Consider the following 72,089-nt stretch of genomic DNA (forward strand, 5'->3'; position numbering starts at 1 on the left):
CCGCCCGCGCTTGCATTCCAAGAGGTTTGCATGCCCCCAGGTATAAGTTGAATTTCAAGGTTACCCCTCAATTTGCAGGTAAAACATTCGTTTTACCGGGAGAGGCCTACCTCTTTCTGGTTACCCAAAGAATGGTTTTATTTGCAGCCGCAAATGAAACTCTTTCTTCGGCGATGTCTATCATTAGGGTACACAAAGATGGTTACAATCTGTGGCAACAACAGCGTCTCTATCTTTGGGGGCTGCCCCTACTTATCCTTTAAAACATTTGTTTTAATGGGTGAGGCTGGCCTTTTACCCAAAGCCGGTACCTACTTGCTGCCACAAACGGATCCCCTTCTTTGGTAGAGCCTACCTATTTAGACAAAGGTGAATGACCTTTGTCAAACAAGTAACCTTGACAGAAGAATCCTTTTCCAGAACAACCCCATCCCTAACAGCCCCTTCTGAGAGTCCAACTCTCTCTTTGTCTTCTTGTCCTTCTTCTCCACGAAGATAGCTCAGAGGAAGATTCTCAAAGATGAAGGAGGGGGACGGGGTACGGACTAGTCATATTCTTCCGCGGAAATTCTACTTTACACCTAAGGTTTTTTCTGCCTCCAGAGCAGACCAGGATGCATGCCCCCTGGGCTCCTGCGTTCCTTTCCCGAATCACTCGCATTCATCAGGAAGAAGAACCGGGGGAAGAGACCTTTCTTGATCGAAAAGACCATTGAGGATAGGTATGTGACTACTTCCGATGTGTGATCCCGGAAGTGAAAGTTGGTCTACGAGCTTGACCATTCTTCCTTCGTATGGAAAACACATTATTCGAAAGAGTGAGGAGACTATTGCTTCCATGCAATATATGTAGTCTCGTCCAAGGAGTAGGTTATAATCCAAGGGTCCTTGGACGACCATCAAATTCATCTTGACAGCCTTCCCTTTCAGTGTGATAGGCACATTAGGTAGAAAACCTATTGGTCGACTGGTTCCTCTGTCAAAACCCGAGAGATTTCTTGTCTCAGGCAAAAGCGCCGGGCAACCCAGGGCTTTCCAAGCAATAGAGGACAGAATACTCACAGATGCCCCTTCGTCAATGATAGTTCCAGCCATCACCATTTTGTATATTTGGACTATAATTCTAAATGGTATACTGGCTGGTAACCGGGGTCTGCCTAGTTGGTTCCAATCAAAGGACACAACTAGGTTGCTTGGTGGTGGGACCGAATATACGGCCGGATATGATCCTGACGATGCTCCTTCCTGCGATAAAGGAGTGGGCGCTTTGCCAAGATGCTCATCAGAATCGGAGTTGACGAAAAGAATATGGACGGTGTCATCCTTATTCTCTTCGGCGGGGGTGTCAACTGAAGATGAATCCTCAGTGACTGTGGTGTTTGAAGATGAAACTTCTGAAGGGAGAACCGCGTCAACTACCGTTTCGACCTTTGGACTTTCGTCCGGTCCGGATTCAGTAGGTTCACTTTCAGCGACTGACACTTCAGCTGGCCCTCTAAGCAAGACAGCTGTATTTTCGACCAACGAAGGACCTGGCGCGAGTTTTTGATATCCAGGAGGAAGTAGCAACGGTGCGACCGGTTGATCTTCCAAAACTCTCTTGGCTTCGTCTAAAAAGGGACAACGACGGAGGGTGTGATTGCCTTCACACAATTCGCAGGAGGATGTCCATCCTCTTCGTCGTCTAATACCTTCACGTTCGTTGGTCGACGGTAAGCATTCAACCTGACTGTCAGAGGTTGACGCTTCCGAACTGTGCAAGCGAGGGGACCAGTCCCTTAGTATCCGGGGAATACTGGGACAATCACTGTGGAAGTGGTTCCCTCTACATATGACACATGGCGACTTGGGCCCGGTCCGTGCTGTGTGTGGGTTTTCGTTAGATACCTTCTGCTTGCCCCCAGGCGCCTTTGGCTCCTTCTGCTTCTTTTCTTTCTTCTTCTTTTCCTTCTTCTTTTCTATGGGAGCCGCGCTTTCGACGGCTTGACCTTTCAAAGAAGAAGGATCGGAGGAAGGCTCATAAGAAGTGGAAGGCTGGAGGGTAGTTCTAGACTGGTCTAACTGTTGACTCGACTGTTCAGGAACCGTGGTGGTCTGAACTACAGCGGTTGAGAATAGCCAAACTGGCAGGCCAATTGTCAGTCCTGGAAGCGACAATGTGGCCATGTGGGGCGCACCAACTTCTCCCCAAGAGGAGAAAGGGCTAGGGGTCCCCCCCTGTGGGATCCCTTGGTTGGTGTGTTCCATGTTCTCAACTTTAAAGATCAACGTAGGAATCAAGGGTAATTATGTTCCGTTTAAGATGAATTTTATATGACGACGCTTTAGACACAACTTGCTTTTTCACTTTTTAAGAGTCGAGAAAAAGCTAAAGATGACTCTAGTCTCCTTCGATGTATTAACGAGCCCGAAGTGACAAATGCTCGGATGGACTTTTTCAGTTATAGAGTTTGAAAAAGGCCAAAAGAAACTACTCTGGAGTTCTAGGCAAGGGTGTGCCAAACCTTTCGCGAAACCACAGAATACGTTTTACGGTACGAGTGGTCGATCTTCGTGAATGCTGTGTTCACTGCATCGCGATCAGTAGGGCGGCCGACACGGCTTCCTATGGATAAAGGCTTTGTTCCTATAGGGGTCCCCCAATATACACGACGGTACGCGGGGGCACAAGTCCGTATTAGTGCTATCGTCCCTCAGGAGGAATCACCCACCTTCGTAGAGATCGACAGTCACTATGTTTAACGACGCTGGTTCACGTCTCTACCTAGACCTCTACTGTGTTTCGTTATGTTTCAAAGCGTTGTTAGATAAATTCAGTTCTTTTTAGGTTGATCTTGCTTAGCAGTTTGCCTTTATGGATCACCACGTGATGTATGAGACAACTCCTAAATGCAGTCTAAGAATGATAAGCAAGATTTTTCAATTCTTTCAACTTATGAAAACCTTAACTACTGAACGAAAAGAAAGACATCATCTTTTCAAACAGATCATAGAGCACACACTGATGCACTTTTCCTAAATCGACATGCAAACTGTCAAAATGCACATGCACAATGCAAGTATTTCTTTTCTTCTTTCTTAATGTTTGGTGTATGACAAAAAGAAAGCTGTTGTACGATTTCGAATTCAATTTCAAGCGAAAAAAAACAAGTATTGTCCAATAATCAAAAGAACACCTTAAGATTTACTCGTTTCAATCACAAGAAATACTGAGATTTGAACCATATAACGAAAGCAAATGCTCAAGCAGCTATGAACAGCAATAAACTAACTCTTAGAATCACAACGACACTTTCTCACAGGTCTAGATTCAAGAGGTCATAGCAAGACTAGTTCACTTTCGCTATGGGAAACTGTGAATGATAGCAAGAAATACAATAAGAACAATCACGGTTTCTTCACACAACTGAGGCGGAATGAAGGCAAAGAGAAGTGGTTTCAGCTGGGTATACAGGTTGACAACAGGCTGCAAAAACAGTACTGAAAACTGGGCAACAGACAGTGGAGAATCCCAGCTGCACAAGGCAAGACTGGATCAGCGCAGGTGCTGCACTGTCAATCTGAGATGCAGCGCAGGTAGCCCCTTCGGGACCTGTGTTGCAGTGCAGGTAGCCTTTGTTGCAGCTGCACTGAACGAGACAACTCTTGTCTTTCTCAGATTCCGGCTCACAGTTTGCTAAAAAATGAGCGGTTTTTGGCCAAATCAGTTGCTATCAGTCAAGTATACTCTAGAGGATGATTAAAGGAAGATGAACACTATCACAAAGAGCTAAAAAGAGTCCTTGTGGATCAGCTCTTCAAATCATAAACTTGCCCAGCACTGGGCTAGAGTAGTTGCCCTCTACTTTGCATTCGAAGGACTCGAATGCAGTTCGATTCGGTACTCCTTTTGTTTAAGAAATGAATAGCAAGAAACACAAGCTACCAACAAGACACGATCCCCAGCGGAGTCGCCAGTCTGTTGTGGGGGAAAGTATCCAACTCGGAATGACCCTAACCCACTCTAAGGGTGACAGTTCCTTAGCAACAGCTGAAAGCAAAACTATCTAAAGTTTCTTCTTTATGACATGCAAGAGATAAAAGGAAGAGATCCACTTACCAATGTCTTGCGCAAATGGTCGATCCAATCTCCTTTGATTGCCGCTTGCTCCCAGCTCCAAGTCTTTTCACGGGCCCAGCTACACGAGATCCTGCAAATAAGACAAGAAAAGGAAACTACAAGAAGCATGCATGCATAACTGATTCAAGGATTAGCATAAATCAAATACGCAAGTAAGACAATACATCATTGAAACACATGCGAATAGAAGAACCTCAAAAGCTTTATTAATATATGGAAGTAAGGTTCAGGCGGTGATACAACCATGAGAGGTCCAATCCAGCATCACCTTCCCGACGGAGAGAAATCTCTTCTTCACCTCCCTCAAGCAATCACCCAATACTCTCAACTGCAAACCAACAGCAATTATTTGCACTAAATTCCGGCCTCCCAGATCCCATGGGATGAGATCCTTATATAGAGTTTTGGAGTGAAGATAAGTCAGCTTGATGTGTGACTTGTTGTCCTCTTCAACTCCAGTTGTTCTTCAGTTCTTCACTCGGAGTTTCTGTCTTCCACTTGGAGTTTTAGAAGCTCTTAACTCATCATTAGGCGAATCTTATCATCAAGTGTCTTTTTAGAAGCTTCCTGGGCACTGGCACTTTGAGAAAAATATTCCTCCACATGTCCAAGTACGCCCAACGCAGGTAGCCTTTGTTCTACTTGCTATGCAACGCAGGTAGCCTTTGTTGTACCTGCTATGCAGCGCAAATGCCTAGTGGAGCAGCTGCAATGATCCAAAACTGACCTGTTTTTTAGTGTTTTTCAGTGGAGAACTGTTTTGCAGTGCTGTGGTTTGCTGACCTTGTTCCTCTAAGGGTAAGAACAACTTGTTTAGGGACTTTGGATCCCTCAGATTATTGACATTTCATGCTCTATGCTGTAAGGCACAAAAATGTCTATAACAGTTTTCCAAACATGTGCTATTGATATATGCCTGTATCAGTTATTTTCAGTGGTGTCCCTGCTCATTATTAACCTTAGCCTCACGCTCTTTCTTTGCCATTACATCACTGCTGTCATTGTTATGGCCATTGTCATTTTCACATTGTTTATCATTCATGTTATGACATAGTCCCATTTTCACTTGTCCACATCCTCCATTGACATTTGTCAAACACTGCCAGGGCTATTGTCACTTTTGTTCCTAATAGTTATTTCCCCCGCATTACTCTCTTTTCTACTCACTTGTCAAATCCCCTCATAATCAAAGCAGTGATTGTTTTTTCATGGAGAGTTGGCCCGGAAAAGACATGGCGATTTGACACCTTTTGAGCGGCAATTTTGGCTTAAGAAAGTCAATTGACATCTGGAGGAGTTGTTGGCGAAGGCCAATAGAGACAAAGACATGCTTCGTCATATGAAACATCACTATTGGGCTCACATGCACGTCGGTAAAGCAAAAATAAATATTTTGAAGAGTAGGTTGAGCAGAGCATTAAAACAGCGAAAGAGGCCTAATCCACTTCGGATTTTGGCTAAGGCTTCGGTGGCTGGGCATGATACATGATGGAGGGTCTTCGCTCCGAATTTGAGCAAATTCGGAGAAATTTTTGTCATTTTGGAAATTATTGGCTTGCAAAACAAATTTTTCAGCCCAACGCGTAGCACGTCGACGCGCGCGCTTATGATTGGGACACTTGCTGGAGGAAAACTTTATATTTTTGGATTTGTCATGGTAAGTTATGCATGCTCTAGTATGGCCAAGTCATTTCATCAAGTTCTGGATGATCAAAAGGGCCAAAAACACCATGAAAATCACCTTTCTGCCACCTTTTGCATCAATAGGAAGTACTTGTGGGAGAATGAAATTTTGAAGGGGCAAATGAGCTCCAAATTGGGAAATTCCACTTGGGCTGGATAACAGACATCCAGGGCTTTCCAAAAAGCTAACATGAGCTTGATTTTGATGTCGGGAAGTGCCCCAAAAGTAGGCTGAAAGGCGCATAATGCATAGAGCTTAGGCGCGCGGTGCATATAGATTTTTGGTCAAATTTTCATCTTCCAGCTCAGAAATTCGGCCAGTTTTCACTAGTTTCACCTTCTGATGTAATATTTGACTTATCTTGATGTAGTTTGATGTATATGATGTAACTTTGGCACTTATTTACCTATTCTAGATGATTCATTCACAAAATAGCAAAAATTTAATGAAATGAATTAGTTTCCTACCTTATAGAGGCAAGTTGCTTTGACTGCCTAGATTGTAGTGCTTTGTTTAGAATTGGTTGAAACAGCTCCTAGAATGATGAGCTCGACCCCTAGAGGCAAGGGAAGAGGTTGGCTTGCCTATATTATATAATTTCTAAGTCATTTTCATGGTTGGACTCTTGGGAAAAGCTTGACACTCTATTGTACATTCACTTCTGCATTTTTGGCAAAGGAAAGACCAGGGTTTTGCGCACTGTTTGGGATCCATGTGGTTTTATGTGTTGATATTGTGCTTCTTTCAGTAATTGTAAGTTGTTATGTGTATCATTTCCCTTCTCTCATCTTCTGCAATTGAACAAATTAAGTGTTAAGGTAGAATCCATAGATTGTTATGCTCTGCCTTTGAATTTGTTTGATTTTCCATGTTTTCATCTATTTAAGGAGAACCCTTGGAAGATTCTTGCTCTCCTTAGCTTCTCACCAGTCAGGTCTAGCCATTCATTCTCTTTAAAAGCATCAAGACGATCGCATACCTTGCCCCAAGTAGACCTCTGTAAAAACCGTGTCTCATCCCCGCACCCAAAATTGCCTTTCCCTTTGATTCAACAAAAACCTCAAAAATCAACCTCAAACTCCTTGTACTTCATATCTAGCCTAAGATCAATTGCCAATTTAGTCATCTCGAGCCTCATCGATTACCTTTTGTCGAGATTGACCTGGAGAGAGCCCTCTCCTGTCCTCGTAGGGCTAGCTACGAGGCTGAGCGTGGTTTGATATGGACCTAGAACCTTGTCTTTTCAGCCTGAGACAAATCTAGGCGCTAACATAGTGGCGACCATACTGGGGAAGAAAATGGTTTTTTTGTTAATTTCATTTGTTTTATAAGCTACAGATGGAGCCTAAAGTTATGCCAGGTAGCCTTCGAAATGCTTTTGCTTTGCATTAGCGGAAGTAGATAAACGCTGCTTCAGTCAACCTCTGGTCTAGCTTGTAAACGTGACATCTAACTGGTTAATTGCCCCAGTACATGTATCAAGTTCAGATCTGATTGTTGATGGTGGACAACGATCAGACACTGGCAAGGCTGAAATCATTCACCTGGTGACTCTAAATCATTTTCGAGATCAGATCCAAAGACTCCATTGGAGAATGATCCTGACCAGCAGAAACATGAAAGGACAATATGGACAGATCAGGTATTCAAGTTGGAATTTCATCCAAGACATTTTGTTCTTTGTTATAAATTATTTCTTCTCTTTTCCAGAGAACATTAACAAGGCTTTGCAAAATATACTATGCTTGAGAAAAGATCCCAGGCCTGCATTTGATCCCTTCCCTTTGAAGATGGTAAATACCAAAGATTTGCATACCTTTGAGCTTGATCAAGACCTTTCTTCTAAATCTTGTGATGACCGTCTTAAAACTGATGAACCTCAAGAGACCAAGACTGATTCTATACCTGCTGTACATACCCCTACACCTTGTAAAATTCCAGATCGGTATAAACCTCTTGTTTTACCTTCTTTTCTTCATGCTTTCCCCAAAAACTATGATCTATACTTGCCGAGGTTTGACGGTGAATGTAAGAATGTCAACGCTGAGCAACATGTGCAGAATTTTGAGTCCTTTCTTGACCTTTTTGAAGTTGATGAAGAGGATGTTAGTATAAGGATTTTTGCTCTTTCTTTGCAAGGAAAAGTCAAGAGTTGGTTCAAAACCCTGCTTGATGTGAGCATCTCAGATTTCCGGCAGTTCGTCAAAGTTTTTCTCGACAGGTGGATGATCGGACAGAACCTTTTCTTGATTATAGAAGAGTATAACCAGCTGAAAAGATTGCCAGGGGAGATAGTACAACAGTTTTCGGCCAGATTTAATCAAGTTTATTATTCAATGCTAGTTGAGATAAGGCCTACTCCTAGATCTGCTCTCTTGCACTATCCGGGTGCCTTTGATCCGGAGATGGAGTTTCAGTTGAGAGAAAGGAATATTGCAACACTTCACGAGATGCAAAATAGTGCAGTAAATGTAGAGGCGCATCTGCTGATTCGATGGGCAAGGTTGAAAGAAGAAGAGATGAAAAACATAGATCTGATAGAATCAACATCTCTAGAGGTAAAGCTTGACGTTTTGGTAAGTGTAGTAGAAGAGATGATGCAAAGGATCACCACAAGGAATGTTTATGATTTTCAAGCTCACGGCTCGCTGATTGAAGAAGAACAAGCTGCTGATCCAAAACATCTTATTTCTTATCCCAATTGTTATAGATTTGATAATGATTGTCTTATTAATCATCTTGGAGAAGAGAGATCTGTTGATATGACATGTATGCTTGATGATGTCTTTTATACTGATGATTTGCCTCAGTTTGATCAGTATGATGATGATTATGTTCTCCAAACACAAGCTAATCTTGCAGACAAATCAGCAGCTAGTTTGTGGGAGGAGGAAGTTCACTTACAACAGCTCGAATAGAATGTTCAGCCATCGCATATCAGTTATGACAATGACGAGGAAAGTGCCGCAAATTTTGAAGTAAGCGAAGGATCTTTGCCTTTTTGTTTTGATTCATGTCAGTTCATCAGAGACAACTTCCATGCAATCAGAAATTAGCTGTCAACAAGTCTTGATTTGGACCATCTTGAAAGCACTAAAAACCTTGTTCAAGACTTCTCATATTCAGCTTTTCAGCCCCCAAATGCCATTGATTGTCAAGTTGCACATGAAGACATGGAAGCTGGCACATATGATCAAATGATACAAGAAGGTTCCCTACCTTTCTGTTTTGAATCATTTCAGTTTGTGAAGGGTAATTTGCATAGTACATCTTCAGTGAAGAATGAGCAGCATGTAGGCAATCATGTAATCACATTGGAACCAATAGAAAATGGTTTGCAGCAGTCTTTTCAATTTTTTCATGATCCAATAGCTGATGTTTTGGATGAGGTTTGCAGTCAAAGTCCTTCTCTATTGACTACATGTGAGCCTGAAACGTGTACTGATATAAACTTGATCCAGCAGCCGGTTTCTTTGTCATTTTCAGCAGAGGCCTCGTCGCAAGGCTCAGATCAAAGTTTGCATTCATGGTATGAGGAAAAGAGAAGTAATCCATTCGATGAGATAAGTTCCAGTGTGCTTGAATTTCAAGATCCTTATGCAGTGTTTTTGGAGGCGGATAGAGAATTCATATCATTCAACGGAACTGTTTCCAAGTTGTCATGAGAGTTGCCTTTCAGTAGTTCTCTCTTTTTGTTCATAAGCGAGCACTTGCGGAGCATTCAAACAACAGATGGGATACTTACTTGGTTGCATTGGTTGTTTCATTTCACTTGATCAGGTGATGAATGAAACTGTTAGAGTAGGTTTTGATGAATAAGCTCCACTTTGAGCATCATTTCCAGTTTGTCGGTTGTGTTTAAGTATTGAGTCAGTTTTTAGTTGAGTGAGAGTCAATTTTTGTCGTCGAGTCATCGGTTTTCAGTCATGCATTTTAGCTTGAGTTTTTGACTCCATTGCCCAATGGACGAAGGCACTGTCTGCTCTCCCAAAGATCCGTCATTCTTGGCACCTCCGAGGAGCTACCATCCCCATTGGAGCCAATGTTAGTGTCAGTCTTTCTAGCCTTCCTCCAGTGATCAAATATGCTCTTACAGAGTGGTCTCAGAGTGTCAAGGTCAAATTTTGTCATTTCAGTGAGTCTTCAAGTAAAATTTGGTCACTAGGCATTAGGTCTAGGGTTTGATTGCACTCCTTTCAAAGTTGCCCAAATATCAGTCTATGTCACTATTCAGCTGAGTCTATCATCATTCAGAGGGTTGTTATCATCATGTCAGGTTCCATTGGGTCATTTTACACCTTGTTCATGCTTAAGTTGCGCCTAAGCAAGGTTCATTTCCCTCTCCTAGGGTTTTGAAGCTAATTTCTCTTGAATGGTCAAATCATTAGCAAAACTTGTATATAGATGTTCATACACCTTCCCCTATCCTTAAAGTACCTTATCAAGCACTTCCCATCACTGAGATCCCCCAAATTCCTCATTTTCGCACAAACCCTAGTTTCTTGCTACAACTTGGCAATTTTCTAGGTTAGGCCTGTGTTTCGCCCTTTTTCACCCCTTCCCCTCACTCAATTTCTGATATTCCACTTTCCCCTACTTCCTAACATCCCTCCCTTCTTCCCAAAATTTCCTCAAGAATTTAGAAGCTCCCTATCCCCTTCATTTCGCTTCATTTCGACAAATCTCTTGTTCCACACATCGGGGTAGGTTTTACTCAAATGATGTTTCTGAGCAATCAAAGATGAATTTTGGAAAAATGAGAGAGGTTTTTGTCCAAATAATTCAAAGGCATAAAAACCTCCTTCAATTTTTACACAGGTGTCATGGTTTTAGAGAAATGTCAAAAATACAATCGCCTCGGGAGAATTGATGCACCTTTGAAGTGACCTTGGGAAAATCAAGTTTTCTCCTAGCTTTGTTGGCCAAATAACTTTATTGATGCATCAAAGGATAACTAGACAAACATATCTTTCCAATTAGCTATCATGAGCTCAATTTGGAGTTGAGGAAGGCATTCAAAAGTTTACTGCAACAGCACTCTGCCTTGAGGCAGCCTCATTTGGCACATTTTGACCAGTATTGGGAGATTTGCTTTTTTTACAAGGAAAATCAACTCCAAATTGAAAAATTCCAATTTTTTTGGAAAGTATACTCAAATACCTTTCCAACGAGCTATCCTGCACCCAATTTCAACACCGGGAAGTCTTCCAAATGTCTCCTACAAAAAGGTGCTACACACAAAGCAGGCGCGCTACGCACAGAGCAGGCGCGCTACGCACAAGAAGCGCGCTACGCACTGGGCTTCACCGGCCTGTGAAAAATTGCATGCGTGCTACGCACATACTGCACGCTATGCATTGGGTAAGCGCGCGACGCATACAAACTCAGAACCAAAATTTTTTTCTCCTTCGTCCAGATTCATGCCAAATTGCCTCCAACTGCTTGCAAGTAGATTCTTTATGTGAATTTTAGACACGATTATGGGTTTTGAATGTGGAGAAACAAGTGTTTAAGGTAAAGAAATGTAAACCCTATGTTTATTGCCAAATTCACTTCTTAGCGTTTGAAACAAATATTAGGGACTATGTGGGGCTTTTCCAAACTTGTGCTATTGATATATGCCTGTGTCAGTTATTTTCAATGGTGTCCCTGCTCATTATTAACCTTAGCCTCACGCTCTTTCTTTGCCATTACATCACTGCTGTCATTGTTATGGCCATTTTCATTTTCACACTGTTTATCATTCATGTTATGACATAGTCCCATTTTCACTTGTCCACATTCTCCATTGACATTTGTCAAACACTGCCAGGGCTATTGTCACTTTTGTTCCTAATAGTTATTTCCCCCGCATTACTCTCTTTTCTACTCACTTGTCAAATCCCCTCATAATCAAAGTAGTGACTGTTTTTTCATGGAGAGTTGGCCCGGAAAAGACATGGCGATTTGACACCTTTTGAGCGGCAATTTTGGCTTGAGAAAGTCAATCGACATCTGGAGGAGTTGTTAGCAAAGGCCAATAGAGACAAAGACATGCTCCGTCATATGAAACATCACTATTGGGCTCGCATGCACATCGATAAAGCAAAAATAAAAATTTTGAAGAGGAGGTTGAGCAGAGCATTAAAATGGCGAAAGAGGCCTAATCCACTTCAGATTTTGGCTGAGGCTTTGGTGGCTAGGCATGATACATGATGGAGGGTCTTCGCTCCGAATTTGAGCAAATTCGGAGAAATTTTTGTCATTTTGGAAATTATTGGCTTGCAAAACAGATTTTTCAGCCCAACACGTAGCGGGTCGACGCGCGCGCTTATGATTGGGACACTTGCTGGAGGAAAACTTTATATTTTTGGATTTGTCATGGTAAGTTATGCATGCTCTAGTATGGCCAAGGCATTTCATCAAGTTCTAGATGATCAAAAGGGCCAAAAACACCATGAAAATCACCTTTCTGCCACCTTTTGCATCAACAGGAAGTACTTGTGGGAGAATGAAATTTTGAAGGGGCAAATGAGCTCCAAATTGGGAAATGCCACTTGGGCTGGATAGCAAACATCCAGGGCTTTCCAACAAGCTAACATGAGCTTGATTTTGATGTCGGGAAGTGCCCCAAAAGTAGGCTGAAAGGCACGCGACACATAGAGCTCAGGCGCGCAGCACATAGAGATTTTTGGTCAAATTTTCATCTTCCAGCTCAGAAACTCGGCCAGTTTTCACTAGTTTCACCTTCTGATGTAATATTTGACTTATCTTGATGTAGTTTGATGTATATGATGTAACTTTGGCACTTATTTGCCTATTCTAGATGATTCATTCACAAAATAGCAAAAATTTAATGAAATGAATCAGTTTCCTAACTTATAGAGGCAAGTTGTTTTGATTGCCTAGATTGTAGTGCTTTGTTTAGAATTGGTTGAAACAGCTCCTAGAATGATGAGCTTGACCCCTAGAGGAAAGGGAAGAGGTTGGCTTGCCTATATTATATAATTTTTAAGTCATTTTCATGGTTGGACTCTTGGGAAAAGCTTGACACTCTATTGTACATTCACTTCTGCATTTTTGGCAAAGGAAAGACCAAGGTTTTGCAGCACTGTTTGGGATCCATGTGGTTTTATGTGTTGATGGTGTGCTTCTTTCAGTAATTGTAAGTTGTTATGTGTATCATTTCCCTTCTCTCATCTTCTGCAATTGAACAAATGATGTGTTAAGATAGAATCCATAGATTGTTATGCTCTGCCTTTGAATTTGTTTGATTTTCCATGTTTTCATCTGTTTAAGGAGAACCCTTGGAAGATTCTTGCTTTCCTTAGCTTCTCACCAATTAGATCTAGCCATTCATTCTCTTTAAAAGCATCAAGATGATTGCCTACCTTGCCCCAAGTAGACCTCTGCAAAAACTGTGTCTCATCCCCGCACCCAAAATTGCCTTTCCCTTTGATTCAATAAAAACCTCAAAAATCAACCTCAAACTCCTTGTACTTCATATATAGCCTAAGATCAATTGACAATTTAGTCATCTCGAGCCTCATCGATTACCTTTTGCCGAGATTGACCCGAAGAGAGCCCTCTCCTGTCCTCGTAGGGCTAGCTACGAGGCTGAGCGTGGTTTGATGTGGACCTAGAACCTTGTCTTTTCAGCCTGAGACAAATCTAGGTGCTAATACCTGCTATACTGTGATCCTTCATCTGAGTGAGTTGCCTTCTGAACTGATTCCTTGAAGCTGCCCTGCATTTCATCACATCTGTAAAGACTACTATCATGTATTCTGTCACATCTGATATCTTTTCTGTAGATTCATCTAGTTACCATATACAAGTGAGTTTTTCTGCTATAAGTGGGTTGCCATCAAGTACAACACATACATCATAATGCCAACACCTTTGGCTTCTTGCCTTCTTTCCTTCAAAAGTTTCCTGTATGTGGCCATTCTCTTCCAATATCTAGAAACACTATGGTCAACCAAGCCACAAAAGGAACATGCAATTCTTTTCCCATGCTTATGTGGAAATTTACCATGCTTAACATAATCAAAAGAAGTGTGATTGAAATCAGATTTATACCTTTCTCTTCCACCTTTATTACCTTCATGAGGAGGTGAATCAAATGAAGAAGTAGCTCTCTTTGGAACACCATCAACCCCTTCAATGCTTTTAGAGCTTTCACAACTCTCTGGTTCAAGTGCATGCTTATGTACACCTTCTTCTTGCAAAGTATGTTTCAAACAATTACATTCCCCATGAATACAATTTTTACACTCTTGAGGTAGAAGACCTGAATTGAAACTCCTTCTAGGAACTGTTTCAATTGCCTTCATGGCTGCTTTGGAAATTTCTCCATAAGATTGTCCATAGCCAAGACCCAAATACTTAGGCCTTTCCTCAACCATTATTTGCTCAACAATGTCCTGTGCATGTTTGCCCAATCCTTTTCCTTCATAACCCATTTTTGACATCAACTTGGACCCTATGCCTCTTGTATGTTTTTCAAAAGAACCAACATAAACATTCTTAGAGGAAATTGAAGACAAACTAGAATTGTTTACCTCTTCTTCAAGCTGATACTTGACTAAGTCTTCTTTGGCAACAAGGAGCTGTGTCTCCAACTCATGCATCCTTTCCAGGTTCATATTTGCAATATGAAGTTGGCTCGCCATTTCTTGCAATTTGTCAGAAAGCAACTGCTTCTCTTCCTTTATGGAATTCAACTGCTCTCGAAGTTCAGTGCTCATTTCTCTTACCATATCCATCACGATAAACAAGTCTTGCTTCATGTCTTCATCAAAGAATCTTGTGAAGGAGGAGGATTTTGAAAACTCACTTGTAGAAGTTGTTATCATCAAAATAACTTCGACAAAATTCACAAAGCTTTCAAAATCTATTGACAAGTTTCTGAACTAAATGGTTGTAGAGTCAAACTCTTATTCAAACAACCCTTTTGCAAACAAACCTCTTGTGCTTCAAGGATTTTCTTGAGGTCCTTTGGGTAAGGAGAATGCCTTCTTACCTTCTTCCTTCTTGTCCTCTCCTAGACTTAGCTATCAGTAGCTTTCTTTTCACCTTTGCGAACTCAAACAATAGTCAGTTTACAAATAATCAAACAGTAGAATTTGACTATTTGAACACCTTTCAAACAAGCAATATTTTGCTCTGTCAATCAAGCATCCTCCTCTGATACCACCTGATCTAAAATGAGGGTTTTGATAACATTTTATGCTTACAAGAACCTCCCACTTCAAAGCTTAACAAATATATGATCTAGCTTATGTTGACAATTGCGGAATTAAGTACTTGAAACAGGTGTATGTGTAATTTCTTTTAACTATTTAAGTGCTTTAAGTCCATTTGTTTATGCTGATATTAAACACACATAACAACCATATAATGCATCAAATAAACATCAACACATATTAGCAAATTTAATCTAGGAATTCACCTGAATATCGTGGGCTATGTCTCCTTGAGCTTTTGTCATCTTGACTTGGCTCTTTGGGATGATGGTAAAGTTTCTTTTACAAGTTCCACACTCAAATCCAAAGGTTATTGAACTGAACCAATGGGCTTAGAAAACCATTTATATCCCTGTCATGGCTATCATCACTCTGCAAACAGATCTAAGGTCCCTTATACTTGATTCCTTCAATCGGTGCATTGAGCTACCCTGAGCTTCTTGATGGCACTAACTCCTTCAGAATTCTTCAACTATCATTGAAACCTCTTCTACTATCTCCAGCACATATCAGACATCAACAATAGACTGTTCATTTGCTCAAAATGAGCACTGCATCCCCAAACTAGACCTTCCTCCACGGTTGGCACTGGGTTGCCTCAAACTTCCCTGTAGCATCTCATCATTTAGAAGTCTCCAAATGCTTTTGCAAACCCCTGCAATGGATTCAGAAGGCTCATTACAATCAGGAATGACTGTTGGTTTGCCGAGAACGAATACTAGTAGCTCCTACAACTACATCCAACCCTTGGTGGCCCTGAGCTCCAAAATCTCCTTGGATGAAAATCTCCTTGAAGATGGCTTCTTCAGCTTCTCTCAACTGTTCCATTGGCTTTAGAAGGGTCCAATTAGCCTAGCTAGCCTCTTGTTTCACTCTCTTAGGTCGAAAACTTCTCCTGGAGTGCCTTTAGGCAATTTCCCCTAGAGATCCTCCACTAATTTTGGCAAACTGCACTTAACTTCAATTAAAATTGGCATAATCCACCTTTTTTTAGCACTCCGCCAAGCTAACCATTGGAGCTAATGGTTACCGTAACCATCTGGTGCACATGTGATGGGTTTCAACCGGCGGTTAGGGGATAACCCGCGTGGTTCTAGCAGTCGGGTTAACATGCCATCGCATGTGACTGCTGGTGGGTAAGACCGCGTTGTAACTAGCAGTTAACATGCAAACTGCGTGTGGTTCGTTTCAATCGGCGGCATGTGAACAGATTTATGGGAACCACTGGTAGTCCTAACCCCCAAATCTCTAATGGTTACAACATTAATATACATCGCAACCCATAGAGTTTAAGAAACAATGGTAGTGGAGGTGGTAGCGCTGTGCTAGGTTGTCGGAGGTCACGAGTTCAATTCCGTCAGACCCCAACAAAATTTTACATGAACATTCCAGGGCCACATGGCGGCCTTCGGGCTTGCCACGTGTCAGCACCTGAATGGTTAGCCAAAAAGGAATATTCCAAGGAATATTCTTTTTTTTTTTAATATTTTCAAAAATCAATTTATTCTTGGTCAAATTTCCATAAATTGCAATTTACTGGACTTTTCAAATTGCGATAACTCTTTCATACGGTGTCGGTTTTTCAAACCATTCATAGCGCTAGAATCAGGAAGACGAGATCTATTCGGACACTTAGGTTCGACACTCTTTCGAACACTTTAAAATTTGAGCTATCATTAAGGTCTTGGATCAATATTTGATCAATCAGACATCAGGACGCTAAAAAATTTAGATGGAAACTTTATCTTTGTAGCGTGTTTCAGATGCAAAATAGTAGCAATTGGTGATTTCTAGGGAAACAAGACTACAAACATTTGAAATAGCTAGTATAGTGAGGGAAAAATGTTATTTGCAGTGATAAAAAAATAGTGGATTTTGTAGCATTTATTCTTTGCAAATGGAATTTAAGAGCTTGGATTATTGTCTAAGCTTTTGTTGTCTTACATAAATTGTTATCTTTGAAGCTGAGTTTGAATCTTCAATTGTGTCTCAATGGTGTTTCTGTTAAATCATGGACGATAGCAGTAGTGCAGAAATACATAAGTTGTACAATACTGCAAGCTTTTAAATTGATTTACCATTGTCAGATTCCTATTCGTATTTGTTCGAACTTGTTATGTATGATAATTTTTTGTTTCTTATAACACATATAACGTTAATAAATCAGTGGATTTTGATTAGCTTTGGTTTATTCGATTGCTAATTATTCAATGTGTCGTATGTGTCAATTTTGACGTAGGTAATAATATAGGCATTTGTGTTATATTGAACGTATATGACATAGTTATGGTTTTTTATTTATTTTTAATCGTTCTGATGTTTGTTCTCTTATTAACAAAAAACACTAAAAAAAAACACTCAATTTATCATGTATACCGATACGCACAAGATGTGAATGTGTCGCGTCTTTGTTCCACACATATGTTTTATGGCAGAGTAATACTTGTTGGGATCCATTACAAGGGGACCTAATTTAATATTGCATAATAGTAATAGGTATTTATCGAGAAAATATTAATTATTTCCAGTTTACAAATTGCTTATGTGGGGGATAATTTCAATCCTTTGCATAGTGAGTGTTGTGACACTGATACTTTGGGTGAAAAAATGTTTCCAAAAATTTTCTTCCAAATTATGAGGCCTGCAGGGATGGTTGCAGTGTTCTTTATGAATTGTTAGATACTATTTTCTTCTGCTGTAAGGTATGTATTACTTGTACACTTGTTAGATGCTAATTTCTAATTACATATTTCCTTTTTGGCGTTTTCTAGAAGATTGTGTTTTTTAGTTAGATGCTAATTTCTAAATGCATATTCCTTTTTTGGGGGGTTTTAAAGAGGATTTGGTTTTAATGTGATAGTTTACGGTTTCATTGCTCGAAACTTTTACTGTGTGGAAGTCGGAGTATGTGTGGGAGAACTAGGGTGATTTGACACTAACGGGTGTGCAGAGGGAGCTAGTATCATTTTTTATAACAATTATTGTAATCGTTGGACTATGAAAGCTACTCTTATTATGCAATATTAAATAAATTGTGTTTTCAACATGCAGTTGTGGGGCATTGTTATCTTAGTGCTCTGGTCAATGATGCAAGAATTGATGCGGTTGTAGGTTTTTTGCATAGGGGGTGAACAAATATCCAATTGATATTATTGAGGAGTATGTGCGGTAGAATTGGGGCTCTTTTGCATAGACAAGGGTGCTAAATAAATTGTGTTTTCAATCCATGTGAAGATTAAGTGTTGTCTGGTAAAACGAATGTGCGGAAGGATTTGTGCAAGGTTTATTAAAATAATAAATATACAAGACCCTTTTTAAATTATTATTTAGGAACAATTTTGGCAACTATGGAAGTAGCTATGTGGAAAGAGTTGTGCAAAAGTGGTTGTGTGGAGGTGGTTGTTCGGAGGTAGTATGTGCAGAGTTTTGAATGTTAATGACTAATCAAAGGGTGTTATTGAGTGTAGAAGTAATTGTGTGGACGAAGTTGTGTGTAGGTGGTTGTGCATGTGCGGATGTTATGCGAAAGTTTTGTGAAAAGTTTAGTAAAATAATAAATATACAAATCTCATTTTTTAATTCTTCTTTAGGGAAGTATTTTATATCGTATAATCATTAATTAATATCTCGTTATTGAGTGTGGAAACAGTTGTGCGAACGAATTTGTGCGGAGGTTATGTGGAGCACAAATGCATGTGCGTAATTTGTGCAGAATGGGGGAAGTGATTGTAATGTGTTTCGATATTAGTAGATTGTGCACAAGAACAATGCTTGTTTTATTATTAATAGATTATGTGAAGTTCAGAAGTGCATACAATTAAAGTTTGAGAGTTTTTTGCACACAATGAACTGTGTTGTTCAGAGGTAGCCTGTGTGGAGAAGAAATGCTTTATCTAACATTTATTAAAATAATAAATATACAAATCTCTTCTTTAGTTCTTATTTAGGAACACATTTAACAATGAATGCTTCTTGCCACGATATTTGGGACCCACATTTATTAATATCAGTTTCAAATGTCAATCACTGACAGAAGAGCATTGTTGAGTCTGGAAGTAGTTATGCAGATGAAGTTGTGCGGGGATGGTTGTGTGTGATAATTTTTTGCGCACAAATAAATTTTGTTTGCAGTTCTGCACATATGCATTTGTGTTATGTTGAAAGTATATGAATTTTTTTTTTTAGATTTGATGCTTTTGTGCTTATGTGGTTTTCTAAATGCATAAGCAGGTGTGTAGTCGGTGAATTGAATTTTGAGATGACTTGTATTTACTTTTAGATTTGTTTCTATTAATCAAAGGACAAACATCGGAATGATAACAAATATGGATAGCAACTTTACCTTTGTATCATGTTTCAAATGCAAAATAGTGGCAGGTGGTGATTTCTAGGGAAATGAGACTGCAAACATTTGAAATAGCTAGTATAGTGAGGGAAAAATGTTATTTGTAGTGATAGGAAAAACAACGGATCGTGTAGTCCTTTGCAAATTGTGTTTAAGAGCTTGGAATGTTGTTCGAGCTTCTGTTGCCTTACATAAAATGTTATCTTCGAAGTTGAGCTTACATCTTCAATGGTGTCTAAATGACATTTCTGTTAAATCGAGGACGATATCAGTAGTGCAGAAATATAGAAGTTGTACAGTACTACAAGCTTTTAAAGTGATTTACCTTTGTTGGTTTCATGTTCACAATTGATTATCATGATTATAGTTAGTTCGAACTTGTTTTGTATGGTATTTTTTTGTTTCTTGTGACACGTATAACTCTGCTATTAAATCAATGGATTGTGATTAGCCTTGGTTTATTCGATTACTAATTATTCAGCGTGTTGTATGTACCAGTTTTCACGCAGCTAATAATATATCCATTTGTGTTATGTTGAAAGTATATGACATAGTTATGGTTTTTTATTTATTTTTAATCATTTGGATGCCTATTCTCGTATTAACATAAGACACTCAATTTATGGTATATCCTCATATGGTAGAGCGATACTTGTTGGGATCCATTAATAAGAGATTTAATCTAATATTGCATACTAGTAATAAGTATTTAATCGAGAAAATATTTGTTATTTCTAGTTTAAAAATTGCTTTTTGTAGTTGTGTATGTTACATTACAAATTAAAGTTTCTGCTTTTAGTAATTAAATTATTTTCATGTCTACAAAACTCAAAGAGTTTAAAATTAAATTTGCTTGTGATTGTGTTGGCTTAATGGGGCCTGACCCAGGTTCAGAGGTGATTTAGCCTAGCAAATCTCGGTACTACTGGCCCTTTCGGCAACAGTTCACGGAGCGCAGACTGAGGTCTCACCCGAAGTAGTATGGGAGGGTGCTAGAACCAGGTTTCCACATCCTGGGGATGTCTAACGGGGTTCTGGAGGTCCGCGGTCTGACCTGTCGCTGCGCACACTTGCGATCCCTTCGCGACCTATGGTGCAGCTTTCGTGCAGTCCTACTCGGGGCGTGACCCGTATAATACCCAAGTTCCTTGCTATTTAAACGATTACTTAACTTGTGTGTGTGATATTTATGGTTATTACAGCATAATCAACAACCATATTAGTGCGCACAATACATAAGAAAATATAAACATAAAGAAGATAATGCACAGTATTTACATAGAATTAGGATAAACTTCTCTTTATTAGCTTTCTGTCCCAATTACAGACTCGACTTCCCCCTGCGCACTCAGCTGCAGGGGTCCGTGCACTTGGTTGCGGACTCTACTAGGCCTTTGCGCACTCAGTTGCAGAGCCTCTTCCTACTACTACAAACCAAGACACTTAGATTTCTACTCTAAGCTTGAACCATTCCTTCGCTACTCTCTCTATCCATCACTATCTTTTCAACTTAGAGCATCGCTCTATTTATATAATCCCATGGTTTGTGGACCATGGGTAGGCCGACTTTACACTAGTTTACAATACAATGTTTAGGGCGGACAAGCCTATGACTCAATTGTACACTTCGCGCTCCGCGCCCGCAATTCGCGGAGTTTTACAACATCTTTGACCAAAACTTGGGATTTGAGCCCCAAAACCTGCTGTGAGGGGATTCCATGCCCAACAAGCCCCCAACACAATCATCATGACTCGTCCCAAGTCACTCTGCTGGTGCAGTGATCTTGGCACGCAGCCCCTTCAACCAATCCTGCATTTCCCGGAGGTCCGCAATGCACTGTTCTGCAGTCTACTAGATCTGCTCCACTCTTTCGGCCGAATTCTCGCTGTCAGGGGCAAATCCTTGTCTTAAGACATGCATCGCCTTCATCTGTGCGAGCTTTCCTTCGATGTCTGTAGTGATGAGGAAGGCCTCATCAATCCAAGGCTGGATGCACGCTTTAAGGACTGCATCTTTATGCCACGCGACATCAACCTGTTCCTTCAACGCCTTTGCCTGTTGTAGCTTCAAAAGCCGTTGGGTCAAGATAACTGTCTGTGCCGTTCTGTGCACATTGTCATACTACACCTGAAGCTCCCGTGCCTCCATTTCTAGGCACTGTATGTTGGGGTCCTCCTGTAATGAAGTGAGGACCGCGAAGGATTCTTCCAACATAGCAGTGCAATTCTGTATTGCTTGTCCTATTTCCTCCAGCCATTTTTGAATAGCACTAGCACGTTGTTCCCTAACTTCTGGGGGCATATAGGACTCCGTCACTCCACCTTTAATCGTAGCTTAGCAATCTAAAGGTTGAGGTCCAGCTATATCCTCATTGCTTCCTCCTTTGCCTCGCAGGATCCACTGGCTAATTTGTGGATTCGCACTCCAACTGGTAGGTCTGTCAGGATTTCTAACTCTGGAACACTGTGACATGCTTCCTCAATCATTTGCTCCAGCTGCTGCTTCTGCGCAAGCACTTCATCGCACTGGAGACTAAGCTGCTCAATGTTGATTCTCTGTTCGCTGAGCATCTGCACTGTGCATCCTTCCCTAGCACAGAGTTCTGTTGTTGCTCCGTCCTGCAGCTGATATAATGTATCCCGCAGAAGGGCAGCCAAGTTTAAGCCAAGTTCCTTGATCCTACCCACCGCGGCTCTGTCCTCCTTACTTTCTGCTGTTAGCGCTCCTTTTGGTAGCACTATGGTGTTGGTCATTCTTATGCGCAGCAGCTGCTCCGTTACTGACGTACCTGCAGCATCGTAGGCAGCTACTGTTCCTTCCTGTGGGGCCCGTGCCTGAAGTTCCTGCAGCTGTGCCCTTAGGGCCCCCAATACATTTTGTTGTTTCGTCATAGCTTCCTAGAGCGCTTCCCGGGTGACCTCGCAAACTGTGTCACCGATTTCATAGAGGTCACCCTCTGTCAACGTAATTGGCTCGATGTCCAATTTGGAAGCTTTCGCCTTCTTGCGTGGACCTGATCGCTCCGTGACATGCGGCTGTTTCAGTTGAGTGGACATTGTGTTCAGGTCTGCGCCTTTTGCTATATCTAGCCCCTGTCCTGTAGACACCTCCTGGCGTCCTTTCTCCTGTGTCGCGGTGGCCCCTGTTGCTTGTGCTGTCGCTGCTCTTTCGGTGGCCTTTGCCTATTCCCCGTTTGCCTTTGTTGCTTCACGGGCAACCCTTACCTCCGTGGTTGCTTGTTCATTGCGCCTTTGCTGGGCCAACTTCGTGACATACAACTTGGTTGCATCCTTCTGCTTCTGTGCTACTATTCTATCCCTTTCTACTAGATCTAGTGCGCACCACTCGAGAGGCCATGAGTCAAGCATGAAGAAGATGGCATCATCAATTGCGATGAAAAGAAGCTTGGTCCAGTTCTGCACTGGATCCTTACGCACCTTAATATACACATTGTGCATATCCACCTTGAAGTCTACAAAGCTCTGCAGACTGTTGTACACTTTGGGGGATAGGCGCGGCCTTCTATTAATCCACATCTGGACGCTCGCCTCCATGAGAATCCAGAAGATCTTAGTCTCGCGGATCCGCGTGGCATCCTTTGTAGCCCAGAGCGACGCATATTTTGCAGCCTCTGGCAAGTCCTGTTCAAGATGAGGGAATTGACTGTCCTCAGGCAGTTCCCTTGTCACTAGTAAGATAGAAAGAGCAACCATGCGTAGTGGAAGGTCTTGCCCTGCTCCTAAGCTTCCTTGTAGTTGGTTAGGAATTATTCACAGAGGAATTTGGACTAGTTGAATTGGACCCCCTCCATGCATTGTTTTGCCAGTGCAACGACCGGCGCTGGTACCTCGTCTCCGCGACATTTTCTCATCACCTTCTCGACCAGCAGTTGGGTGGCTACGCGCAACCCTTTGTCTTTAATGCTACTAATTACATAACCTCTATTCTTCTTTTCCAATTTATACTTCCTCTTCATGGCCTCTACGAGCGCCAAATCTCCGCTTTTGCTAGCTATCTCCATGGCGTCCTTTCCCTTACAGGGAAGCCGAGAAATCCTGTGAATAAGCTTCGCTGTGATGGGAATAGGCTCCTCCAGCCATAAATACCCATCGTGCACCAGGCAAAGCAGTTGCCTGATGACAAAGATCATGATCGGTGCGTAGTGAAAATGAGGAATCCATAGTAGGTGGAGTAGCTAGACCTTCTCCACACCGCACAACCATTTCTGTGGCTCTAGTGCTGTAACTGACCCCTCCTTGCTCTGTTTCATGAGGTTCTCAGTCTATAGATGTGGGAATTTTTAGCTGTCCGCGAGGTCCCAGTATTCAAATTTCATTATGGGCATGCGGCCCAGAGCGGAGCCCTCAAACAAAATTCCATCTGGGAGGAGCGGGGTTTGGAGTGCACTCTTAGCAGCATCCAAATCCTTGGGTACTTTAGCTTTCCCTTTTTGCAGAGGAACGTACTCGGGCAGTTTTATTGCAGCGTGCACCGACTGGATGTCTTCTTCCATTTCTTCATCTACCTCTGTCTCATCTACGAGAGCCTAGAGGTCCTCCTCCTCATAATCTGTCTCAAGGTTGACAGCCTTGCCCTTTTCTTCTATGGAATGTTTACCAAACCGTGATTTCGCGGGGACATGCAGATCGATCCCGCTGCCTGTGTATCCTTCTTGGGCCTCAGCGTCCAAGGTGATTTCGGAATTTCTGGCGCATACCCCACCTGCACCATAGGGCTCTATGCGGCTTCCTCGAAAGTACTCCCTACAAAACCCATACCTCTCCGGGCAGTTGTCATCTTGTTCGAACTGTCAATGGTTGTTCACGAACTCAGGGGCTCAAATACCGCTTAGTGCTCAACACTCTGCGCTCTTCGTAATAGCTCAAATCTCAAACAAACAAGTAGTCTCGTGGCTAGACTTGGGATTTTTATAGCATCTTTTGAATTCGAATTTGACCGTTACCCCCATTTATGAGTCATTAATGCATCCTTGGTGGTAGATCGTCCCAAATCTAGCTCTTAATTCATGTCTTAATTGCCCGTCGCCCGCTCCCTTTTGCCTTAAATTTGACAGCTCATCATGAACATTGACGTCAATGGTTACTTTCCAATTGACCCGCGCGGCAGCGCAGCCCCCTGTGTGCTGACACGAACCTTGTACCATGCTGATTCTGCACACACCTCCTTCCCTGGGCAGTTCCCAAACAGACTCTTTTACAGTCCTGCACTCTCTTTCAACTGCCTGGAACACTGAGACTGTGCTTCCTACAGCTAGTCAGGTGGTCACACCACCTATGTGAGACTTTAATTCACCTTCTAATATAGTTCGTGGACACTCCTCAATTGCCCTCGCGACACTTGGAGCCACGTGCTTTATCTTATGTGGTGCGCTTCCCTTGTTACTGTGTTTGGTAAGGTGCGGTCTAAGCCATGGTAATAGAATCATAAGTTCTCGGCAACAATCTTCCAATGTAATGGTATGACCATCCGTATCTTGCCTTGTCATCCTTGGTTTATCGACGAGACATGCTTACATGACCTCGTTTTCTGGTATTTTGATCTCAGCATCCTTCAACATACTTTTCTCCTTCAAACATACCGAATCTTCTTCGAGTTCGTGAAGTATAAGGTTCCCTCGTTGAATGGCTTCTGAATCCTTATACAGTCATCTTCGCGCAGCTATGTGATTCCTTCGTCCTGGTCTTCACATGATGTCATAACTGCGAGAGCTATTACATGTGGATTCCTTTTGGTATTCCCTTTAGAAATCTTGGGTTCTACTCTGTTTCGCACCTTTGGAATCATTTCCGTGCTCAGGTTTTTGCACATGGTCCTATAGGCCCATCGAACCGCTGGCACGCACAGGTCCCAATTAGTTCATCTCATCTGGTAAACCTTGTTCAGTACTCCGCGCACCCTATCGAATGCCTCATCGTGGAGAATTGGTAATTCGCATAGCCCTTCCTACTGTTGTGGTTTGTTCTGATTCTCTAGGCTGCGCGCTTGTGCGGATTGTACAACATATGCTTGCACCCATTGGGAAAGGTGGGCGCACAAGTTGTTCCACCCCAGTTGATTGGCTTTCATTCAAAGTTAGGGTTTTCTAAAATGTAGGCGCATCATCCTTTTGCATCTGTGCCAGTATTCAAAAGTTCCTTGGTGCATACCCCACCATCATGCAGGTGTTACGCGTAGTGCCCACTTCAGCGCATCGAACTGCTGCTGCTCTGGTACTACATTTTCGAATTTGCTCAAAAATTCATCCACTGCTGACAATCCATCATATGTCGGCATCTCCCTTGCCTCTATTTTAAAACAATGCAATGACCTGATCATCATATTGCAGTTCAACATTCGTTCAGCCGCTTCTGCCATCACTCTATCTCTTCGTCTGAATCCGAAGTGCAAGAGCTTTCGTGCTCCCACGAAACTCTTCCATCCGTAGTCGGATTCACCCAATCCTCTTCTTGTGTAGTTATCTTATAGATATAGTTGAGATCGTTATCACTATCGTCGTCGTGCACTGGTTCAGTGTATCGCACTCCTACAGCTGGGTCCATTGGTACTACTACACGTAGTGAATTTTTCTCAAAGATCATTTTGTGCTTCTTCAAATTTATGACTCCATTCATATCGGTAGCCCAGTCTATTCCTAGTAGTGTGAGATAGGGATTGTTGTCATCGACAATATCTATCACTTCAAAATCCACCTTCACGCTCGCACCTTCAATATCGACTGTTACCACTTGCAATCTTCCCATGGGAAAAATATTCTGGTTGTTCACCATCCGTAACTGAATAAGGGACCATTGCAACATGGATCTGCCCATGCGTTCCCACTTTTGTTTTGGTAGTACATTCATGTCTGAACCCAGAACTAGGATTACCTGATCCATTTCGTACTCACCTATTTGCGCAGTCAACCTCATCTCCCTTCTTGTGCACAATGCATGATTTCCAAGTTTTCGGACCACGTGCGGTTCTCCTGATCCCACGCACCTAGTGATAAGTTCCTGTAGCCCTTTAACTGCCTTGTTGTCGCGTAGCAGTTTCATGCATGTCTCCAAAAAGGTAGTGAGCATGGAAGGATCCATCCCTGATTCTAGTTGATCCTTAGTACCTGAAGTGGAGGCCTCCGTGAAGCTCTTCTTAGCTTCCATGAATGTCTCCTTCATGCATTCTAAATCAAACTCGGGTTCCTTTGTAGGAGCCTTGCGAACCCACACGCTTTCTTCTGGCTGATCCCCTTTATCATCTCTCGTTGTCACACCGCTCCTGAGCATCATGTTTAAATTTGGGTCTTCTTCGCGCCGTTTAGACCTCATCATTTGTAAATTCTGGGTTGGAGGGGGCTGGAGTACCCACTTTTCGTGCATCTTTGCTATCAACGAAGGGCAATCTTCTACCTTATGATCAAATTGATTACAGTACCAACATGATATCCTAGTCGGGTTCATACAATCATGGGCATAATGCCATGGCCCTCTGCAATTGTAACAGATTATCAATCCACGACCCCTTCCTGGTCCCATTCCACCTCGACCCCGACCCCGCCCCTGAAACCCAGCACGTGCCATCCCTACATTTCGGTCGAGGGCTTGCATTTCGGCCAGCACCCTGTAAGTAAGAGTCTGATCCATAATTAGTTCATAACTTTGGCAGGGGCGTTCGTCATGGCCTACCGACCTGCAGAAATTGCAAAACAACTACTGGGACGTCTGCATATACTTTAGCAACAGATGACAATTATCCGTGGTATGTTTTCCTCCTATTTGGCATATCGCACACCATAATGTAGATGTCGCGCTCGGCCCCGCCTGTGCCTCCGGTCTTAATGGAATTGGCCCTCCTCCTGCCAAGTAGTTCGTGAACACTGGACAGTGATCTTTGTCATGGCCCTGGCCTTTGCATTTTATGCACCATACTTCCTCGCACGCCTCTGGCCGAGGTGCCCTATCCTATTTCAAACTCTGCATTTCCAGACACAGATTCTGTAGCTGCGCATGGATCTGTTGGACTCCCAATCTAGGGTCTTGTATAGGGGTCTCATGCAACCTCATTTCCATCTCCAATGCTTCAGCTTGGGTGGAAAGTTTTTGTTGTGACAGTCGTCCTTAAGTGTGGTGTAAGTGAGGCCACAAACCATGCACGATGTTATGCATCCGTTAACGTCATATTGGCTTCGCGGATCGTACTCTTCAGCCTTGGTCCAGATCCCAGGGGGTCTCGCCCGGGAGCATCGTGATCTCTTTAAAGACGATGATTGATTGTGTCTTTGATTTTGGCATGCTAAATTCCCTGTTCAACGCATTCTGTATCTCTGCAATTCCTGCGTTCGGGTGGTCATTAGAATGCTTGATATACCATGTTAATGCGCGATCCTACAACACACTCACCAGCGTAGCCTTTTTTATATTATCATCCACAATGCCCTGTGCTTCCCATACTGCTCTTACTACGAACTAGAATTGGTGCGGATCTTCATTCCCTACTCCTCTAAACATTGGTAGTTTGATTGCGCTCGCCATACTGAACTGTGGATGTGGCGGAGGTGGAGTGGGTGGAGATGGAGTTGAGGGGGGTGAAGTGCATGGCGGCGTGGGTGGAGGTGGTAAACGCAGAATTCGTTGCCTTATCAAACTGATCGCGCTTTTCGGAGAAACCTTCGTGAGCTCATCCTCGCTCTCCCATGAGGGTGAAATTAAGGGACTATTTTCTAACTCTTCACTACTTCCGCTTCTGTATATCTTTCCGCTCCACGTAGTCCCAAACATTAATTTATTTGCGTAACCTGCTTTTCACACAATAGCATCTTAATCCAAGTGTTCAAATATTTAACATACTTACCTCGCAGTCCCTTGAGAAAACATCACTTTGCCTCGCTGTAGATGACGGTTGTGTCTACTGTGAACTCAGTGATAAATCCTCCTATAATTCGGTCAAGAAAGTGGTCCACAACTCACGCTATCTTCTCTTTCGAGGCTTCTAGTATATGCACTAGTTCCAGAGTCCACACTATTGGTTTGTCGAGCCTACACCTTCCCTGGCTATCTGCTAACTTTTCGATCCACTCATACAGCTCAGATGGAAAAGATGCAAAGAAAATCTCGTGGATTTCAGTATACAAGTAGCGATCCAACAACTGCTCCTTAGATACTCGCGGATTTTTATTTTCCTGCATCGTGAACTCGCGAATCTTCTTGTCCAGCCACTCTTCAATTTCTTTCTTTGTAGGGTTCCAGTGGCACGACATCAGACATCCTTTTTTCATATCGCGGTCCCGGCAACGAAACCATTTGTTGGCTTAGTGGGGCCTAACCCAGGTTCAGAGGTGATTTAGCCAAGCAAATCCCAGTACAATGGCCCTTTCGGCAACAGTCCGCGAAGCGCAGAATGAGGCCTCACCCGAAGTAGTATGGGAGGGTGCTAGAACCAGGTTTCCGCACCCTGGGGATGTCTTATGGGCTTCTGGAGGTCCGCAGTTTGACCTGTCGCTGCGCGCACTTGCGATCCCTTCACGACCTGCGGTGCGGCTTCTGTGCAGTCCTACTCGAGGCGCGACCCATATAATACCCAAGTTCCTTGTTATTTAAACGATGACTTAACTTGTTTGTGTGAGATTTATGGTTATTAAAGCATAATCAACAATCATATCAGTGCGCGCAATACATAAGCGAATATAAACATAAAGAAGATAATGCACAGTTTTTACACAGAATTAAGATAAACTTCTCTTTATTAGATTTCTGTCCCAATTACAGACTCGACTCCGCCCTGCGCACTCAGCTGCAGGGGTCCGCGCACTCAGCTGCGGACTCTACTAGGCCTATATGCACTCAACTACAGAGCCTCTTCCTACTACTACAACCTAAGACACTTAGACTTCTACTCTAAGCTTGAACCATTCCTTCGCTACTCTCTCTATCCATCTCTATCTTTTCAACTTAGAGCCTCGCTCTATTTATACAATCCCATGGTCCATGGACCATGGGTAGGTTGACTTTACACTAGTTTACAATATAATGTTTAGGGCGGACAACCCTATGACTCAACTGTACACTTCATGCTCCGCGCCAGCAATTCGCGGAGTTTTACAACATCTTTGACCAAAACTTGGGCTTTGAGCCCCAAAACTTGTTGTGGGGGGATTCCATGCCTAACAAATTGTGTGTCGAATTTTGCGAGAAATAGGTGTGTCAAGTTATTCGTAAATCAAATTTGGTTCAGTTTTACAAAGTGGTGGGGAGACAATTCGATCCATCATATAAGGTAACTTTACTATTTGTAGCTCTTATTGATAATTTTACGAGTCTTCAAATTTGAACGAAAGTAACTCAAAGTTATAAATATCCACTTTCAATAATTAAATTATTTTCACGTTTGTATACATCAAATACTTTAGAATTAAATTAGTTTGTGTGGAATAAGGTGTTGACACCTAATCTTTGGGATTAGGTAAATCCATGTAAATATGGTAAATAGGAAAATAAAGAGAATTGGAAGACAAAGAGACATTGGGATATGAAACTCAATACTCTCCCTCTCCATGTATATATTCATATTCCATCTTAATGCAAAACACAATTCAATTCATGGAGTTACCTCCTGGCCTGACATGGTATTAGAGCACTGGCCCAAATTTAGTCTCTCCCTGTTATAACTCTTGCCATTGTCTACTATATTGTCCCTTGCATTCTCTGTTGAAGAATTTTATAAATAAATCGCTATGTTCTTTGTTGAAGTTGTTGTGCATATGTGCATTGAAATCGTTGATTTTCCCTCAGCATTAAGACCTCTGCGTAAAGTGGTTGAACGTTGTGTCAAACTTACAATTATTGCTCTAGTCGTGACTGTTCAAATTCATCTATGTTGATGATGGTCGAGATATGCTAATAGTGCTTTGAATCCCATGAGGTGGATATGACATGACTCTGTTCAAAATCTGTGTTGGCGTATTTAAAGACCGGTGTGTCAGACTAAAGTGAGATTGGAGACTGTGAGTCCATGCATGTTTCTTTTTAAAACTATTGAAATGTTGCGCTGCGTTGGGTTTTTTTTGAAATGTCATGTTGTATAGAGTTGCATTGAGTTTGTTTGAAATGTCCTGCTACATGGAGTTGTGTTGACATGTGTTATATGCTTTGGATGTTGGCTAAGTTTATTAAGTTTTTTAAAAGGTTGTGTTAGGTTTTTTTTTTTTTTTTTGAAAGGGGTTGTGATGCATATGGGTTGTTATGTTAATTTTTTTAAAGGCAATGATACGTGGTATAATGGATTTTGAAAAACATAAAAGTCATGACATAAATGGATAAGTACGTTGTGAAACATTATGGTTCATGGATATGTAAGGTATGAAAGCCTTATTTTATTTTAAATGAGTACATGTTGTGATGTGATGGCATATAAATTTGTTGAGTGTTATTTAAAAGGGGCATATATATTGTATGGAGTATGTATGCAGTGATATATATCATGAATGGTGAGTGGTAATATTATAGGAGTGGTGATATTTTATATGGATAGAATATAACTTTGCTTTTTGTATATTAAATCAATTTCTTAACTCATCAAGAAGGACAAATAAAGCTGCATTATTTTAAAGCACAATATTTTATTAAGAATGCACTCATTCATATCTATTATGGGAGTAATTCTTACTGGCAAAGAGAACTATCCTGAGTGGCCCCAGAAGATAAAACACACCTTTATTTTCAATGAGTTTTGGAAAGGGTTTTGTGATGGACGAGGAGACAATGCACCTAAAAATCCTACTTCAGATAAGGAGCTTGCCATTTGGAAAAACAAGAACATCAAGGCCTATGCCTTGATTGTAGCATCAGTAAATGAAGAGGTGATTTTTCATATTTCTCCATTTTCAAATGCTTTTGAATCTTTAAATAAGTTGAAGGAATTGTGCGACTCACACTCTAAAGTTGTTCAATTGATGATCAAGTTGTTCAGTCTTGAGTTGAAAAATGATGACCCTCTTGCCTTAGCATCAAAAGTAAGATCCATTATGCATGACATAAAATCCATTGGTGTTGAAATATATATTCCTCTCATAGCTTATGTTAAGGCACTATATCCCACCTATTCACATTATCTTGAGTCATTGCAAGCAAGTGGAAACCTTAAGGAGATTACTTTTGACTCCCTTGAAAAGAAGTTTTCTGAAAGAGAGAAGGCTTTTGGGAAGAAGAAAACTCCTCAATCTACTGAAGAAAATGTCTGCCTTTCACAGAAGGAGAAGAAGCATGCACAATATTCTTCTAGAGGAAGAGGTGGCCGAAGAGGAAGAGGAATGAGGAATTTTAAGGCAGGGGGGAAAACAATTCCAAGGAGAAAAGTCTGATATTCATTGCATATGATGCAATAGAGATGGTCATGATGCTTCCACTTGTAAGTTGCCTTGGTATCTAATTGATCAGGAAATAAATAAAGGGAAAGGTAAAATAACTGACAAAAAGAAAGGTAAAGCACTTGAATCTTCTCATTATGTTGTGGCACATTTGATGAGCCTCATCATTGAGAAATTATATGGACCTTAATTGGCCTTAATTCACCTCCTAGCTTAGTCAAACCAACTATTCTCACACCTTATTGCATACTTTTGATTATATTTTGTTTATGAGATGAGTTAGAGTTGGATGTTTTCCTTTGTGGTCTAATGTGCATATAATTCAGGAATAAAGGATAAAAGCAAGGAAAAATGCAGGCATAAAGGATTAAAGCAAGGAACTACGGCAAAGACCTTGGTCAAAACTCGATGGGACAAGGGAGAGTAATTATAAGAGGTAATACTCCTCATTTACTACCCCTCCACAAATATTCCTCGATCATTGAAGTGAAAATAGCCATCAATTTGAAGACTAGAAGACAGCGGAGCAAGTGAAAGTGACAGAAACTAGGTTATAAGATGTATAAGTAGAGAGGCTTAGGATCTCATTAGGGTTTGGACTTCTATTGTAAAAATCTATTTTATTTCTGAGCTGCAAGAGACTTGTGACGGTTTGTTCTATAATCCATGGTTTTTATAATAAGAATGAGTTCTATTTAAGCCAGATCTGAGTTAACTCTGAGGGTTGAAGATCTTGGGTTAGGGCCCGACCCAAGTAGCCAAAGATCCTCTTTATTGTACTGTTATGTTAGCATAGATTCCTGGTTTTCATTTTTCATTTGCTTAAGTAAGCATAGATTTCTATTTCTGTTCATTTGCTTAAGTAGTTTCATGGTTTTCTATTTTATTTGCTTAAGTAGCTTCATTTTCATTATAGCACTATGGCATAGATTATTTATGGTTTTTCTGTTCAGTTGCTTCCGTAGCTGCATTTGCTTCAGTTTACTTCCATCTATGCCTTATTTCAGTTTATAGGTTAGCTGAGCGAAAAACATCACCATAAGGTTGTGCACAGGTGTCTCGCCCTCATCTCCTCCCTCTGGGACCATGACTTGAGGAAGAGACCCTTCATCAACCCCAAAAGCACATGTTTCTGGTTCTCACATGAGCTATGGAGTTTGATGTTTGATGAAGTTATTTGTTCACTCGCACTAGTTTTTCTATCATTTTCCTTTAAAAACCTCCTTCATCACGTTCTTCATGCATCACTTCCTCGTTGGCCAATTCACAACAAACCTTTACAATCATTGTCCGATCCATTAGTTTTCCCAACTACCACTTACTTTATGCACTTTAAGTCCCCACCGTCCATTTTCCTCATCTGATTCGACGACTGTCACTTCACCCGATCGCCAACTAGCTTGGCCGATCTCCACAGTTGATCAACCCTGCTTGATCCGACGGCTATCGCTTCACCTGATTGCCAACTAGCTTGGTCGATCTCTACCGTTGATCATCCTCGCCTAATCCAATAGCTATCGTACAATATCGCACGGATTAGTGCACATCCATTATCCGCCTGAGAGCACGTGAGAAAAGTTGTTTTCTTGTGCTACGTGTCGCATAGTTAGACTAATCGCGTGAAATTTCAAAATACAACTTATAGCCTTGAGGGTGCGCAAGAAACTACTTACCTCCTTAGAAACCTTCTCAATCATTTCCGCACGTTTCTTTTCCCTGCGATACGATCTCTGCCATCCATCTATTAACTTCATCCGCACGATAAGATCTCAGTCGTTCATCCCTCTTGTTAACCTCATCTATCCATCTCTTGACTTCACCCGCGCGATTATATCTCGGCCATTCATCTCCTGATTAACCTCATTCGTCCATCCACTCACTTAATCCCTCACGATATGATCTCTTCCGTTCATCCTGTTCATTAACCCCATTCATCCATTTATTTGCTTAAGCCTTCATGATAAGATCTCCACTGTTCATCTTGTTAGTTAACCCTGTTCACCCATCTATCTACGTAACCTCCTGCAGTCCGATCTCCGCCATTCATTTGCGTTTCACTTGTCTGATCCAATGGTTCTTGTGCACTGTTACTCCCTCACGTCCCCCTTTCACTGATTTCGTCCTTTGACTACTCTTACGCTTGAAAACTGAGTTAGTTTAGTTCTTTGCTTACACCTTAGTCTAGTTTTTATGCTCTTTACTTCTACAACTTAGATAATTAGCATTAGGTTAGTGTTGATTTAGAAATTCTGTTTAGGCATAGCTGTTTAACTAGTTAGCTAGGGTATGGTGTGATTTAGCATTACAGGTTGATTTCTTCATTACTGTAGTAGAGTAACTCTCCCTTAGGATATATTTGCTCTTCTTCCATCAAAATCAAGCTTCTTCTGACCCTATAGAAGACTGGATTGGAACCCCTTGGGTCTCTTGCCAAATGAATAGTGACAACATGCAGTACCTTCACTTTTACTTGTGCATATAGCATTGTCACCTCCAAGTTTGTATAGACCCCGGGTTGATAAGTAAAGTTGGCAGCCCTGGGAGTTGCAACATTCTTGTTGCAATATCTAGGCTCATCACTTTTTGGCACCATTGTTGGGGAGGTATCTAAGTAGAAGTAATTACTACTTTCTTCTATTTCCTAGTCTCCAACTTTTTGTTCTTCTACTTCTAGTCTTCGATTTTCTTCCATTAGTTTATTTTTGCAAAAGTAATCTAGTTTCTTTCTTTCTTTCAGTTGTCATTATCTTCTTTCCTTTCCATTCTAAAAGTACTTTCTAGCTTTAACAAAATATTACAAAAGCCAACCCAAATTTTTTTCCTTTCATGCCTTGTAGGAATAAGGACAATTCAGGTAAATTCTTGACAAATACCCCCACTGCATCCAATAGTCAACCTTCTCTCTTCTTCGGTGACTGTGAAGTGGAAGAACCTTTAGGTGAGCAACCTTACATATTTGAAGAACCTACAAGGGAAGAAGAAGAGGAACAACCCATGCCTAAAGAACCAATGGCTGGACACCAAAATGATAGGGGAGATAGAGAGAGAATAGAGAGTGCCTTCCCCATTAAGGAAACCAATGGGGACACTAAGATGAAGAATATAAGCCCCTCTGCTCTACCTCATTTCCATGGGCTGACCACAGAGGACCCTAACACTTTCCTATTTGAATTTGTTGTTATATGTTGAACTTATGACTATACAGATGATGAGAAAAAGTTAAAACTGTTTCCATCTACCCTTAAGGATGCAGCATTGCGCTAGTTCATGGGTTTACCTGGAGATAGCATCACAACTTGGGCTCAGATGCAACAGACTTTTAACAACAAATATAGGGACTACTATAGGTCAAAAGATACTAAAGAAGATATTTTTAGGATGATCATAGGCCAAGATGAATCCTTAGAAGACTATGAAGAAAGATTCCATCTCAGTTACAAAAGGGCCAGGTGCACACTTGAACCTGAGTCACTAAAGTTGGTCCTGCTTGGAGGAGTAAGGGAGGATCTTCTGGATACCTTACACATGATAACAGGAGGAGATGTCTACCAATTACCCTATGAGGATATTAAGACTATCTTTAGAAACCATTCTAGGGCAGCCAGGAAAAAGGGTAGGGGTAGTCAACCTATGGCCAGTACATCATCCTCCAACTTATCCATCAAGGGTGAAATTGGAAATATGTTGGAAGATTTCAAAAGTGATATGCTGCAAACCCTTTCCTTGCAATTGGACACCATTAACATCAAAAGGAAGCAAGAGGAAGCAGAGAGAGCCTTGGCCATCTTTTGTCCTAGATGCATCAAGAGGCATCCTAGGAATGAATGTCCATTGAACTGTATTAATATTTGCTCAGTCGGTGAAGAAAACCACTCCAGAGACAAGTGCCCTTCTTTACCTAGACTCAAAGTTGTATATCAAGGAGTTGAAGGTGTCACTGAGCAGCTTTGCTACATCAACCAAAGGAGACCTCCTGGGCCTAGACCATACCAGCAGGATATGCAAGGGTCATCCCATGCATATTACAACCCCAACCAAACCACAACTATACCTTCTTGGGGACCCCTTGCTCATCCTTCCTGGTCTACACCCCTTCCTTGGTCCTATGCATCTCAGTAGCAATCCTAGCTATCCAACCAGTCATTTCAACCTTATGTTCAGCCACAACATCAGTGGAATACCCCACCCCAGGGGTGGAGGCCCCAATTCAACAATGTTCCAGCCTTATTGTCTCCACCACCTACCCAACCACAACTCCTGCATTCTGATCCACCCAAACAACCCCAGATGCCTGCCCAGCCAAATCCGAACCCAAAAAATAGGCAGGCTCAACAAGCATATAGTGGAGAGACATCATACCCAGCGTATGCTGTAGAAATCCAGGAGATCAACCTAAGATTTGGGAGAATTCTCCTGCAAAACCAACGTCCCCCTCCACATAGGGAGGTTGAGGAAGAAAGAGAGGAAAGCAATCTTAAAGTAAATCCACCCTTTCCTAAGAGATTAACCCAACCACTCCAGCCTACCCCAGAAAAAACTGAACTTCTGGGAGAATTGAAAAATCTATGTGTAAAGATCCCCCTTCTCCAGGCAATCAAAGATGTTCCCATTTACGATAAGCTGATTAAGGAGAAGTGCTTTAAGAATCCAGGAAGAAGAAAAAGGGATGTCCCTACCATTAATGTCATTGGGCAGTTGTCTGACTTAACGCTGGAGCAAGTAATATGTCCAAAATATTTAGACCCTGGAAGCCCTGTAATAGATGTCCACATCAATGGCACCATTGTCCCACACACTCTGATTGATCTTGGGGTTGCCATTAATGTGATGACCAAGGAAACAATGCTCAAGATCAACCTCCAAGGGTCATTGAGAAAGACCACAACAATTCTGCAACTTGCAGACCGTTCCACAGTCACCCCTGAGGGAATTGTGGAGGATGTGATGGTGTCCATTGACTCCTGGGAGTACCCTACAGATTTCCTAGTTCTCTAGCCTAAGGCTAAGCTTACTGGTTACCCTCTCATCCTTGGGAGGCCATGGTTTGCCACAGTTGATGCTTACATTAGCTGCAAAGCAGGGATTATGACCATCAAGTATGGGCATATGTCCAAACAACTAGTCCTATACCCTCCTGCTCAACCTACCCTAGAGCATGATTTACCTTTATGGTTGGAGGAGGAGGAAGAGGATGAGGTTTATTCTGCCCAACTTTATGCTTTGGAATCAACCATAGGAGGAGGACAGCAAGATGAGGATGATTTAATTGAACACCTACTCCAAATTCCAACTCCTAGTTCATTACCATTAGAAGAGGAAGTAAGGGAAACCCAGAAAAGTCATCCCATTGACTTATGCTTGGCCAGTTCCAACCCACTCCGTGTCAAAACCATAGAATGTGTCCTAGAGAAAACTTTGAACATTAATCCATCTCTTTCTGCTTTAGAAGAGGAAAAGTTATGCAACATGGTGAGAGAGAACCTAGAAGCCTTCGCTTGGACTTATAAGGAAATGAAGGGAGTACACCCCTCAGTGTACTCACCACATATACATCAAAGAAGGTTGCAAGCCATTCAGGTAGCCACAAAGGAGGATGAATCTAGCTCTTAAAGACATAGTCAAAGAAGAACTGCAAAAACTGCTAGATGCAGGATTCATTTACCCTATCTCAAACAGTGAGTGGGTCTCTCCTTTAGTGTTAGTTCCCAAGAAAAATGGGAAGTGGAGGATTTTTGTTGATTATAGGGATTTGAACAAAGTGACAAAGAAGGATCATTTTCCCTTACCCTTCATTGACCAAGTGCTAGATGGTCTGGAAGGGAAGAAGTTCTTTTCTTTCCTAGATGGATTCAGTGGGTACAACCAAATCCAAATCTGCCCAGAAGACCAGGATAAGACCATATTCACCTGTCCTTGGGGTACTTTTTCCTATAGGGTCCTTCCTTTTGGCCTATGCAATGCTCCTGCCACTTTCCAGAGAGCAGTATTGAGTATTTTTGCTAAATTAGTACATGATGCAGTAGAAATCTATATGGACGATTATACACCTTATGGCTGTGATTTCCAAGAAACCCTGACTAGCCTAGGCAAAGTATTGCACAAATGCATTCAAATGAACCTATATCTCAGTCTAGAAAAATGTGAATTCTTAATGATTGGAGGGACTGTACTAGGTCATTCAGTATCTCAGCAAGGACTACAGGTGGACCCAAACAAAATAGCAATCATCCAAAGGGTACCACCTCCGCAAAAGCAGAGAGATGTAAGGAGTTTCTTAGGGTTAGTTGGATACTACCGAAGGTTCATAAAGGACTTCAACAAGTTGGCCTCTGCTTTTTTTGGGTTGTTGGCCAAAGATTCTGAGTATATATGGTCAAAGAGCTGTCAAGAGGCCTTAGACATTTTAAAGGGTAAGTTAACCACTGCACCAATCCTTAGAGGCCCAAATGGGCCCTCCCTTTTCATATTCATGATGATGCCTCACACAAAGCCATAGGAGCACCCTTAGGTCAGGAAGAGGAGAAATTTCCCTATGCCATCTATTTTATCAGTAAGAACCTGTCAAAGACAGAGATGAATTACATTGTCACCGAAAGGGAACTCCTAGCTATTGTGCATGCATTAAACAAATTTAGGCATTACATTACAGGCTATCAAGCATTTGTGCATACTGATCATGTTGCAATCAAATATTTAATGAACAAACCAGATGTGAATGTTAGAATTATAATATGGTTGTTTTTATTACAGCAGTTTGATCTAACTATTGTTGATAAACCTGGTAAGGAAAATGTTGTTGCTGACTTTCTATCTAGGATGAATATTCCTGCAGGTGAAGAAGGAATGGTGGATGACCAGTTACCAGATGAGCATTTTTTTGCTATTTCAGTTCTCTCCCCATGGTTTACTGATATAGCAAACTATTTGGTATCAACACAGTTTCCACCAAAATTGCCCTCCAAAGAAAAGAGCAAGATAGTCAGAAAGAGCGCCCCCTTCACCTGGATTGGGGGCAATCTGTTCAAACTTGGCCCAGATCAAATCTTAAGAAGGTGTGTAAGGGAAGAAGAAGTCTTTGACATCCTTCTGACCTGTCATGATGGGCTTTGTGGAGGTCACTTTGCAGCAAAGAGGACAATATTCAAAGTGTTGCAAGTAGGCTATTATTGGCTTACTCTTCATCAGGATGTGAAAAAGTATATTAGTCAGTGTGATTAGTGCCAGAGGATGGGAAAGCCTACTCCAAGAGATGAAATTCCCCTACAACCTCAAGTGATTTTCGAGTCATTTGACAAGTGGGGCATGGACTTTATTGGGCCTATCAACCCTCCTTCAAAGCAAAAATAGCACATCATTGTGTGCACTGATTATTTGACTAAGTGGGTTGAAACCAAGGCAATTAAGGCAACAATAGAAGAAAAGGTGGTTGAGTTCCTAAGGGAGAATATATTCTACAAATTTGGATACCCTGGAGAGCTAGTCACAGACCAAGGCAGCCAGTTTACCTCCATCATGATTGAAGAACTTCTTAGCCATCACAAAATCAAGCATAGGAAATCCACTCCTTATCATCCACAAGCTAATGGGCAAGTAGAGGTGACCAACAAGGCACTGGAGAACATCTTAACCAAGGTAATGAGCAGCAACAGGAAGGATTGGGCAAAAAGACTAGTTGAGACCACCTGGGCCTATAATAAAACATGGAAGACCACCACTAGATTTACACCCTATGAACTGGTCTATGGGAAAAAGGCTTTGTTGTCCATTGAGTTTGAATATAACACATTGAGGATGGCAACCCAACTAGATTTGGATATCATTCATGCACAGAAAGAAGGGTTGTTACATTTGAATGGCTTGGATGAATTTAGAATGCAAGCCCTCCTACATACAGAGATAGTTCAGCTTTAGAGGAAGATCTGGCATGAAAAACACATTAAGGAGAAGCAATTTCAAGAGGGAGATTGGTCATTGTTATATGATTGAAGGTATAAAGACTTCAAGGGAAAGATAAGGACAAAATGCCTCCGACCTTATGCAGTGGAAAGATGCCATGACAATGGTTCAGTGCAAACCATAGCTATTAATGAAGAAGCCATTCCATTGCTAGCTAATGGACGCTGATTGAAAATGTACAAGAGGCCTTTATCAAAACAAGATTTCATAGACAATATCAATAAGACAGTGATGATGATGGAGCAAGTTCCAGCTCCTCCCTCATTAGGACACTAAAAAAGAATAAGGATTTAGGTGAAAACCTCCATGAGGCGCATGAGTCCCATCTTTGGGTTGAAAACCTTGTGAGGTGTCCCAAGGATGAGAAAAAATTAAAAAGATTAAGAAGATCCCTGGGTGAAAACCTTCCTTGAGGTGCCCAAGGCAGATATCTAGGGTGAAAACCTCTCTGAGGCAGCCTAGGTGTTTTCTTTTCATATAATAATAAAAGGAAAAAAAAAAACATAATTATTATTTGTAGGTGGGAGAGAAAGACAATCAAAGAGCAAAGAAAAGATCCAAAGGGAACCCTACCTCACATATATTCATCTCCTCCACTCCTTACCATGCATTTGTCCATCAACTCCATTGTTTTTCACTTCATTTCTATTTAGGTGAAGATTGTGTTTTCTACAAAATCACCTCATCCATTACCATCATCCCTGCATCCACACACACTCCTACTCCCTTTGTCCATTCATTACAGCATCTTGACAACACCAGCCAACAACATGATCAAGAAATTTAAGGGAGACACCAAACATTGCCAAGTGGTAATCCAGGAGCTCCACAATAGCAACAACATCAGATCCAGGAGCTCCACAGCAGCAACAACAACATCAGATCTTCAGTCAAAGACACCTGCAAAAGCTAATAAACCATCAACAGACAACAAAGGAGGAAGAAGAACAACCATCAACAGCGCCTCTGATCTTTGACAACTGCAGCATGGCATCAAGACCATGGTTAAGTATCCCGCTCACTTACTCATATGTATCATTTGATCAAAATTTGTAAAGGTTACAAGGTAATTGATTTATAAGTGAAAAGGTGGCAAAAATGAAATTCTTTAATAAGTCAAAAGAGAATGCAAGAGTCCATAGATACAATATTGTTATGACAACCATTTGAGAATTCTTTAAGAATTAATACTTGGGGGAGAAACACCAGTTCACCAAAGACTCAGCATACCCTATTTCTTGATAAAATCACTCATAGACTCCAGCAGCAAAGTAAATGAAGGAAATTCCCAATAGTTAGTTTACCATAGGTTGATCAAGATCCTCATTAAGGATGCCCTCCAAAACCTCAGGATCCCTATAACGTGGTTAGTCTTCAGAAACTTACTAGCAGAGGATGTGTTATGGAACTAGCTCACAAAAGATAGAAAAGATAGATCAATGCCTTAGAATTCAACCTCTTCGAGGGGGCAACCTCCTTTACATTACATAAATGAACAATTCTTGGATGATTCAAATGACAAAACCTCATTTCTATATATAGGAGTCTAAGGAGTTACAGTATAACCAAGCCGACCTAACAATAATAATATAAAGGCACAAAAATAACAATAGAGGGATTCTATGGGGCACAGTAATAACAATATGGGGACAATAGGGGCACAACAATATTAATAAAGGATACAAGTACAATAGTAATGGGGTAATCACTAGTATTATAGGGACCTAACATGCGCCTCTCCTTCAAAAAAAGTGTTTTCCTCAATGCTTAAGTAGTTCCAGATGCTTCTGTATAAAATTCTCATCCTCCCATGTGGAATCTTCAGTGGATAAGTTCTTCTAGTTGATGAGATACTCCGAAATTGATCGATTTTGTAGTTGTCAAGTTCTTGTTTCTGTGACTGCTTTCGGATCCAATATAATTTTTCCTTCCTTGCCAAGTTATGGAAATATTGTTTGAACTGGGAGCTTGTCGCCTATCACCTTCTTTAAACATGAAACATGGAAAACTGGGTGCACTCGAGAAGCTGCAGGAAGCTCCAATTTGTATGCCATAGTATCAATCTTTTGCAACACCTTGTATGGACCATAATAATTTAGTGATAATTTATTGTCCTTCTTAACTTGCTTGAGGGACATTTGTTTATATGGTTGTAGCTGTAAGAATACCCAAGCACCTACATCAAAACTTCTTTCGCTGCGATGTTGATCTACCTATTGTTTCATTCTATTCTACACCAACACGAGGTTATCCTTTAAGAGTTGGAGGACTTGTTGTTGATGCTTGATGTGATCTTCCACTGCTTGAACCTTAGAATTTTCTCTTAAATATGATGTGATGGATGGTGGCTGATATCCATAAAGTGCCATAAATGGGGTCATTTTTGTTGTTGTATGGAAGGAAGTGTTATACCACCATTCAGCCAGAGGCAACCATTTGACCCATTGTGTCTGTTTATCAGATACAAAGAAACGAAGATATCCTTCCAAACATTTGTTTACTATCTCAGTTTTCCCATCAGATTGAGAATGATAAGATGAGCTATGAGCTAACTGAGTACCAAGACAAGAAAATAATTCTATCCAAAAATTTCCAGTGAAAATGGGATCACTGTCACTTACAATAATCTTTGGGTTTCCATGTAGCTTTTGAATTGTTTCCATAAATGCAGTAGAAACTGTACTGGCTTTAAATGGATGTGATAATGCAAAAAAGTGTGCATACTTGGTAAGTCTGTCAACTACCACCATGATGACATTCTTTCCCTCAGATTTGGGTAAACCTATGATAAAATCCATTGAAACCTCCTCCCAACGTTGGCTTGGAATGGATAAAGGTTGTAATAGACCCGGGGTCTTAATTGTTTCAACTTTATTTTGTTGGCAAACCAAACATTCCGCCAAAAACTTTTGAATATCTGATTTAAGGCCATCCCAAAAAAATTCCTTCTTAACCATGTGGTAAGTTTTTAAAAATCTTGAGTGCCATCCTAAGGGAGAAGTGTGCAATTCCATAAGAATCTTTTGTTTGAGTTGGGAATTCTTACAAAGGTATAAGCGATCTTTGTACCATAATAAATCATTTTGCCAGCTAAATGTATCATATATACTGGAATCTTGTTGTAACTTTCGAATAAGTGCCCACACTTCTTCATCATTCTTCCATTCCTCCCTTGCTTCATTTATCCAATCTGGTTGGATAATAGAAATAGCGCACAACAATGCTTCCACATCCTCAACCTTTCTTGAGAGTGCATCTGCCACCACATTTTGCTTCCCTTTTTTGTAGATGATTTCAAAGTCATAACCCAACATCTTTGTGACCCAATTTTGTTGCTCTTAAGAGGATATTCTTTGTTCTAAAAAATATTTAAGGCTATAATGATCCGTTTTTACCTTGAAGTGTCTTCCCATTAGGTATGGTCGTCATTTCTTAAGTGCATCTAGTATTGCCAACATTTCCTTCTCATAGATAGCTTTGTGTAAAAACTTTCCCTTGATTGGACGACTTTCAAAAGCAATGGGTCTTTCATCTTGCATTAAAACAGCGCCAATTCCATTTCTTGGAGCATCACATTCCACAATAAAGATTTTTGTGAAGTCCAATGTAGCTAAGACGGCTGCTTGGCACATTGCCTCTTTAAGATGTTCGAAGGCCTTTGTTGCTTCTAGAGTCCATGAAAATGCATCTTTCTTCAATAATGTTGTTAGAGCTTTCAGGTTTCTTACTAGGTGTTTGCATTTTCTCTCCTCGGGGCATCAGTTATCGATAATAATGCTATACTATGCCCTTTGAATTCCTTCAAAATAATTTTTCAAACCAAGCTTAAGCAAAAATTTAAAAAAATCTACACACCTTTTTTCACTTTGTAGGAGCTCGATATTGCCTCTGATGTATCTCTGTAATTTCAAATCTTCCAGTTCTGAAATTGTGACCTGCGGTAACCCTCTGCGTCCTCTTTCCAATGCCACCAGTCTGATCGAATTTAGATTCTCCAAGAAAGAGTTATGCACAATCTCCCAAGATGACCTGATTATATACCTTTTCAGAAGAGCGAACTTGTATGAAGTGCCACGTGTCATTGTTTCGACCTTAGGATCTGAAAAAAATATATAGGAAACTACAGTCTGTCCTCTTTCTGTAACTTCTTACGAAATTTCAATTTGATGCTCAAAACATAAGTTATGACTATTTTTCCCAAGTCACCTGTTTGGAATATAATTCAAGAGTCTGCAAAAAGACCGACTTCCTCAGATCATATCTCTACAAATATTACGTAAAAATCTCTGAAATTTGGACCCGAGGTTCAGTGAGATTTCTTCTCAAATGGGTTTTTTTTGTAGCATTTAAAACATTTCAAAAAAAAATTATAGTGCAAATGCCACGATGACCTGTTTGGAGCAACGAAACCCTAGAATTCAAAGCTCTAATACCAAATGTTATGGAACCAGCTCACAAAAGATAGAAAAGATAGATCAACGCCTTAGAATTCAGCCTCTTCGAGGGGGAAACCTCCTTTACATTACATAAATGAACAATTCTTGGATGATTCAAATGACAAAACCTCCTTTCTATATATAGGAGTCTAAGGAGTCACAATATAACCAAGCCGACCTAACAATAATAATATAAAAGCACAAAAATAACAATAGAGGGATTCTATGGGGCACAATAATAACAATATGGGGACAATAGGGGCACAACAATATTAATAAAGGATACAACTACAATAGTAATGGGGTAATCACTAGTATTATAGGGACCTAACAGGATGAAATCAAAACCCTCACCTATGATGTTAGTCCTTATGTCAGTGAGGAGGAGGTAAAAAAAGAAGAAGAAAGTATTACAGAGAAACATGATGAAAAATAACACAAGGAGGATGATGCTGAAACAGAGGAGGAAGCAAAGGAAGAAACTGATGAAGATGAGAAAAACAACAAAAGGAAGAAGATAAGAAAAATATAGAGGACGACTGCAGGAAAAGGAAAACCAACTAGCATATATGGCCAGCCCCTCCTTGGAGGCCACCTAGTGTAGGGTGCCAGCTAAATCCTATACTCTTTACCTTAGAGAACAATGGCTGCAATTTCAGGTTAAAACACTGGTACAAAGGGGCATCATGCCATTTTAGGACTGCAGATAGTTTATTGATCTTTGTGATCAAAGTGCACTAGAGGATAGGGCAAAAATGGTTGAGTTTACTTGCATAACATGGCCCTCACAGACATGAATATTTGGGATCCTAATGTAGAGGTAGGAGATCTACATTAATGGCTTTGGCATCATCAATGAATCATGAGAAGTCAAGGGTTGCAAAGATGAAAAGAATATTGGCCAGAGAGCAAAATGAACCTTTTTTCATCAGAGTTGAACAATCAAATCCCAATGGCCCTAATCAGCACCCATAATCTAATTGAAAATGATCCTCAGCTAGCACCTAGATATCTTGCTGCCCAAAAGCAAGAAATTTTACATTTTGAGGATATGTTTAGACTACTAAGAGATGACAATATGAAGGCCTGCTAAAGGAGATGGAACACACTGCCACACAACTTGAAGATCAGAGAACATCACTCCCCTCAAAGGTTGAGAGAGGCACTCAATTGGATAGGCCTAAAACTCAATCCACCACTACTCCTAGGAATGTTAGAAGGGAGAAAAGAAGAAGAGGAAAAGGGGCAGTGGGAAGAAGTAGAAAGGAAAGCAGGTTTCTATGAACAAGAAGAAGAGACCACAGCAAAAGCATGGGATGTCAAAGAGGCTACCGGAGCCATGAAGGACATGGAAATTGACTAAGTTTCTCAGAGGATGAGCAACACTTTCAGTAGGGGGGTGATGATGAGCCTCATCATTGAGTAATTATATGGGCCTTAATTGGCCTTAATTCACCTCCTAGCTTAGTCAAACCAACTATTCTCACACCTTATTGCATACTTTTGATTATATTTTGTTTATGAGATGAGTTAGAGTCAGATATTCTGTTCTTTGGTCTAATGTGAATATAATGCAGGATTAAAGGGTAAAAGCAAGGAAAAATGCAGACCTTGGTCAAAACTCGAATGGGACAAGTGAGAGTACTTATAGGAGGTAAATCCTCCTCATTTACTACCCATCCATTCGAATATTCCTCCATCATCGGAGTGCAAACAACCATCACTTTGAAGACTAGAAGACAGCCGAGCAAGTGAAAGTGACAGAAACCAGTTTATCAGATGTATAAGTAGAGAGGCTTAGGACCTCATTAGGATTCAGACTTCTATTGTAAAACTCTGTTTTATTTATGAGCTGCAAGAGACTTCTGACAGTTTGTTCTGTAATCCATGGTTTTTATAATAAGAATGAGTTCTATTTAAGCCAGCTCTGAGTTAACTCTGAGGGCTGAAGCTCTTGGGTTAGGGCCTGACCCAAGTAGCTAAAGCTCCTCTTTAATGTATTGTTATGTTAGCATAGATTCTTGGTTTTCATTGTTCATTCTCTTAAGTAAGCATAGATTTCTATTTCTATTCATTTGCTTAAGAAATTTCATGGTTTTCTGTTTTTTTGCTTAAGTAGCTTCATTTTCATTACAATAGAATAGTGTAGAATATTCATGGTTTTTCTGTTTAGTTGCTTCAATAGTTGCACTTGCTTCAGTTTACTTCCACTTATGCCTTCTTTCAGTTTACAGGTTAGCTAAGCGAAAAAGATCACCATAACGTTGTGCGCAGGTGTCTCAGCCTCATCTCCTCCCTCTGGTACCATGACTTGAGGAAGAGACCCTTCATCAGCCCCAAAAACACAGGTTTCTAGTTCTCGCATGAGCTATGGAGTTCACTGTTTGATGCCGTTATTTTTTCACTCGCACTTGTTTTTCTATTGTTTTCCTTTAAAAACCTCCTTCATCACGTTCTTCGAGCATCGCTTCCTCACCATTCGATCTGTAAAAACCCTTCACAATCATCATCCGATCCATTAGTTTTCCCAACTACCACTTACTTTATGCGCTTTAAGTCCCACCGTCGATTTGCCTCGCCTGATCCGATGGCTGTCGCTTCACCTAATTGCCAACTAGCTTGGACGATCTCCACCGTTGATCAGCCCCGCCTGATCCAACGGCTGTCACTTCACTCGATCGCCAACTAGCTTGGTAGATCTCCACCATTGATCACACCCACCTGATCCAATGGCTATCACACAATCTCGCGCGGATTAGTGTGTTAGTGTTAGTCTTTCCAGCCTTCCTCCAGTGATCAAATGTGCTCTTACAAAGTGATTTTGGAGTGTCAAGGTCAAATTTTGTCATTTCAAAGAGTTTTCAAGCAAAATTTGGTCACTAGGCATTAGGTCTAGGGTTTGCTTTCACTCTTTGCAAAGTTGCCCAAATGCCAATCTATGTCACTATTCCGCTGAGTCTATCATCATTCATAGGGTTTTCATTATCATATCAGTGTCTAATGAGTCATTTTACACCTTGTTCATGCTTCAGTTGCACCCAGGCAAGATCATTTCCTTCTCCTAGGGTTTTGAAGGCAATTTCTCTTGGACGGTCAAATCATCGGCAAAACTTGTTTCCTGATGTTCATACACCTTCCCCTATCCTTAAAGTACCTTATCAAACACTTCCCATCCCTTAGATCCACCAAATTCCTCATTTTTGCACAAACCCTAGTTTCTAGCTACAACCTGGCAATTTTCTAGGTTGGGCCTGTGTTTTGCCATTTTGGACCCCTTCCCCTCACTCAATCTCTGAGATTCCACTTTCCCCTGCTTCCTAACATCCCTCCCTACTTCCAAAAATTTCCCCAAGAATTTAGAAGCCCCCTATCCCCTTCATTTCGCTCCATTTCGACAAAATTCCTTGTTTCACACATCGGGACAAGTCACACTCAAATGATGTTCCAGAGAAATAAAAGATGAATTTTGGAAAACTGAGAGAATTTTTTGTCCACAACATGCCAAAGAAGAAAAACCTCCTTCACTTTTTGCATAGGTGTCATGGTTTTAGAGAAATGTCAAAATTACAATCGCCGGATCCAAGGCGGTTGGCCAAGGCACAAAAAAGGAAAAAGAAGACCAATCCACTCCGTATCTTGGCTGAAGCTTCACTCAAAGATCATGGCACTCAATAGCCCAGCCACAGCTCAAATCCCAAATTTTTTTGAGAATTTTGGGTAATTTTGGCATTTTTTGGTAATTTACAGGCTTTGGCTCTTTAACAGGTCTCACCCCCGGTGAGACCCTTTGTCATGGCAACTCCTTTTCAAAAAAACTCAGCATTTCCTGATTTTTTATGCAAATTTACATATGCCCATGGATGGACTTGAGTTTTTATGGAGTTTTGGGCCTCCAGAAGGTCAAAATACATGAAAAATTTGACTTTCTGCCACTTTTTTGAACTGCAGAAAGCTGTCTTGGGAGAATTGATTTTTGACAGGTCAAATGAACTCCAAATTGAAAAATTCCAGTTGGGTTGGAAATTAGACTCAAATACCTTTCCAACGAGCTATCCTGCACCTCATTCTGACACCGGGAAGTGCCTCAAAAAGAGCTCCAAAGGGGCGCGACCCGTTGAGCAGATTTTGCCAGAATTGACTTGTTCAGCCCAGAAAACGCAGATTTGACTCTGTTTGACTTTTTGGGGTTGAAGATGATTATCTTTGATGTAATTTTTGTAACTCTAAGACACTTTTACTCTTGTTTAACATTTCTAGAAGATTCATTCATGTCAAGGGTAAATATTTAATGAATGGATTGGTTTCCTAGCTTATAGAGGTAAGTTGTTTTGATTGCCTAGATTTTAGTGCTCAGTTTAGAATTAGTTGAAACAGCTCCTAGAAGGATGAGCTCGACCCCTAGAGGCAAGGGAAGAGGTTGGCTTGCCTATATTATGTATTTTCTTAATCATTTTCAGAGGTTGGAAGGTTGGACTCTTGAGGGAGAAGCTATCATTGTATATTTTCACTGTATCTCTGCAATTTTTGGCTAAGGAAGACCAGGGTTTTGCAGTCATATTTGGGATTCTTGTGGACTCATGTGTTGATGGTGTGTTTCTCAATGTTCTTGTAAGCTTTGTTATGTGATTCATTTCCTTTCTTTACTGCTGCACATTAAACAAATGAAGTGTTAAAGTAGGAATTCATGCTAGCCATGCTCTGCTTTTAAATTTGTTTAATTTCCATGTTTTCTACTGTCTAAAGGGAATTAAAAGTCATTGTTTGCTCTCTTTAGCTCCTCATCTTTCATTCCTGATCATCCATCTCAAGTTAAGGCATCAATATTGTTTCCTACCTCGCCCCAAGGAACCCCCTGCAGAAACTGTGTCCAATCCCCGCACCCAAAATTGCAATTCCTCAATTTGCCACCAAAAACCCAAAAAACCCCAAATCAACCTTTTTAATCAGTTTACTAGCCTAATATCAGTGTTACCTTGTTGGTCATCTCATCCCATTGAAGATTTACCGAGATTGACCGGAGAGTGCCTTCTCCTGCCCCGTAGGGCTAGCTACGAGGCTAAATGGTTTGATGTAGCCTTGAGGTTTGCCTTTCTCAGCCTGAGGTGAAATTTCAAGCGCTAACATAGTGCATGGCCGTTATCTGCACGAGAGCACGCGAGAAAAGTGGTTTTCTCATTGTTAGGCTAATCGTGTGAAATTCCAAATATAGCTTACAGCGTTGAGGGTGCGCGAGAAACTACTTACCGCCTTAGAAACCCGCTCCATCTTTTCTGTACGTTTCTTTTCCCCGCGATACGATCTCTGTTGTCCATCTCTTGACTTCACCTGCATGATAAGATCTCAGCCATTCATCACTCCTGTTAGCCTCATCCGTCCATCTCTTGACTTCACCCACACGATTAGATCTCAGCCATTCATCTCCTAAGTAACTGTTGGGTGTGGAGCCTGATTATCTTCTATATTCAAAGGTATCACCACATTGGACCCCAGTTCGAAATGGGGGCGGCAACGCCGCCCGTAAAATATTCGCTGCAGGGGGGGTCCAGGGGGGGCGGCTGCGACCTTTGGGAGCCCCCCCCCTGGCGGGGGGTTTCAGGGGCAGCGCCCCTGAAGCTAAAAACAGTTGTATAATTGCGGCCGTTCATTAGGCGGATGATATGACAGTAGAACTTATGTTTAGTTTAGGGTTTTCTGCCCTAGAAGGCAACCCCTCTCTTTGTATGAGGGCATTGTATTTGAGGCTGCATAATAGATGTGTATTATGTGAGCAAGAAACAGAGAGGTGAGACTGTGAGAGAAAACAGAGGATATTACAGCGGATCTACTGTAGGTTGTGTCTCTTCATTTTGCTGGATAATAGAAAGGAAGGACTGGTTGGTCGGGGTGGACGTAGCCCAAACTAGGTGAACCACGTATATCTGTGTCTCTCTTGTTTTATGCGTTTTCTGTGTTTATATTTCTGCAATATTTTATGTGTTCCATTGCTCCGTAATATATAATTTTCTAACAGTAACCTCGTTCGTACATCCACTCACTTAATCCCTCGCGATACGATCTCTGTCGTTCATCCTATTCATTAACCTCGTTCATCTCTTTATTCGCTTAAGCCTTTGCGATAAGATCTCCACCATTCATCTTGTTAGTTAACCTTGTTCGCCCATCTATCTATGTAACCTCCTATGGTCCGATCTTCGCTGTTCATTTTCCTTTCACCCGACAGATCCAATGGTTCTTGTGCACTATTGCTCCCTCACGTCCCCCTTACACTGATTTCGTCCTCCGACTGCTCTTTTGCTTGAAAGCCGAGTTAGTTTAGTTCTTTTCTTACACGTTAGTCTAGTTTTGATGCTCTTTACTTCTGCAACTTACATAATTAGCATTAGGTTACTGTTGATTTATAAATTCTGTTTAGGCATAGGTGTTTAACTAGTTAGCTAGGGTATGGTGTGATTTAGCATTACATGTTGATTTCTTCATTACTATAGTAGAGTAGCTCTCCCTTAGGATAGATGTGCTCTTCTTCAATCAAAATCAAGCTTCTTCTGACTCTATAGAAGACTGGCTTGGAACCCCTTGGGTCTCTTGCCAGATGAACAATGATAATATGTAGTACCTATTTAGTCAATTTAGTATGTCCTAAATTGCTACATAAGTTATCAATTCGGGAGTCGTAAACTGATGAAGTGTAGTGCATTGTATGTGCAGGAAAACCCTTTTCTTACCTCACTGTTTTCAGTTTTATCTTGTTCCGGAGTTTTGTTCTGTTGGTCTCTGTTATCACTCAGGTTATCCCGAAGCTCCTTAAGGGATACGACCGAGGTAACCACAAACCAATCTTTGGACTACAGGTTCTAGCCCACCTGCAATCAGAGAGGGCTCTCTCTTAATGATTTATCTTTGTTGATGATGATTTTAGGCTAGTTGTTGAGTTCAAGGGGTTTTGTTTGAGTTTTGGTGGGATGGATGAGGCTTCCAAGTAGAGAGGTAAGTATAGTGTGAGAGTTTAAAACCATTGGGCGTGGAGTCATGGAGTAGGACTGCTGGTACGTTTTCATTATCACAAGAAGAATATGGAGCAAGCTAGCTGCACATGAAACAATGATTCAGGCTAAAAAGATGGAATGAGGGCTAAGGAACGAGAAGCAATTAAAAATTTCTCATTCAGCTTAACACAGGGAAGGTGAACGAGCTCTATCTAGGAGCAGTCAAGAATCCCTAGATAACTGTCAAACATGAGTGAATTAGGCGGAATACAAGCCAAAGGGAATTTATATTCATTGCCAATTCGGATGAAAACATAAAGAAACAACAGGAATTGAGCATAGAGTGCAGCCAAGCAAGTTCTAAGCTAATCTTTCTTTCTACTATTTAGATGGTGAAATATGTATGATATAAACATATATGAATTTGAAACAGAGATAAGAAACACTTATTGAGTCATGTTGCAGCACAAGGATTCCATATTCATTCTTCAAAACATTAATAATATAGTAGACAATCCATCCTCCAAGCTTTTTAGTAGTCTTTGATTAATGAGAACATCAAGTATACAGAGCGAGTCTCTCCTGGAGCCAATCAACCAACCAACCCTTTAAACAATGAATTAGGGTGGTTTATATAGGGAAAATATCTAAAAATATCCATTACAGCAGATCTTAAACGGATCTGAGGGAAATGAGTTCTTTAATCTAATCTTGTCGTGGAATGAATGCAAGAAGATATCTAAGTGCCGCGTTGGGGCAGCTGCCTCAAAAGTGAGTGGAAATCTGTCCTTATGGCTCTGTGCGGTTCATTCAGCCATAACTGTGCTTTGGGCTTTGATCCCCTGCTCTTGAGTGGCTTTGATCTGCATTAACTGTGATCTGAGAGCCCTTAAATGGCTGTACCGCTTTCTTTGACTTTGATTGGGGTCTTTTAATGTTCGCCCGCTTCGATCTGATACTCTTAAATCTAATCAAGGTTTCCTCTTTCCTCTGATACCCTTTGACACTTGAATCGGGCCATTTTCTCTCCCTCGATGTGTTTGAAACTGTCAAATCGCTCGTTTTCTACCCTTTCAAGGCCAGAATGGCTGCTGCAAATGATTTCCGTGGCTTCTGGAATGCTACGGGCCCTGGCCGATTTGAATACGAACATAAATGAAGGAATCCTATCAAAGCCACGAATTTTCGGGCCTCTTGGTAGCCGAACGATATGAGGCTTTCCATTTTGGTCATTTTTTCTTAGCCGCTCATTGCGCATCGAAAACTGCCTCAATTTTTTATTCCGGGCTCTCTTTGCTGCGATTTGCGCCCTTCGCGCCTTCCTTTAGTGATGACGTCAATATGACGTCAACATTGGGTCCCAGTACGGTAGTGACGTGGCAGGGTGACATGGTAGTATGACAGGGATTAACTTAGAGATTGGCAATCGGCCGGGACAGGGGGCAATGGCTTTTATATATGTGATGCGATGGGAGCGATCGCCGATTTCGGAAAGGCGACGCGACATGCGGCTGTGCGATAATGGGAAGTATTGCGGAAATGAATGGATCGCGATGTGATATGCTTTCAGATGCGATATTAATATCGCATCACCAGATGAGAGGGGGGGCAACTGTATGTAGCTACAAAAACTTGCGACTGCCAATCGCGAAATCTCATTGGTGAAGCGATATCGGGAAAGTATAAAGGGGCGGGCTGATGAATGAATGTTGCGACCTCCGACAGCGATATCACGTCGGAGGAGAGGGAAAACTCATCGGAGGAGGGTTAATGCGATCGGAAGAGGCTTTTTAAAGCCTTGGAAGAGTTCTTGATGCATCGGAATGAGTTCGATAGCATTTAAAGGGGGTTTTTGTGTTTTGGAAGGAGTCCAAACACCTTAGGAAGATGGTTTTTTGAGCGAAATGAGGGTTCTTACTAAGTTAAGGCAGCTTTGATACTCTCAAAGGCTTGCTTGGTTTGAAGAGACCATTCTACCTTGGCATCCTTCTTAAGCATGTTGTTTAGCGTTCTTATCAGTTAGGCCAAGTTTGGGATGAATCTCCTTAAGAAATTGATCTTTCCAAGGAATGCTTGCAATTCTTTTATGTTTCTTGGATACGGGATTTGTAAAATGGCTTGGATCCTTTCCGGATCTATTCTAATACCATCTTTTAAGATGATATGGCCAAGTAGTTTGCCTTCTTCGAGGCCAAAGAGAGACTTCTTGGGGTTCAAGGAAATGCCATATTTTCTACATGTCATGAATATTTGCCTCAAATGTTTTAGGTGCTCTTGATCATATTTGGAGAAAGGGGTTAAGTCATCGAGGTAGATAACTAGGAAATCATGTATTTCCTTGGCAAATGCAATATCCATTGCCCTTTGAAAGGTAGCACCAGCGTTTTTAAGTCCGAAAGGCATCTTCACATATTTAAATGTTCCCCATGGTGTGGTAAAGGTTGTCTTGTCCTGGTCATCCAGGTGAAGTAGTATTTGATTAAAACCTGAAAAGCCATCTAGCAAAGAGATTCTTGATGACCCCACTACTCTTTGTAGGATGTGGTCCATTTTTGGCAATGGGTAGTGGTATTTTAGGGAGACTTGGTTTAAATTTCTTAGATCTACACATAGCCTAATCTCACCTTTCTTCTTTCTTATGGGAACAAGATTGGATACCCATTCAGAAAATCTGATGGGTGCTATGATGCCTGCTTCAAACATTCTTTTCACTTCCTTTTCAATCAACGGGAGAAGCACATGATTGATTCTCCTTAGTTTCTGTTTGAAGGGCTTTTGATTTGGTTTTAAGGGAATGGTGTGTTGGATCATTGAGGTGTCATAGGACTTCAAGTGCTCATAACTCCAAGCAAATACATCTTGGAATTCTTTGAACAAATCAACATATTTGGGCTTTTGATCGGGTGGTAGAGATTGAGATAGTTTGATCATTTTGGGCTTCTCTGCTGTCCCAATGTTATGTTCTTATATAGCGGAATTTAAGGGTTTCATTTTTGGTTTTTTGGTCACATCATTTGCATCAAACATATCTTCTAATGGAGTGAGGCCAGCAGGGAAAAAGTTATCTTTTAGATCAACGATCTCAGCCTGTATATCGGCTATTTCCTCCAAATGCATCTGTTTCAGCTCTTCTATGTTTGCATTGTCACAAACAGTTGGATTTAGGATTTGTTTGGTTGTTACTACTGTTACGGCCTGCTGATTTTCATTTGTTTGTTGTTGTTCATCCGTCATAGCATCCATGTCAATGTTAGTATTTGAAAACTCGTCCTCAAGAGTGAGGAAATTGTTAATTTGTTCATCGATTTCAAGCACTTGCCAATATTTAACATTATTTGGGATAGCAGGCCTATGTTTTATCTCGGCAGTGAAATGGTGACTTGGCTCAAAGGGAAGCTTGCACGTACTAGCAAAAGTGGCTAGGCTGTGTGCATGAATGTTATGATCTCTTGAGATCTTGGCAAGCTTGGATTCAGTGAATGTATTGAGTATATTAGTGGCAGCAGTCCTATAGGCCCTCATTCTATTGTCATTAGTAACAAAGTTGCCTTTCATTTGTTGGATTACTAGGTCGGAGTCACCTAGAATAGACACTTTGGCAGCTCCTAAAGCTCTGAGTAGCTTAAGGCCTAAGAGGAGTGCCTCATACTCAGCCATGTTTTTGGTGCATTTGAAATTTAGTCTATATGCATGACCTTGTGCATGATTGTTATGTGTGTTGTGAATCCATATTCCAGCCCCTGCTCCTAACTTGTTTACTGAACCATCAAACTCTAAATACCATGTGATTTCTTGCTTGTGGTTAGTATTGAGAGTTTCAGTCATTTTAGGATTGCGCGGACCTGAGTCTCGTGTTTGGAGAGGTTCTTCTTGTGTGCTGGTTGCATTGGCTGTTGTGACAGTCTCATGGGTATGTGCGACCGATTCTTCATTGATGTGTGCTTGTTGTTCTAAAGCCAAAGGCTTGACATCAGTTAACGGGCGGCTATCATTATTAAACAAAATAAATGAATCCATATCAGTATGGATTGAGTACATGGGGAAGTTTTGTGGCTCATCCTCGCTACTCACCATATATTTCATGAGTGTTTCTCTATATAGTCTTTTTGGTTGCCCAAAGACTGATATAGTGGCGTAAGAGAGGTCTAGCTGGAGGGATCCTTGGAGTATTGCTCCCCAAGATCTTGATAGGAGCATGTCGTACTTTGGTGGAATGTCAGCAACCACCACATCCATGAGGATTGTCTTGTTAGGATATTGGACTAAGGAGACACACAAGTCTTTGATTAGGCCTAAACACTTGACTTGACTTGATTCAAAGGAGAATAAATCTTTGTATGGCCTGGTTATGTCAAGGTTTAGTCTTTCCATTACCGCTTTGGGCATAATATTGTGTGATGCACCTGAGTCAAACATTGCATTATGTAAAATTTTATCATGGATATGCAAACTGATATAAAATGGCAAAACTGCTCCATTGACTATTTTTACATTGACTTCTGGGCCAAAGAGCAGCTCTGGGGTATCATCTAAAACATTTACATCATCCTTAACCTTTGGCATTTGTAAGGATCTTTGTATTTGCTGCCTATAAACATCATGCTTGGCAAGCTTTGAGAGGGGGATGGATATCTTAAGTTTTCCAATCTCTGCCTCTAAATTAAATGGCTTTTCCAGTGGAGTCTTGGTGTTGATGATGGAAGATTTCTCTTTTTCATTGGAAATATCAGCGATTTTCTCTCGTTTGCCAGCGTCATGGAGAGTGATCGCTTGCGTTTTTTCAGTTATAGGAAGGCATTTTGGAACGTTGTGCACGTCTTCCTTTGAGGAAAAAGGCATGACAGGCTATTTTTTAGAAGGTTGTTCGATAGTTATATCACCTATGGTTACGTGCTATGGGTTTGGGACAGATTGTTCAACGTGTTCTGTTATAACGGCCTTGCCTTTGATTTTATCGGGATGTTGTTTTTCCTTTGGTTTGATGGGCTTGGGCACATCAATTGTTCTGGTTGTTAGCTTATATTGCTTTTTTAGCTCATAAACGGATGGGTCATATGCTTGTTCAAAGTCAAAAGATTCTTGGGTTTGAGTTTGGCATTGATGCATGTTATTGTTATTTTGGTCTTCTTTAGTTAAGACGACGTGTTGCTCGTTCTTTAAACCCATTAGGTTTATGTGAGTGTATTCCATGGGCTCATTAGCTGTTGATGTCTAAGCATAATTTTCTTGGAAAGGAGGCCTTATTTCACGGTCTGGGCTCACCCTTCCAGCATTTGGGTTTTGATTACTTCTGAAGTTCGGGTTCCTAACAGCGTTGGTCTACTGCCCGTCCCATGATGATTTTTTCTCAACGTTGTCCACTCTATCTACCAGCCTATGCATGGCACTGATAAGGGCATCCAGCTTTTGGTCTATGGCTGAGGGTTCTTCCTTAAAGGTTGTTCTCCTCTCTGTTCTGGCTCTACTTCTTTTGGCAATTAAATTTGCCTCCATAGTGACAGCCACATTTTGCATTTCGGCAAGGCTGTTAGGGGCTTTTTCTTTTAACTGGTAGGCCATATCTGGATCGAAACCATTAGGGAATTTATACAAGGCAAGGTCAGGTGGAGGTCTTAAGTTCTATGGTATTGCATTGTAGACATTATTGAATCTTGCACAATAGTCCAAAACAGTCTCTTGAGGGCCTCTTTTAATTGTATCGTATTCAGCTAGTATGTGCAAGGGGTCTTTCCATCTGTTGATAAATGACTGGTACAAGGCTTCTGGGTCTGCTATGGAATTAGTTGGGAGTGCTCTAAACCAAGTCCTAACATCGCCTGTCAAACTTTGGACAAAAATATTTAGTCTCACCCCATCATCGTCAATCTCATAGCTTTCAAAGTAATCCTGCATTTTCTTTGTATGCTGAAGGGCTGTGCAGGCACTTGTGCCATCAAAATAAGTTATTTTAGTCTGGTAATCCTGAGGCATGGCCCCGAGGTTAGCAGGCAGATGTAGGGGTGTATATCTATTAGCCATATTAACAGGTATAAGTGGAGCAACAGGGATAAATGGAATAGCTGGAACAACTGGGATAACAGGAGTAGTAGTGGTAGTGTGCGCAGTGAACGAAGGTGTGGAAGGAGTGCTTTGAGAGGTGGATAAAGAACAAGGGTAACTAGGAGTTGAACAAAATAAAACTTTGACAGGGGTGGGAACACTGCTTGGCCGAACTATCTCAGGACTAGACTCAGAAAAATCCTCTTTTCGCTCTAATTTTCTGAGGTTTCTTGGGATTAAATTCGGATTTTCAAAAACATCTGGTGGATTTGGGTCTGGGTTTGACCTGGTATTATGTATTTTCTTCTTAGGAGCCAGCTTCTAACTTGTTTTTTGGGGATTTTTCTAAGAAAAGTGGGTTAGAAAGAAAATTTTGGAGGTCAAATTCTTGGAGCTTTCCAACTTGATTTATAAAATTATCTGAAGAAGGTCCCCAGTGGAGTCGCCATTATGTTATCACTTAGGTTGTCCCGAAGCTCCTTAAGGGATACGGCCGAGGTAACCACAAACCAATATTTGGACTGTAGGTTCTAGCCCACCTACAATCAGAGAGGGATCTCTCTTAATGATTTAGCTTTGTTGATGATGATTTTAGGCTAGTTGTTGAGCTCAAGGGGTTTTGTTTGAGTTTTGGTGGGATGGATGAGGCTTCCAAGTAGAGAGGTAAGTATAGTGTGAGAGTTTCAAACCATTGGGCATGGAGTCATGGAGTAGGACTACTGGTGCGTTTTCTTGGTCACAAGAAGAATATAGAGCAAGCTAGCTGCACATGAAACAATGATTCAGGCTAAAAGGATGGAATGAGGGCAAGGAATTTGAAGCAATTAAGAATTTCTCATTCAACTTAACAGAGGGAAGGTGAATGAGCTCTATCTAGGAGCAGTCAAGAATCCCTAGATAACTGTCAAACATGAGTGAATTAGGGGGAATACGAGCCAAAGGGAATTCATATTCATTACCAATTCAGATGAAAACATAAAGAAACAGTAGAAATTGAGCATAGAGTGCAGCCAAGCAAGTTCTAAGCTAATCTTTCTTTCTGCTATTTAGATGGTGATATATGTATGATATAAACATATATGAATTTGAAACAGAGATAAGAAACACTTATTGAGTCATGTTGCAGCACAAGGATTCCATATTCATTCTTCAAAACATTAATAATACAGTAGACAGTCCATCCTCCAAGCTTTTCAGCAGTGTTTGATTAATGAGAACATCAAGTATACAGAGCGAGTCTCTCCTCGAGCCAATCAACCAACCAACCCTTTAAACAATGAATTAGGGTGGTTTATATAGGGAAAATATCTAAAAATATCCATTACAGTAGATCTTAAACAGATATGAGGGAAATGAGTTCTTTAATCTAATCTTGTCGTGGAATAAATGCAAGAAGATATCTAAGTGCCGCGCTGGGGCAACTGCCTCAAAAATGAGTGGAAATCTGTCTTATGGCTCTGTGCGGTTCATTCAGCCATAACTATGCTTTGGGCTTTGATCCCCTGCTCTTGAGTGGCTTTGATGTGCATTAACTGTGATCTGAGAGCCCTTAAATGGTTGTACCGCTTTCTTTGACTTTGCTTGGGGGCTTTTAATGTTCGCCCGCTTCGATCTGATACTCTTTAATTTAATCAAGGTTTCATCTTTCCTCTGATACCCTTTGACACTTGAATCGGGCCATTTTCTCTCCCTCGACGTGTTTGAAACTGTCAAATTGCCCGTTTTCTGCCCTTTTAAGGCCAGAATGGCTGCTGCAAATGATTTCTGTGGCTTCTGGAATGCTACGGGCGCTGGCCGATTTGAATACGAACATAAATGAAGGAATCCTGTCAAAACTGTGAATTTTTGGGCCCCTTGGTAGCCGAACGATATGAGGCTTTCCATTTTGGTCATTTTTTCTTAGCCGCTAATCGCGCATCGAAAACTACCTCAGTTTTTTATTCCAGGCTCTCTTTGCTATGATTTGCGCCCTTCGCGCCTTCCTTTAGTGATGACGTCAGTATGACGTCAGCATTGGGTCCTAGTACGGTAGTGATGTGGCAGGCTGATGTGGCAGGGTGACGTGGCAGTACGGAAGGGATTAACTCGGAGATCGGCAATCGGCCGGGACAGGGGGCAATGGCTTTTATATATGTGATGCGATGGGAGTGATCGCCGATTTCGGAAAGGCGACGCAGCATGTGGTTGTGCGATAATGGGAAGTATTGTGGAAATGAATGGATCGCGATGCGATATGATTTTGGATGCGATATTAATATCACATCGGTCGATGAGAGGGGGGGCAACTGTATGTAGCTACAAAAACTTGCAACTGCCGATCACGAAATCGCATCGGCGAAGAGATATCAGGAAAGTATAAAGGGGCGGGCCGATGAATGAACGCTTCGACCTCTGACAGAGATATCGCATCGGAGGAGAGGGAAAACTCATCGGAGGAGGGTTAATGTGATCAGAAGAGGCTTTTTAAAGCTTTGGAAGAGTTTTTGATGCATCGGAATGAGTTCGATAGCATTTAAAGGGGGTTTTTGTGTTTTGGAAGGAGTCCAAACACCTTACGAAGATGGTTTTTTGAGCAAAATGAGGGTTCTTACTAAGTTTCAAGTAAACTTAGTAATTCCCAAGCTATACTTATGGTTATATTTCAACCAGAGGAAGGGATAAGTATATAGGGGAGTTATTAACATAGCGTTAGTCGAGGGAGGGGAGATAGATAGGGAGTTACATAATAAAGTTAGCAGTTAATATGAAATGTGATGAGAGAGCGCTAAGTATGCAAATCTTAGGCTATTAAGGGGAAAATGACTCGTATAAGAAATATAAGCATCCTTAAGCAAAGCAGATCTTTACTTAGGCAATGATATGGCAAATGATGAAACTTAAGAGATATCAAGCAGATCTTGACCTCTTTGGGGAGGTTAGTGAATGATTTGGGGAATAAGAAGAAGGGGGAGTTAGTCATGCCTCTCTTGAAGTCCTCCAAGGGAAAATTGCATTGCATTTGTGATCTGAATAGATATGACGCTGGCAAAGATAAAATGGGTCTCATGCCACGATTCTGCAACCACCAAAACTACCTACCCGGCCTACTCACCTAGCATTTTCTCTTCTTTTGGTTTGGGTGCACTTGAACTAGCATACCCAGCTTTTCATTCTTTTCTTCTTGCTTTCCTCCTATCTACATCTACACTTATTTCGTCCAGGGGCTTAGATTAAGCGGTTGAGCACCCTTGTTTCACTACCTATCTAAAAATCTACCAAGATTAAGCTATTTGGACAGATAATTATTCTCTATATTCTACAACAGGAAATTGAAACCTAGGGAGACCAAGATTAAGCTGTTTGGCCCTCCCTTAACTAAAAAACTCATCAAAAATGGATCAACTCATCAAAATGGAACATAGCAGTGGCACTTAGACTAGCACACTCTCATGGGCAATTCTATGGCCTCTGTAGCAAATATGGAGCATTGCAACATGCAAAGTATGACATATTTGGCATGTGAAAATGTTGATCATGAAAGATGAATACCTGCTGTAGCAGGAGGCTAACAGTCTCCTAAAGAGGTTTAATGCAATGGAAATCCTAATCTGTTGTTAAAGCAAAAGTTTAAGAATACTTTTTAAAGATCAAGTGTGGATGTAGAGTTGAAGACAAGGCTTATCCTCTTACTTCTTGTGATAATTTCCAAACTTTGAACTTAGGAGATCTTAAAACATGTTGTCTACAAAATTAGAACTTGAGTGAGAGTGTGAATATGCAGCTATATAAACCAAACTAAAAATGAAGTACTGAAAATGAGATTACTATCTCTGCTATTCATCCTAATTGAAAAATTGAAATCTAATAAACTGCTGCAACTTAAACCAAAAAGTAAAGAAACTGGAAACTAATGATTAGTTAATGATTTCATCCATAATCACAACATTTCACCAATTAACTTCTAAAACGGGGTTAAGCTAAAGGCTCCGGAAATATCATCATATGGAATGAAAGAAATGACATCTAAATTATCTAATTGCACACTAATGAAAGAAAAGCCAATTACTTCATCTATAATCACAATATTTCGCCAATTAAATTCTAAAACGGGGTTAGGCTAAAAGCTCCAAAAATATCATCATATAACATGAAAGAAATGACATCTAAATTATCTAATTGCACACTAATGAAAGCAAAGCCAATTAATTCATCTATAATCACAATATTTCGCCAATTAACTTCTAAAATGGGGTTAAGCTAAAGGCTCTGGAAATATCATCATATAGCGTGAAAGAACTAACATCTAAACTATCTTGAATAGTAAACAAATCTCACAAAGTAAAAGCATAAACAACTGAAATTGAAAACTGAGTTTCAGCATAGGAACTAAGTCTCAATAACACCACTTGATGCAAAAATTACACTAAGAAGCTTGAGCATAACCAGACTTAAAGACTTATTCTGAAATGCACCTATGAATGTTAGTAAGAAATATGACAAGCTGCAAAAACATATACAAGGTTATAAGGATTAAGATCATAAGCAAAACATGAGAAATATACAATTCGAATGAGAGAAAATATACATGAAAACTATACAAAAACAAAAGAAGTACCTCAGCTACGCAGGGGCCCTCTGCACAGCTTCAGACTAGCACGCTGTTACTTTAAAATACGCTCAAACAAACATGTGAAATCAGAGTGTGTATTATGAAAAACAGAGTAATGTGTCTCTCAGTTACAAAACAACAAAATAACATTATAACAACAATAACCAGAACGTCCTATCTGCGTTGCAAACGCTTGTATTTATAGATAAAATGGATAACTGTATCTTAGAGGAATTTTTTCAACGATAGACACGTGAACAGGTCAAAATCCGAGGATTTAGCCTCCCGGTTGCCATGAGTAGTAAATCTATGCGAGGTGGATGTTGGATTGCGTTATGTAGATGGCATGCAGGTGGAAAAAACGAATCCACGAGTTTAGGAACAACTTCGGGCTTATTTTACGTGCAAGAACAGAGTTCTAGTTGGCATAGAATTCTCTATTGACCTCCCTTTGACCGGGACATTTCCTTCCGAATCTGGCTAAGTGAATAGTGGCTCCACTTGGGGATGGCTTTTCCTTTGTGAAAAGCCAAGAACAGCAGGTCAGACTGCCTTGATCTTCTATTGTTGCTGTGGAACTGAAAACATTTCTTCGTTGGCTGCTAAAAAACTGGGATCTTGAGATCTGAACAGCACTCTCCTCAACTGAATTACTGTGAACTGTATAGCGTCGCCTGCTTTCTTCTGCGTGCTTGATATTACCTACATTTTTTCTTAAGACCTGCCTTTTGAAATAGTCTCAAAACATGTATCAAAACTGATGTATTTCGTTTGTTTTTGCTTTGACCAAGGGTGCTGACACAAAACCTAAAAAACGCTCCTGTGTTTTGATACTATTGACTAGAGTGGAAAGTTTGATTGTAGCACTTCTAACTGAATTTGATTTGATATAACAGCACTGCTTCGTTCCAAGCAATCAGATTGCTTATACAAACATATAAAGGAAAGCGTTGACATATATACAAAAACTAATATACAAATATATACACAGGGGCCTTGTATCCCTTAAAAGGGGTCTCGATAATGTTTCAACATTTGGCCATTTACAGGGCCATCTTCCACTGTGTTGTCATCTATAGTTTTGAGAAAATACGTGTTATTGCCTTGCACAACACTGATAACAAATGGGCATTTCCATAGAAAATCAAATTTTGCATGCTTTCCCTTGTCTTCTCTTCGTGAGTCCCACCTTAACACTTTATCGCCAATAAAGAAATCCTCAGCTTTAGTCCTTTTGTCAAATGCCTTTTTTAGCCTTTCTTGCACAATTTGAGCTCTGTCATACACATGCTCTCTGGTTTGCTAGAGATGAATGGTCTGATTTATTCTTCTTTGAATATTATTTGGTTCTGCTTGGATCTCTTGTAACAACTTGATGATAGGAATGCCCAAGGAAGATGGAAATCTAGCCTCCATGCCATATACCAGCTCATAAGGGCTCATCCCAATGGATTTATTTGTTGAAAGTATGTCTGCCCATAGGGCATTTGTGAGCCTCCTGTGCCAGTTCTTCTTGTTTTATTCTAATATCTTCTTGATAATACTAATCAGGCTCTTGTTAGATGACTCGGCCAAGCCATTACCTTGAGGGTAATAGGCTGTGGAGTGGCCCAAGGTGATGTGAAATTTATGGCAAAAATTGATCATCTTTTTGGATTTGAAGGTAGCAGCGTTGTCAGTGATGATCTTCTCAGGGCAGCCAAATCTAGAAAGGATATTGTACTCAAGGAATTGGATAATGGTGGTGTCATTGGCTTGCCTGCATGGGATTGCTTCAATCCACTTGGTGAAATAGTCTGTGGCTGTTAGAATCCATTTGTGTTGGCCTGAGGAAGAGGGATGGATTTCTCCAATGAAGTCGAGACCCCATTGTTGAAAAGGATTTTCAGTTGAAATGGGCTTAAGAGGCAAAGGCAACAACTTTCTTTTGCCCTCAAATATTTGGCATTTATGGCACGAGGTAGTAAACTTCTTTACATCTGCAAACAAGGAGGGCCAATAGAAACCAGCCCTTAGAATTTTATCAGCAGTGGAATTCCAATATAGATGTCCTCCACATTCCCCTGCATGGAATTCTTTCGTGACATTGTTAGTTTCATTCATGGTTAAACAATTGAGCATTATGCCTTCATGATTTTTCCAAAATAATGCTGCATCTATGACACAAAACTTTGAAGCCTTCATCTTTAAGAATCTTTTCTTGGTTCTGGATAATCCTGGGGGAGCAAACAGGTTTAACAATACAAAGCATATATCAGCATACCATGGGGATTGCAAAAAGGTTTCACTGATCTGTGGAGTCGCCAGCTCTTGTTCATTGTCCAGTTGGTTAATGTCTGAGGCTTGAAAGTTTGTTTCGGACATCAGTTTGGCTAAACCTTGTCCCTTTATGAGTTTGGTTGGTTTTATTTCAATGTCATACTCAAGGATGCTAGTGATCCACTTGCCTCTTTTGCCCTCTAATCCCTCTTAGGTTAATATGTCTTTTACAACAACATTTGGGACATAGGCAATAACATGTGAATATAAAATGTAAACTCGGAAATCTTTGATTGATTTAACAAGAGCGTAGGCCTGCTTCTACATGATTTGGTACTTCAAGGGAGCATCTCTTAAGGCTCGGCTAAAAAATGCAATTGGCTTTTCAGCTCCTTGATCATCCTTTTTCAAAAGGACAACAACGATGGTGTGCTCAGATGCAAAAGAAAAAATGATAAAATCTTTGTCAAATTGAGGACTGGTGAGGGCAGGGGCTTGGGTTAAGGCAGCTTTGATACTCTCAAAGGCTTGCTTGGTTTGAAGAGACCATTTTACCTTGCCATCCTACTTAAGCATGTTGTTTAGCGTTCTTATCAGTTCGGCCAAGTCTGGGATGAATCTCTTTAAGAAATTGATCTTTCCAAGGAATGCTTGCAATTCTTTTATGTCTCTTGGATACGGGATTTGTAATATGGCTTGGATCCTTTCCAGATCTATTCTAATACCATCTTTTGAGATGATATGGCCAAGTAGTTTGCCTTCTTCAAGGCCAAAGAGAGACTTCTTGGGGTTCAAGGAAATGCCATATTTTCTACATGTCATGAATATTTGACTCAAATGTTTTAGGTGCTCTTGATCAGATTTGGAGAAAGGGGTTAATTCATCGAGGTAGATAACTAGTAAATCATGCATTTCCTTGGAAAATGCAATATCCATTCCCTTTGAAAGGTAGCACCAGCGTTTTTAAGTCCGAAAGGCATCTTCACATATTTAAATGTTCCCCACGGTGTGGTAAAGGCTGTCTTGTCCTGGTCATCCGGGTGAACTAGTATTTGATTAAAACCTGAAAAGCCATCTAGCAAAGAGATTCTTGATGACCCCACTACTCTTTGTAGGATGTGGTCCATTTTTGGCAATGGGTAGTGGTCTTTTAGGGAGACTTGGCTTAAATTTCTTAGATCTACACATAGCCTAATCTCACCTGTCTTCTTTCTTGTGGGAACAAGATTGGATACCCATTCAGAAAATCTGATGGGTGCTATGATGCCTGCTTTAAACATTCTTTTCACTTCCTTTTCAATCAACGGGAGAAGCACAAGATTGATTCTCCTTAGTTTCTGTTTGAAGGGCTTTTGATTTGGTTTTAAGGGAATGGTGTGTTGGATCATTGAGGTGTCATAGGACTTCAAGTCCTCATAACTCCAAGCAAATACATCTTGGAATTCTTTGAGCAAATCAACATATTTGGGCTTTTGATCGGGTGGTAGAGATTGAGATAGTTTGATCATTTTGGGCTTCTCTATTGTCCGAATGTTATGTTCTTCTATAGCGGCGTTTAAGGGTTTCATTTTTGGTTTTTTGGGCACATCATTTGCATCAAACATATCTTCTAATGGAGTGAGGCCAGCAGGGAGAAAGTTATCTTTTAGATCAACGATCTCGGCCTCTGTTTCGGCTATTTCCTCCAAATGCATCTGTTTCAACTCTTCTATGTTTGCATTGTCACAAACAGTTGGGTTTAGGATTTGTTTGGCTGTTACTACTGTTACAGCCTGTTGATTTTCATTTGTTTGTTGTTGTTCATCCGTCATAGCATCCATGTCAATGTTAGTATTTGAAAACTCGTCCTCAAGAGTGAGGAAATTGTTAATTTGTTCATCGCTTTCAAACACTTGCCAATCTTTAACATTATTTGGGATAGCAGGCCTATGTTTTATCTCGGCAGTGAAATGGTGACTTGGCTCAAAGGGAAGCTTGCACGTACTAGCAAAAGTGGCTAGGCTGTGTGCATGAATGTTATGATCTCTTGAGATCTTGGCAAGCTTGGATTCAGTGAATGTATTGAGTATATTAGTGGCAGCAGTCCTATAGGCCCTCATTCTATTGTCATTAGTAACAAAGTTTCCTTTCATTTGTTGGATTACTAGGTCGGAGTCACCTAGAATAGACACTTTGGCAGCTCCTAAAGCTCTGAGTAGCTTAAGGCCTAAGAGGAGTGCCTCATACTCGGCCATGTTGTTGGTGAATTTGAAATTTAGTCTATATGCATGACCTTGTGCATGATTGTTATGTGTGTTGTGAATCCATATTCCAGCCCCTGCTCCTAACTTGTTTATTGAACCATCAAACTCTAAATACCATGTGATTTCTTGCTTGTGGTTAGTATTGAGAGTTTCAGTCATTTTAGGATTGGGCGGACCTGAGTCCTGTGTTTGGCGAGGTTCTTCTTGTGTGCTGGTTGCATTGGCTATTGTGACAGTCTCATGGGTATGTGCGACCAATTCTTCATTGATGTGTGCTTGTTGTTCTAAAGCCAAAGGCTTGACATCAGTTAACGGGCGGCTATCATTATTAAACAAAATAAATGAATCCATATCAATATGGATTGAGTAGATGAGGAAGTTTTGTGGCTCATCCTTGCTACTCACCATATATTTCATGAATGTTTCTTTATATAGTCTTTTTGGTTGCCAAAAGACTGATATAGTGGTGTAAGAGAGGTCTAGCTGGAGGGATCCTTGGAGTTTTTCTCCCCAAGATCTTGATAGGAGCATGTCGTACTTCGGTGGAATGTCAGCAACCACCACATCCATGAGGATTGTCTTGTTAGGATATTGGACTAAGGAGACACACAAGTCTTTGATTAGGCCTAAACACTTGACTTGACTTGATTCAAAGGAGAATAAATCTTTGTATGGCCTGGTTATGTCAAGGTTTAGTCTTTCCATTACCGCTTTGGGCATAATATTGTGTGATGCACCTGAATCAAACATTGCGTTATGTAAAATTTTATCATGGATATGCAAACTGATATAAAATGGAAAAACTGCTCCATTGACTGTTTTTACATTGACTTCTGGGCCAAAGAGCAGCTCTGGGGTATCATCTAAAACATTTACATCATCCTTAACCTCTAGCATTTGTAACGATCTTTGTATTTGCTACCTATAAACATCATGCTTGGCAAGCTCTGGGAGGGGGATGGATATCTTAAGTTTTCTAATCTCTGCCTCTAAATTAAATGGCTTTTCCAATGGAGTCTTGGTGTTGATGATGGAAGATTTCTCTTTTTCATTGGAATTATCAGCGATTTGCTCTCGTTTTCCAGCGTCATGGAGAGTGATCACTTGCGTTTTTTCAGTTATAGGCAGGCTTTTTGGAATGCTGTGCATATCTTCCTTTCAGGAAAAAGGCACGACAGGCTATTTTTTAGAAGGTTGTTCGATAGTTATATCACCTATGGTTACGTGCTGTGGGTTTGGGACAGATTGTTCAACGTGTTCTGTTATAACGGCCTTGCCTTTGATTTTATCAGGATGTTTTTTTTCCTTTGGTTTGATGGGCTTCGGCACATCAATCGTTCTGGTTCTTAGCTTATATTGCTTGTTTAGCTCATAAACGGCTGGGTCATAGGCTTGTTCAAAGTCGAAAGATTCTTGGGTTTGAGTTTGGCATTGATGCATGTTATCGTTATTTTGGTCTTCTTTAGTTAAGAAGACGTGTTGCTCGTTCTTCAAACCCATTAGGTTTATGTGAGTGTCTTCCATGGGCTCATTAGCTGTTGATGTCTCAGCATAATTTTCTTGGAAAGGAGGCCTTATTTCACGGTCTGGGCTCGCCCTTCCAGCATTTGGGTTTTGATTCCTTCTGAAGTTTGGGTTCCTAACAGGGTTGGTTTGCTGCCCGTCCCATGATGATTTTTTCTCAATGTTGTCCACTCTGTCTACCAGCCTATGCATGCCACTGATAAGGGCATCCAACTTTTGGTCTATGGCTGAGGGTTCTTCCTTAAAGGTTGTTCTCCTCTCTGTTCTGGCTCCGTTTCTTTTGGCAATTAAATTTTCCTCCACAGTGACATCCACATTTTGCATTTCGGCAAGGCTGTTAGGGGCTCTTTCTTTTAACTGGTAGGCCATATCTGGGTCGAAACCATCAGGGAATTTATACAAGGCAAGGTTAGGTGGAGGTCTTAATTTCTATGGTATTGCATTGTAGACATTATTGAATCTTGCACAATAGTCCAAAACAGTCTCTTGAGGGCCTCTTTTAATTATATCGTACTCGGCTAGTATGTGCAAGGGGTCTTTCTTTTTCTCCCATCTATTGATAAATGACTGGTACAAGGCTTCTGGGTCTACTATGGAATTAGCTGGGAGTGCTCTAAACCAAGTCCTGACATCGCCTGTCAAACTTTGGACAAAAATATTTAGTCTCACCCCATCATCGTCAATCTCATAGCTTTCAAAGTAATCCTGCATTTTCTTTGTATGCTGAAGGGCTATGCAGGCACTTGTGCCATCAAAATAAGTTATTTTAGTCTGGTAATCCTGAGGCATAGCCCCGAGGTTAGCAGGCAGCTGTAAGGGTGCATATCTATTAGCCATATTAACAGGTATAAGTGGAGCAACAGGGATAAATGGAACAGCTGGAACAACTGGGATAACAGGAGTAGTAGTGGTAGTGTGCGCAGTGAACAAAGGTGTGGAAGGAGTGCTTTGAGAGGTGGATAAAGAACAAGGGGAACTAGGAGTTGAACGAAATAAAACTTTGACAGGGGTGGGAACACCGCTTGGCCGAACTATCTCAGGACTAGAATTAGCAAAATCTTCTTTTCACTCTAATTTCCTGAGGTTTCTTGGGATTAAATTCGGATTTTCAAAAACAGCTGGTGGATTTGGGTCTAGGTTTGACCTGGTATTATGTATTTTCTTCTTAGGAGCCAGCTTCTAACTTGTTTTTTGGGGATTTTTCTAAGAAAAGCGGGTTAGAAAGAAACTTTTGGAGGTTAGATTCTTGGAGCTTTCCAACTTGATTTATAAAATTATCTGAAGAAGGTCCCCAGTGGAGTCGCCATTATGTTATCACTTAGGTTGTTCTGAAGCTCCTTAAGGGATACGACCGAGGTAACCACAAACCAATCTTTGGACTGCAGGTTCTAGCCCACCTACAATCAGAGAGGGCTCTCTCTTAATGATTTAGCTTTGTTGATGATGATTTTAGGCTAGTTGTTGAGTTCAAGGGGTTTTGTTTGAGTTTTGGTGGGATGGATGAGGCTTCCAGGTAGAGAGGTAAGTATAGTGTGAGAGTTTCAAACCATTGGGCGTGGAGTCATGGAGTAGGACTGCTGGTGTGTTTTCTTGGTCACAAGAAGAATATGGAGCAAGCTAGCTACACATGAAACAATGATTCAGGCTAAAAGGATGGAATGAGGGCTAAGGAATGAGAAGCAACTAAGAATTTCTCATTCAGCTTAGCAGAGGGAAGGTGAATGAGCTCTATCTAGGAGTAGTCAAGAATCCATAGATAACTGTCAAACATGAGTGAATTAGGTGGAATACGAGCCAAAGGGAATTCATATTCATTACCAATTCGGATCAAAACATAAAGAAACAACAGGAATTGAGCATAGAGTGCAGCCAAGCAAGTTCTAAGCTAATATTTCTTTCTGCTATTTAGATGGTGATATATGTATGATATAAACATATATGAATTTGAAACAGAGATAAGAAACAGTTATTGAGTCATGTTGCAGCACAAGGATTCCATATTCATTCTTCAAAACATTAATAATACAGTAGACAGTCCATCCTCCAAGCTTTTCAACAGTCTTTGGTTAATGAGAACATTAAGTATACAGAGCGAGTCTCTCCTGGAGCCAATCAACCAACCAACCCTTTAAACAATGAATTAGGGTGGTTTATATAGGGAAAATATCTAAAAATATCCATTACAGCAGATCTTAAACGGATCTGAGGGAAATGAGTTCTTTAATCTAATCTTGTCGTGGAATAAATGCAAGAAGATATCTAAGTGCCGCGCTGGGGCAGCTGCCTCAAAAATGAGTGGAAATCTGTCCTTATGGCTTTGTGCGGTTCATTTAGCCATAACTGTGCTTTGGGCTTTGATCCCCTGCTCTTGAGTGGCTTTGATGTGCATTAACTGTGATCTGAGAGCCCTTAAATGGCTGTACCGCTTTCTTTGACTTTGCTTGGGGGCTTTTAATGTTCGCCTGCTTCGATCTGATACTCTTTAATTTAATCAAGGTTTCATCTTTCCTCTGATACTCTTTGACACTTGAATCGGGCCATTTTCTCTCCCTCGACGTGTTTGAAACTGTCAAATCGCCCGTTTTCTGCCCTTTCAAGGCAAGAATGGCTGCTGCAAATGATTTCCGTGGCTTCTGGAATGCTACGGGCGCTGGCCGATTTGAATATGAACATAAATGAAGGAATCCTATCAAAGCTGTGAATTTTCGGGCCCCTTGGTAGCCGAACGATATGAGGCTTTCCATTTTGGTCATTTTTTCTTAGCCGCTAATCGCGCATCAAAAACTGCCTCAGTTTTTTATTCTGGGCTCTCTTTGCTGCGATATGCGCCGTTCGCGCCTTCCTTTAGTGATGACGTCAGCATTGGGTCCCGGTACGGTAGTGACGTGGCAGGGTGATGTGGCAGGGTGACGTGGCAGTACGGCGGGGATTAACTCGGAGATCAGCAATCGGTCGGGACAGGGGCAATGGCTTTTATATATGTGATGCAATGGGAGCGATCGCCGATTTCGGAACGGCGACGCAGCATGCGGTTGTGCGATAATGGGAAGTATTGTGGAAATGAATGGATCGCGATGCGTTATGCTTTCAGATGCGATATTAATATCGCATCGGTGGATGAGAGGGGGGGCAACTGTATGTAGCTACAAAAACTTGCGACTGTCGATCGCGAAATCGCATCGGCGAAGCGATATCAGGAAAGTATAAAGGGGCAGGCAGATGAATGAATGCTATGACCTCCGACAACGATATCGCATCGGAGGAGAGGGAAAACTCATCGGAGGAGGGTTAATGCGATCAGAAGAGGCTTTTTAAAGCTTTGGAAGAGTTCTTGATGCATCGGAATGAGTTCGATAGCATTTAAAGGGGGTTTTTGTGTTTTTGAAGGAGTCCAAACACCTTAGGAAGATGGTTTTTTGAGCGAAATGAGGGTTCTTTCTAAGTTTCAAGTAAACTTAGTAATTCCCAAGCGATACTTATGGTTATATTTCAACCAGAGGAAGGGATAAGTATATAGGGGAGCCATTAACATAGTGTTAGTCGGGGGAGGGGAGATAGATAGGGAGTTACATAATAAAGTTAGCAGTTAATATGAAATGTGATGAGAGAGCGCTAAGTATGCAAATCTTAGGCTATTAAGGGGAAAATGACTCGTATAAGAAATATAAGCATCCTTAAGCAAAGCAGATCTTTACTTAGGCAATGATATGGCAAATGACGAAACTTAAGAGATATCAAGTAGGTCTTGACCTCTTTGGGGAGGTTAGTGAAGGATTTGGGGAATAAGAAGAAGGGGGAGTTAGTCATACCTCGCTTGAAGTCCTCCAAGGGAAAATTGCTTTGCATTTGTGATCTGAATAGATATGACGTTGGCAAAGATAAAATGGGTCTCATGCCACGATTCTGCAACCACCAAAACTACCTACCCGGCCTACTCACCTAGCATTTTCTCTTCTTTTGGTTTGGGTGCACTTGAACTAGCATACCCAGCTTTTCATTCTTTTCTTCTTGATGTCCTCCTATCTACATCTACACTTATTTCGTCCAGGGGCTCATATTAAGCGGTTGAGCACCCTTGTTTCACTACCTATCTACAAATCTGCCAAGATTAAGTTGTTTGGACAGATAATTATTCTCTATATTCTACAACAGGAAATTGAAACCTAGGGAGACCAAGATTAAGCTGTTTGGCCCTCCCTTAACTGAAAAACTCATAAAAAATGGATCAACTCATCAAAATGGAACATAGCAGTGGCACTTAGACTAGCACACTCTCATGGGAAATTCTTTGGCCTCTGTAGCAAATATGGAGCGTTGCAACATGCA

This window comes from Pinus tabuliformis, chromosome 9 (genome assembly GCF_031772625.1).
Source record: "Pinus tabuliformis cultivar Carrire ecotype Pingquan chromosome 9, CPIR1, whole genome shotgun sequence".
NCBI lineage: Eukaryota > Viridiplantae > Streptophyta > Pinopsida > Pinales > Pinaceae > Pinus > Pinus tabuliformis.